Source organism: Thalassophryne amazonica, chromosome 8, assembly GCF_902500255.1.
Source record: "Thalassophryne amazonica chromosome 8, fThaAma1.1, whole genome shotgun sequence".
NCBI classification, from domain to species: Eukaryota; Metazoa; Chordata; class Actinopteri; order Batrachoidiformes; family Batrachoididae; genus Thalassophryne; species Thalassophryne amazonica.
In genome coordinates this window covers 58,635,616-58,707,704 of record NC_047110.1, presented here as the reverse complement: position 1 = coordinate 58,707,704, position 72,089 = coordinate 58,635,616, and the positions used below count along the sequence as shown (strand labels likewise).

Sequence of the window (72,089 nt, the reverse complement as noted above, 5' to 3'; positions counted from 1 at the left end):
ATTTTTTTCCCTCTGCTTGGTCTAAAAAAGTAACCGTTACTGACTGCCACAATTTTTTTTCCTTATTTCTTAGTGTTTCTTAAAGCCACAAAGTTGCCATTTGAAATGACTTTAGTTTTGTGTCATGTCTGTGATGTTTTTTTTTCCTACAAAATTAAACAACTGAATGAACATCCTCCGAGGCCGGTGATTCCATAATTTTTGCCAGGGGTTTTTATATATATATATATATATATATATATATATATATATATATATATATATATATATATATATATATATATATATATATATATATATATATATATATATATATACACACACACACGACCTGTTGCACTGTTTGCTACCCACATCATGGAGTAAGTCATGTGCTGTGTATCAGCTGACACTGACTACAGTATATCATGATCAGGCTGTTAAAGGTGGCCTTGAATGGACTTGAACAAACATTAGTGAAACATTAAAATGTAGAGTTGTTCACGCATGTCGAGGTTAACTTGCACCCGGCAGCGCCCTTGGCGAGAAAGACTGCACACAAACTTTGAGTCTAACAATAACATTCACATCGAAACAGGCGATAAAAGAAATATTGAACACAAACACCACCGAAGCAAAAGTAAGCAGACGTTTGTGTGCTTTCTTTTCTTTTTATCATTATTATTACTGGAGCAACTGGTCAAGGTTCACTCACAAAGCACACTTAAAGCATGTGTCCCATCGCACACACCGTTCCCACTCTGTGTGCTCTGCTAATATTGACTCTCCTGACTAACACAGCTTCTATTGAGTCAAACACACAACTGTTTGACTGGAATTAGAACATGATTGAGATAAGAGCCGCGGGCCTGTCCGGACCCGAGTTGTGCTGCTAATGTAAAGCAGAGCAGCACAACCACAGCTGACGGTTGGCGGCCGCAGATGTCAGCTTTAAAGGTGTAATCTGGCCCTTGAGCAAATGTTTTGTCACACTGTGGCTTTTATCACTACTACACAATAACAGCCACTTGGGAAATGTCTTGTGAAATTGTTCAGTCTTGCATGTGGGCAAAGCTGTGGATTTCAGATGCTGTAGTGTAAAGGATGTAAAAATGGACTTTTTGCTGTGGCAAACAAAAAAAGTGCCGTCAGCCAAAGCTAGAGATCTGTGGTCAAGCTTACAAAACTAATACCCCCTGCTCTGCCTTACTAGTAAACATGCATGTACTATATAACGGTGTTAGTAAATCTCACTCCCTCATCTTCAACCGCTTATTCCAATCTAAGAGTCACGGGTGCTGAAGCCTATCCCAGCAGTCATAGGGCGTGAGGCGGGGTACACCCTTGACAGGACATCAGTCTGTCGCAGGGCCACATATAGACAAACACACATTCACACGCACACCTACGGACAATTTAAAGTTTCCAGTCCACCTAACCTGTATGTGTGGATGTGGGAGGAAGCCGGAGCACCCGGAGAGAACTCACACAAATATAGAGAGAACACGCAAAGTCCACACACATAAGAGCTGAGTGGGAAGTGATCCCATGACCTTCTTGCTATGCTAACCACAAAGTTCATTATTATCATATTATGCATCAATTATTCACAAAATTCCCCTATCTTTCAATGAATACATAAGATCAAAAATATTCTCCTTTCTGCACATGGTATGTTACTAATGTGTGAAGTTTCACTGTAATCTATAAGGTGGCTTTATGAGGAGTTGCGCTTATAATATCAATATCATATGATGCATTATTTAAAAGCAAAAATCCAATTATCTCCCCTTAAAGACATCAGACTGGATTTTTTTTTTCCTTCATGCACATCTTCATATGGAGTGCTATCATTGTGTGAAGTTTTATTAAATTCCAAAACCTAGCACAACCTGTTACGATATGAGCTTAATCACAGTCAAATTGAATCCCAATAGCAGACAGCCAGGACACAGAGGGGTGTGTTACAAAAATCCAAGGTGCTTTAATAATCCAGGTGAGTAACCAAAAATCAAACAAGCAGGTGCAGAGATGTGAGTTCAACAAAAAGTCCAACACTAAAACACAAAGCGCAGAACAACCAGGGGTGTGATAGCAAAGACAAAACTAATGACAGCCGGAAAACAGGGTGCACGATGAAGCAAACCTGGTACTTACAACACAGAGACCACGAGAATAGAACATCACAACACATCAACGAAACATTAATTGACTGGCAACAGATAGACAAACAGTTGTGGCTTAAAAGCAGTAAAACAAAAGAGTAACAGGTGCAAAATCACAGCTGACAGGAAATGACAAAGGCACGTGAAATCCTAAAGGAACACAAAATGTAAAAACAACAGTGGAACTAAAAGACTGCATGATAAATGATAACTTAGACACTGATCAAATGACGACCCAAGAGACAAATGCAAGCACTGAATAAAGAACTGTGTAAGGTAACAATCTGCAGACAGCTAAGTAATGACACAGATGAACAAAAACCACAAAAACCTGGAGAACTGAGGAACACAGAGACATGACAGGAGCACAAACACTGAGATGTGATGGACTCGGAACGGAGGAGTGTAAGGACACACAGACAGCAGACAGATCACAAAGAAGACAGACATGCCAACACAAACACCCAAGAGACTCAAACATTGACCACAGGCGCACACACAAACAGAAAACCAAAATGGGGTGTTGGCCACAGACATAAACAGTATTCAGACAACAGCTGGAACACAAATCCAGAAACAAAAGACACAGACAGGGCAAGAGGAATGCACACACAACACAACCAGTTTAAGAAGAGTTGTCTTATGAGGGAAGTATCATATAATGCATCCTATATAGTAGGGATGTGAATCGTACAACTCAGAATTCAATTCGATTCAGATTCTTGGGGTGATGATTCGATTCAGAATCGATTTTCGATTCAAAGAGCTCTGAGAAATAGTTATATTATTTAAAAAATGTTTATGTTTAAGAAAATGCAGCTTTACAAGGTTAATCAAGTGATTCTAGATGTGAATTTACTTATCTGCTATGCTCGTTCAGAGTTGGCTGGCAGTTTAGCGAAGCGCTGGTCAGTAGTCGGCAGAGACCGCTGCTCCGCTCCTTTTAGCTCCGGGTGATGGCGTAGCATGTGGGCTTGCGGATTTGAAGTGTTTCTGAAGTACTTGACTTTCATTTTGCAGAATTTGCACACTGCATAAGTCATGTCAAGCTCCTTTTTACGCAGCAAATAATAAAATACAAAATGCGCCCAAACATTTGCCTTCAGCAAAGACGGTGCTGGCTGAATTAGCTCTTCATCCGCCATGCTAAGCTACAGCTCACGAATGTTTGAAGCATGCTGGACCCTCCCCTCGCGGGTACGCTGTAGTACGGAAGCCGTTGCCTGACAAACAGTACACGCAGCGAGTAAGCAAGAAAATGTTTTAAAAAATGCTTTTTAAAAATCGATTCTTGGACATTTTGGATCGATTCAGAATTGTAATAAATAAGAATCGCGAATCGGACGTGAATCGATTTTTTCCGGCACCCCTACTATATAGGCCCTGATGCCTGTGGGTGCCGGTTTCTTATCTCCAGATTCCATAGCATGAAGTGGATGAGTCTGAATCTTCCCACCAGTCTGATACAAGTTACTTCCTCACCCAAAGCCGGTACGTATTTTTACATCTGAGTGGACTGAGACAATGCAGATTAAGGACACAGACAGGTAGCATGAGCGGGATTAGGCCCACTACTCATCCACTGAACTACTCACTTTAGACATCATGCAAAAACAAAATTATACATATCTCCCCTTGAAGATTTTGGACCAGAACTGTTTTCCTTCCAGCCGATCTTCATATGCTGTGCTTTGAACATGTGATGTTTTACTGAAATCCAACAAATGATTTCGGAGGAGTTGCATCTAAAAGACTCATTGAGAGGCAGACAGACAGGGTGATACCCTGCCAAACATTTGTTTTTAGCAGGCATAATAAAAGGCTTGTGTACCAAAGCACATTAGAATCTGAACGTAGGTATTAAACTGTTATCTGTGGTTACAAGTTGTTGCTATAATGTTAACAGTTTGACGCCACCATAAAACACACAAAGAACACAGATAAGCAAACTCACTCACTCTGCCACGCTTTATCTCTCACACATTTCAGACTTCTAGTCTGCAGTAAAATCCGGTCATAAATTTTCATTATGTTCCTGTAAATCATTACACACCGTGTTTGACTGCTACACCTTGTTGAGTCCAGACATCTGGGTAAGACCCGGGACACGTTCGTCAGCCACCTGAAAGGAAATGCTGAGTAAAACACTGCTGCAGATGGCGGCGTTGCACTCTTTTCTGCTTACGTGGCTTCATTCTCTCCCTGCAGGCCCTGGAGGTATTTTGAATTGCCCGGGGTTATGTATTCATTCGGTCATGTAAGCTAAATGAACCATCCATAATGCAAATGGGAACGGAAGCGAGATTGAGAGCGAGTGAGGGAGGCGGGGATGCTAATTCAGTGGTGCCCCCGGTGTCGGGAGGGAACAGAGATGTCAGCGTTTCCCCCCAAATTTCAATTTCAAATGAGTCACAGCTGACTGAAGAGTCAAACCGTCGCACTGTGTATGCCAAATAGTGCAATTACCTGCCAAAAGGCATCCGAAAAATGCAAGCATTCTGTTTATTCTTTAATTTATATTAGAGGACATCTCATTCATGACTTGGGTTTTAAATGGTGTGGGATGATTGTGCTGTGCCATTCCATCATTTTCAGCTGATGACTGCCTCACAGTAAATTTTGCTGAGAAAAACAATCTGCAGGGATAACATTTGGTCCCAGTCTAAATAGAGTGAAATACACTTTATTATAGAGTGAAATTAGCTCTACTGTCTTGTCAAATCAAGTGTTTCTACTCCAATAAGAGTTGATTTTACACTGTGATAGAGTATATTTAACTATATTTGGATTGGGACTAAATGTTATCCCAACAGAGTAAATTTACTCTGTAAAATTTACTGTGCTCTCACTTTATGTGGGTTTATGTTTACAGTACTGTAGACCAGCCATTCACCACCTTAAAGGAGACATTTAACATTTTTCAACTTATGTCTATTTTTTAGATGTTTTGGGAATCACCATTTCACTTGCGAAAAAAAAAAAATACTTAACCATATTATTAGTTATTTTAAACACAACCACAAGCAAGCATTACCTAGCTGTCTTATTCATTTCATTGGATGGGGCAATTAGAACTAAGAGTAAACTACTTCTTGGCAAAACTGAACAGATGAAAATGTCATTAGAAGTGTCTGGTTGCACGAACGTTTCCGTGCAGTGGAAAACACTCTGTATGACACGGCCAGGCCCTCCTCCGAGTCATCTTGTGAATGCCTCAGTGGACAGCAACACTACATGACAGCTATGATGCTAAGGTAAGCGGCTAACTATATAATCAGCCGTCTTAAAAAGTTTCTTTGCATTTAGTGAGGTGAGCATGTGCACATTTACCTCTGCAGCAAAACTGTCCTCTCAAAAGGGCATTTCGACTAGCATTTTCACTTGTTCGGTGGCAACGCAGTGGTTTCCTCTGAGTGTTTCTTATTGCCCCATCCAGCAACATTAATTTAGCCTGTGGCAGTGTTTGCATTCTAAACAAATTTTGTCCCAGTTAAATAAATTTGTGTTCCCAGTGAAAAGATGATCCACAAAACATATAAAAATAGACCCTAGGTTTAAAAAAAATGTCAAACTTCTCCTTTAACAGTCAACTATCCACTACATGCTGTTGAAAAATGTGAGGCTATTAAAGGGTTAAACATATGACAGCGTTTTAGGGCCTATGGGGTTTTTTTCCTTCTTTTTTTAGACTTTGAGATTAAAGCCATAATACTACAAGAATAAAGTTGTAATTTTATGAGAAAAAAAATCATAATTTTAATGGGGAAAAACTCGTAATATTACGAGAATAAAGTCATAATATTACAAGAATAAAGTTGTAATTTTATTAGAAAAAAATCGTAATTTTAATGGGAAAAAAACTCATAATATTATGAGAATAAAGTCATATTATAAGAATAAAGTCTTAATTTTGAAAAAAAATTGCAATATTATGAAAATAAAGTCAAAATATTATGAAAATAAAGTTGTAATATTATGAGAATGAAATTGTAATTTTATGAGAAAAAACACGCAATATTATGAGAATAAACTTGTATATAAGCGATACCTGGCAGACTGCCACTTCTAGCCATCTCCTCCTCCATGAAAGAGGCGATTTCGGGAGCTACCAATCGCCGGAACTACAGGCAAAGTCTGTGTGGTTCCTCCTCCATAATAGACACATTTTCTTTTCAAAGTTCTGATACGCATGATAATGTGGTGCAGATGGGCCAAAAGATGAAGTATTTCCTGATTTGTAAAACCTATAATAAAGTACAACTTAAAGTGCTCCACGTATCTCATTTTGAGATGCGGTTTTTCTCTCATAATATTATAAGTTTATTCTCGTAATGCTATGACTTTATTCTTGAAATCTAAAAAAACCCAAACTCAGTGTGGTCCTAAAATGCTGTTGTATAAACAAGCTATTTTTTCCCACAATATATTATTTTATTTGCAATGCATTGAACAGTAGAAGTCAGTCAAAATCTATTTGGAAGAATCCTCTTGTGTTTGTTCCTATTTCCATTGTGTTGTGGAGCTTTATGGAGTGTCGATTTCTGTGCACATTGTTTGAATTTGAAGTAGACACATCACATTAAATTTTTACATGTGCTCTAGGTTATAGCTCTATTCTCTATGTTTACAATTGTTTTTGTTTTTTTTGTTTTGCTTCAATTTGCAAGATGTTCATTGATGCAACTACCTGTTGTTGAATTGATGCAGGTGTTTGGTATTTGTGTTTTCTGCAATTACTATTGTCTTCATTTTGAAATGTAGCTACCATAGAATTTAGATGATTAAACTATGATGTTCCAATATTTCCAGCTGGTGGTTTCCTCTCACTTCATGTGGTTTTGTGTTTACTGTAAATGTAACCCCCCACCTCCAGTTCTTCTGTAAGCACTTAGCACAGGGTCCCAAATGCATCTTTCTCCCATTTAGGAGCCGGGAAGCACTTTTGTAAATAATTAATAGCTTTCCAGGGATGTTGGTTGTGTTTTAAGTGTAAGATAATCAGTATTTTTGTTTATCTGTTACCAGATAACTCCAGCTCCGCTCAGTTATTACCCTGCATAGTTGCACTTGGCAGCGTGAGTCATGACACCAGCTATGTTGCGTCCTGGTTTCCTGGCATTCTGCTGCTTCCACAAACGTTCCAGCCAATTTGATATTAGATAAATATTTGAGCTGGCATGCAATGGAGCGTATGTCGGATGAGCAAAAGCACTGGCACCGCAGAAGCATTTAGCCGCTCAAAGGGACGAAAAAGACGAGGCAGACAGGCCCGTTCCTGGTCTCCGTTAGATTTCGCTCAGTTCTTCTCCAAACAGAGAGGATGCTAGCCAAACACACTTATTTGGGGGGGGTTCTGTGTGGACTGTGTTAGCTCTGCAAATCTAGCTCCACAAACACGCTTCAAAGAACGCCACTATCTCTGCAGAGCCTTTGAAGTAGGTATTGCTCATGCAGCAGCCTGTGAGAAAAGAGGGATGCAGGGGAGGTTTAGTATTCTCTGCCAGCTAAGATAGAATGGATAAGAGCAAAAGCATGCACTACCCATCAGGCCTGAGTGTTCTGCAGTCACCACAGCTGCACAACCATTTTCTGGTGAAAGAAAATGGAAGAATAAATCAGAATATCTGCCCTGAGGGGAGGTGACATGGCATTGTGTTTGCTACAGGATAAGTATAGCATGTTCAAACATGGGCTGACCAAGAGGTGGCAGTGTAAACCACTCACCTCAGAGTGACCCAAGAGTCACTTTAACTGTACGTTGAGCAAGCTTTGTCAATATGTCAGCTCCTTTGTTTGAATTCCGCCAAATGTGGCATGTGGATATGTGAACTCTGGAAATGTGCTCAAAGAATTAATTTTGGGGAATGTCAAAGTGCTTGGGGTTGAAGGTCAAAATTTCAACCCCCCACCCCAACTCTAATTTGCACCAAACCTGGCATGTATATGTAGGTGGGTTCTGAAATTATTCAGGTGAGATCAAGTTTGTTGAAGGTCAGTTGTTGAGGTCAAGGTCATGTCAGTTTGTTGGCCTACTCATCTTGGGTCTTGAACTGATTTTGAAGAAATCATGACTCTATAAGCTCTTGTTAGGCATCGCTTGACCTCAAAGGTGGAGGTCCCAGAGTCATATAAACGTCACTGCAGAGAGAAGTGAATCTCTCTGCACAGTGGCCTCCATCATCCATAAATGGAAGAAGTTCAGATCCACCAGGACTCTTCATAGAGCTGTCTGTCCATCTAAACTGAGCAATCGGGGAGAAGGACCTTAATCAGGGAGGTGACCAAGAACCCAATGCTCACTTTGTCAAAGCTCCAGCATTCCTCTGTGGAGAGAAGAGAGCCTTCCAAAAGGATAACCATCTTTGCAACAATCCACCAATCAGGCCTATATGGAAGAGTGACAGGCAGACAGTTTACTAAGGAGTGTCTGACTTAGTAAAAGGCACATGGCAGCTAACCTGATGGATCTTGAGAGGTGCTGCAAAGCGGAATGGGCAAAAGTACCTAAAGATAGGTGTGCCAAGCTTGTGGCATCATATTCAAGAAGACTTGAGGCTGTAATTGCTGCCAAAGGTGCATCAACAAAGTATTGAACAAATGGTATGAATACTTATCTACACGTGATTTCTCGGGGGTTTTTAAATTATTTTTAATAAATTTACAAAAAAAATAAAATAAATCATGTCATTATGGGGTGTTGTGAGTAGAATTTTGAAAGAGAAAAAAATGAATTTCATCAATTTTGGAATAAGACTAACATAAAATGTGTGAAAAGTGAAGCTCTGTGAATACATTCTGGATGCACTATAAATCTAAGTTGGGTGACTGGTGTGACCGTTTTTTAAGGTACCAAACATTAAATAGCTATTGAGAGCTGAGCTGTTTCACGGCAGTTTAAGTGATATTCTCTCATTATTTCACTAACAACAGAGCAGTTCAAAGGTCTACATACAGTTGATTTCAAATGTGGAAAGAATGAGTCACAGGACGATGAATCAGAACAGGCTGTCATCAAAACCTGTAACTGTGCATGACAGACTAGTGAGGGAAGCCACAAAGCACAAAGACACCCACTAATTTCAAGATTCAGTGAATAATATGATTTGGCACAATATAAATAAATTAGACACACACACACACACATACATACATACAGATATATATATATATATATATATATATATATATATATATATATATATACATACATACATACATATACGAGGTCTATTAGAAAAGTATCCGACCTTATTATTTTTTTCAAAAACCATATGGATTTGAATCACGTGTGAATACGTCAGACATGCTTGAACCCTCGTGGGCATGTGAGAGTTTTTTCACGCCTGTCGGTTACGTCATTTGCCTATGGGCAGTCTTTGAGTGAGGAGTGGCCCACCCTCTCATCGTTTTTTCATTGTTTAGGAATGGCTCAGAGACTGCTGCTTTGTTTGATCAAAATTTTTTTCAGAACTGTAAGGCACAACTGAGTGGACACCATTCAATAAATTCAGCTGGTTTTCTGCAAGATTTTGGTCTGATAGTGTCACTGTAAGGACGGCCCACGGCGCCTGACGGCAATCTGCGCTTCGAGGCGGCAACGTCTCGCCGTTTCAAGTTGAAAATTTCCACATTTCAGGCTCTGTTGACCCAGGAAGTCGTCAGAGAACAGAGAACTTTCAGAAGAAGTCGGCATGAGGAGTTTATTCAGACATTCCATTGTTAACGGACATTTTGTAATGAAAGAACGTGCGGGCAGAGTCGCATGTCGGGCCGGACCCGACCGCGACGGACGGTTTGCGACAGGAAAAACACCAACGTTGGAAAACTTAACGGGCAAGTTGGAACATGCCCAAGCTGTTAAACAATTTATCACTTACTCACTTGTTGAAAGCCATCAAAAGCCGCCTGAATTTTACAAATGGTTTTCAACACGGAGGTGTTTTTCCTGTCGCGGCGCACACAGATTCGCCGAGTCGTCACGGAAACGACTCGGCGAATTTGCGCACACGTCTTTCATTACAAAATGTCCTTAAACAGTGGAATGTCCGCATAAAGTCCTCATGCCGGCCTGTTCTGAATCTTCTCTGTTCTCTTACGACGTCCTGGGTGAATTAAGCCTTAAATTTTGGATGTTTTCAGGTCGAAACAAGCCGACGACGGCGCCTGGAAGCGCTGCGTGACATCCCGCTCCATGGGAAGTCCTTACAGCGACAGAAACACCCCATAATCTCTCATCAGCTGTTAAACTTTTCACCGAAAACCAGCTGAATTTCTCAAATAGTGTCCACTCGGATATTCCTCACAGGTCCAGAAAAATTTTTGATAAAGCAACGCGCACCGTCTCGAGCAGCGTGTGAAACAAAGGAATTCAGCCGAGAGGGCGGGACCACATCTCACTCAAGGCCTGCCCACAGGGAAATGACGTCACCAACACACGTGAAAAAACTCACGCATGCGCACGAGGGTTCAAGCATGATTGGTGTAATCGCACGTCATTCAAATCCATATAGTTAAAAAAATAAAAAATAAAAGTGTCGGTTTCTTATCTAATAGACCTCGTATATATACAACCCCAATTCCATTGAAGTTGGGACGTTGTGTAAAATGTAAATAAAAACAGAATACAATGATTTGCAAATCCTCTTCAACCTATATTCAATTGAATACACCATAAAGACAAGATATTTAATGTTCAAACTGATAGACTGTTGTTTTTGTGCAAATATTTGCTCATTTTGAAATGGATGCCTGCAACATATTTCAAAAAAGTTGGGACAGGGGCAACAACAGACTGGGAAAGTTGAGGAATGCTCAAAGAACACCTAACTGGAAACAGATGAGTGTCATGATTGGATATAAAAGGAGCATCCCCAAAAGGCTCAGCCGTTCACAAGCAAAGATGGGGCGAGGATCACGACTTTGTGAACAACTGCGTTAAAAAAATAGTCCAACAGTTTAAGAACAATGTTTCTCAACGTTCAATTGCAAGGAATTTAGGGATTCCATCATCTACAGTCCCTAATATAATAAGAAGATATAATATAATAAGAAGATTCAGAGAATCTGAAGAACTTTCTACACATAAGCGGCAAGACTGAAAACCAACACTGAATGACTGTGACCTTCGATCCCTCAGGCGGCACTGCATTAAAAACAGACATCACTGTGTAAAGAATCTTACTGTGTGGGCTCAGGAACACTTCAGAAAACCATTGTCAGTTAACACAGTTTGTCGCTACATCTACAAGTGCAAGTTAAAACTTTACCATGCAAAGTGAAAGCCATACATCAACAACATCCAGAAACTCCGCCACCTTCTCTGGGCCTGAGCTCATTTGAAATGGACAGACACAAAGTGGAAAAGTGTGCTGTGGTCTGATGAGTCCACATTTCAAATTCTGTTTGGAAATCATGGATGTTGTGTCCTCTGGACAAAAGAAGAAAAAGACCATCTAGATTGTTACCAGCGCTAAATTCAAAAGCCAGCATCTGTGATGGTATGGGGGTATGTTAGCGCCCATGGCATGGACAACTTACACATCTGTGATGGCACCATCAATGCTGAATGGTACATCCAGGTTTTGGAGCAACACATGCTGCCATCCAAGCAACGTCTTTTTCAGAGACGTCCCTGCTTATTTCAGCAAGACAATGCCAAGCCATATTCTGCACGTGTTACAACAGCGTGGCTTCATAGTAAAAGAGTGCGGGTACTAGACTCGCCTGCCTGCAGGCCAGACCTGTTGCCCAATGAAAATGTGTGGCGCATTATGAAGCGCAAAATATGACAACAGAGACCCTGACTGTTGAACAACTGAAGCTGTACATCAAGCAAGAATGGGAAAGAATTCCACCTACAAAGCTTTAACAATTGGTGTCCTCAGTTCCCAAACGCTTGTGTTGTTAGTGTGTTGAGGTAGAGTGTTGTTAGAAGGAAAGGTGATAACGTACCACTGTCGCAGCTTTTTTGAAACGTGTTACAGGTATCCATTTCAAAATGAGCAAATATTTGCACAAAAACAATAAAATTTATCAATTTGAACATTAAATATCTTGTCTTTGTGGTGTATTCAATTGAATATAGGTTGAAGAGGATTTGCAAATCATTGTATTCTGTTTTTATTTACATTTTACACAACGTCCCAACTTCATTGGAATTGGGACAGATGGTACTGGCTATTCCTTTTAAAACCCTGTTGCTTAAACTGTAATTTCCACTTTTTTTAACAATCATTGTATTCTGTTTTTATTTACATTTTAAACAAACTCCCAACTTCATTGAAATTGTATATATATATATATATAGCTGCAAAAGAAAAGCAAACAAAGTCAAAGGCGATGTTACAGGAATGACAGTTACACTGAATGCTATAAAAAGACAAAGCCTGTTGTTAGTGCAGTCAAACAAGCACCCGCAGTCCTGCTCCTGTCTCGCACTGAAACCATTAGTCACAATGATTTCTCTTCCAGCTGTCCTGGTGTTTGCTTGAACCGGCCTTGCAGGCAGGTTGAGCCTCATTTGAATTCTCCCTCCACTTTATTAAGCCGCTGCTGGATCATTAGTATCTCATACAGCAGATGCAGATGTGTTCCTCAGGTAGAGTTCAAATGCAAATCTGAATGGAAATTAATCACACCATGAAAATAACACGCTTCATGGCTTATATGAAGCCAGTGTTTTGCCTTTTGGAACAACTATCCCATTCACCTTGTCAACAGCAGTGACAGCCAGTGCGCTAATCTTATTTGTGCACATGGAAGCTGTAATCTCATTTTTTTTTTACTCACACCTGGCCTTGTGTGATAATAGTTCGATTAGAATGAATGAACTTTGCAACTTAGCCATATCTAATGAATTAAACAACTCTTTAAAGCGCTGCGTGTGTAATTGCTAAGTGCAATGTGAACGGTGCAGGATAAGAGCGGCGGCGTGGCAGATAAACAGCAGATGTGTGCGTTCAAGGAGGCTTTTGTGTTTGCATTTGCGTTGGAGTTTGTGTGTTAGCGACGTGGCAGAGCCTCACGCGGATATGAAAATCATGCAGCGCTATTTCACCCTCTTCTAAATGCCACCTATGATTGTTCACAGATAAGCCGGTTTCACTGCGACTAATTTGCATGAGGAGATTGGCAGGAAAAACGGTTTGAAATGCCACTCTCCTTCCTTCTGTGGCAAATGACGACTTGCAGATGCCTGTTTGGCGGGCTAATAAGAGGCCTTTAGTGGTAGGACTGAAACTAGAGCAATCACACAATGTGAGAAAGTTGAGTCAATCTACACCACAACCAGCGTTTAGTCATCATCCATCATGCCGCGCTGAAGCATTGACAGCACAGTCGTTTATAGCATCTTCTCTCCTTTCAGTTCATCAGAAAACTGCTCAGAGCATCGTTTTAAATAATCAGCCAACTGCACGCAAAGGCCAGTCCTGATGCAACGCCAGTAAGATGAGATCAACTGCCTGTTTAAAAGGGGGGAGAGAAAAAAAGGTTTTTTTTTTATGAGGGACACATTGTGGTTACAATGAAAGCAAGTCAACGGAAATCAGTCATGGCGGACTGTCACCGCAGTCAGGATGCAGCCAGTGAAAGCACAGCCAAGCCGCATATCGTGGGTCAGGAGAACACACTCTACTGACAGCTGCAAGCACTTAGTCATCTGCCAAGAACAGACAGGGAGGGAAAACCACGATTCAGCCCAATTTAGCTATAATGAGCCTACACAACAATGGTCTTCAATATTTTCAGTTAAAAATAAATAAATAAATCAGCCCCGTCTTATTTTCATTGTCAGACGTCAACGCTGAGGCGTAACCACAACAAGAAGAAACAAATTTTTACAACCAAAGCTCAAAGTGACAACTTGGATTTGAGGGAATCAAACAGACTTCAGTTCTCCGCTTCAGTAAATCACAACAGGTTGATTTCAATAACACCTGTGGAAACAGAAAATACAGAAAATCTCATCCAGATCATCACATTTCTTCACCCTTATCAAGGAGATGTTCCCTTTTCTGAGAAGTTTGGATTCACTAAATCACCATGAACAGGTTCAGTGTCCAAGTTTACATCTGGCCAGATTTCAAGGAACAGACTATTTTGTGAGAGTTTGTGAGCAGTCTGGCTGGAGGACTCGCAGACAAGGACACAACTGGTGATCCAAATGAAAGGACAGAATTTTATGACACCAGACCCTGAAAGTTGCTAGGGACTCTATTGGGATCACCAAGGACAATAGTAGGAGGTGTTTCATATCTGAAAGCACTCGTATTGTCCATAGGATTCACTATGCATATCTTGATGAAAATTCCTGGCTGTACAGGGAGCTGAGAAAGCGGGCTGTGGATGCGCTGCAAATAGACAAGGTCGCGATTGTCAGATGATTCTGTGATGAGATGACTCACCATCTGTGGTCTGGTGACTCTCAGCCTGCTTAGAGATTAATCAAAGCACAAAATTCGTCAGAATCTACATCCCGTACCACCACAGTTTTGGTGGGTGACAGCTCAGTCCTGATAGGTGCCCCCACTGTACTGTCCAATTAGTCCGCTATTGAGTAGTTGTATAAGGCTGATCCTCCTGTTGGAATGTTAGACATCTCCAGTGAAAGGGTTCTTGTGGCTGATTCTGAAAGGGACATGCTCTGATGCTTCTCCATGGATGAGGTTGTTGAGTGGGATTTTTTTTTTTTTTTTGGGAACATTCATTAGAAAGAACGTCAGCATTTTGGTTTTCTTGATGTTGACAGAAAAACAAACATTTCATGTCTGCAGGAAAAAGTCCATGATGGCTTGGAGACCCTCAGGCATGGTGGCAGGGGCAGCATTGTCATCGGCGTATATTGGAGTTCCATGACGGCAGTTGTGAACATTTTGTTCTTTGCTTTGAGACAATGGAGATTGAAGAAGCTGCCATATAACTTTAGTAATACCTTTGTGCTTCTACAATTTTACAGGCTCCAGGGAAGTGCAAAGGATTACCAAAGTGTGTCAAAGTTTTGATGGAGAAAAGGAATTTTCAAATATTTTGGAAATCTCACCACGGTGAAAATAAGACTACAATGATTAGAGAATAACCTGGTGTCGCCGACTGAACGGCCCCCGCAAAAATCGGTCCACCCTGTCACTGCGCATGCGTCATTAGCCACGGTTCACGGATTATCACCTTGTTTCTGCTTAAAACTGCACTCCACTCATCATCTATCTCAGCGACAGATGTCTGAAGCTTTTGTACAACAATCGTTTCCAATAAACTCAGCATTATTTCATCATAAAAGACGGAGGAAGCGATCAGAGCGCTGTGGCTACGCGAGCTGCTAGCTGATGCATTCACTGCGCGTCAGCCATTTCAAAGCGTCACCAAGTTTCGCCTCGTTTCTGCTTAAAACTGACTTTAGAATGTAAGAGGTTTTACCTTGTCATCTGATGGTTAATAATCCCATTAATCCATGTGATCGCTTTGGGTAAAGAAACTCTTAGATGAGAGGCTCAGCTCAGAAACCATGCATGCGCAGTGGAGGCAGGGCAGACCAATTTTTTTTAGGGGCGGACCGTTCAGTCTTCATCATCGACAGCCTTCCAGACCCTCTAAGGTTTTCCAAGGTTTGAAACAATGACTTTCCACAGTGCATATGCATATAAGTAAGAAGTGAGCTTTAGTGTCTTCAACTAATTAGTGTTGGAAAAGAAATGTTTGGACATTTAAAAAAAAAAAAAACTTTTTTCAAAATTGTAGTACCTGAAACATTTGCACAGTGACGATTTCAATGGATGGACACACAGATCTGCACACATATGCTGGGCCAATTTAAAGGCCCTCTCCGTGTCCTCAGGGACAGAGCAGGATTACAATCCAGGTTGGTCAGATGTTGACCCTTTGGATGGCCTGGACGTAAACCAGAGCACACACACAACAGACAGAAGGGACCACGTGCACTTACGAATCGGACAACTTTGTCAGGTCACATACGTGTAAACAGATGAAAACCAAACTCTTTTCATGTACACTCAGGTACCTCTGTGACCTGACACATTTAGTAGCTGGCAGGCAGCGAGTGCCCTGACTTATGAAGATGTAATATTTGCATAACGACCCAGTTTACTCTTTGCAACCAATTAGCTTTAGATGTCTTAATGAATGCAGAAAGCGTTATAATTCATAGCTGTGTCCAATACGTGTTTCAGCAAGCCCTTTAAGTCAGTAAATAGTCACAGCAATTTAAACCACCATCATACTTCACATGGCTCTTAAAGCCACCTCGAGTCCTTCTGGATATTTATATGTTCATATCTGTTTCAACTTGTATCCATTTTTCACAGCTGGATTGTGTCTGAGTCACACAAGCAGGCAGAGGCTGTGAACATTCAGCTCCATCCAAAGTACTTATGAGGAGATGGTCATAAAACAGCTTGTACTGCTAAGGTCCCATGTCCATATAGTCCACAAATGCTTCATTCTAGTGGTTTCAGTGGGGTTAAAAAGGCCTGCATATGGAATTTGTTATGACAACAATAAACTATTAACCAGCTTATAATGCACAGTGATTAAAAAAAAAAGTACTCACTCTCAGAAAGAACCAAGTTTGTCAAATAAGCTATATGATGGGCTTTTTTTTCTGATGGAGTTTAAGTGTAATCAGCAAAATGGAGTAGGTTGCATGCGGCCACATACACCGTGTTATGTGGACCAATTAAAAAAAAAAAGACGCTGGCACGCATGCGGTTCCACTAGATGGACAAGAGGCCTAACAAGTCTGGGAGCATGTAGTGGTATCGCCCTAGGCCCTGGATTGCAACCACCCAGGTATAGACATTTGGTTCACCCCTACCTCTCAAAAGCAAACATCTGTCTGCCACAGCAAGGTGAAACAAAGGTGCCCAGTCCCCTTGGCCTTCCAGCCACTGGGGTCCTCAACATTTAGTTACCTGCATGCTGGATCATGCCTAGAGAAATACACCACATGGCCAAAATGTTATAGCCAAAACTGATGCTAGGGCATTCAAGAGGTACTCTTCACCTAAGTAACCACTCGTTTGACACAAAGTCATTCTAATGATACCTAATGATCCTCTGAAGAGACCTAGCACCAAAGGTACTGTTGTCTTAGGTCACTGGCTAGTGTCAAAGTCTCTCAACCACAGTGAAACAGGAACCACCAGGACCCTAAAGAATTGAACCTTTGGTCTCCTGCAAAGACATTGCCATACATCTGTCCAGCGACCTCATGACTCCATAAGATCTTCCCAGGTGTCTTTTAACAACAAAGGCAGAGGACCAAGAGACATGAATGTCCCTGCAAAGATATGTGAATGTTTCGACAAGTTAAACACTTATATCACACGCACATACAGTGCATCTGGAAAGTATTCACAGTACTTCACTTTTTTTCACATTTTGTTATGTTACAACCTTATTCCAAAATGGATGAAATTCATTTTTCCCCTCAAAATTCAACTTGCAACATCCCACAATGACGACATGAATAAAGTATTTTTTTTTGCAAATTTATTAAAAATGAAGAAAAAAAAAAAAATCCCATGTACATATAAGTATTGACACCCTTTGATCAATACTGTGTTGATGCACCTTTGGCAGAAATTACAGCCTCGAGTTTTCAGATGCTACAATCTTGGCGCAACTACGTATCTTTGGGCAGTGTTGCCCATTCCTCTGTGCAGCACCTCTCAAGTTCCATCGAGTTTTCAGATGTCTCCAGAGATCTTGACTCAGAATCAGGTCTGGGCTCTGGCTGGGCCAATCAAGGACATTCACAGAGTTGTACTGAAGTCACTCGTACTGAAAGAGGAACCGTCTCCCCAGTCTGAGGTCAAGAGCACTCTGGAGCAGGTTTTCATCCAGGATGTCTCTGTACATTGATGCGTTCATCTTTTCCTCAATCGTGATTAGTCTCCCAGTTTCTGCTATTGAAAAACATCCCCACAGCATGATGCTACCACCACGCTTCACTGTAGGGATGGTGCCTGGTTTCCTCCAAACATGATGCCTGGCATTCACACCAAAGAGTTCAATCTTTGTCTCATCAGACCAGAGAATTTTGTTTATTATGGTCTAAGACTCTTTCAGGTGCCTTTTGGCAAACTCCAAGTGGGCTGCCATGAGCTGTGAGTGGCTTCTATCTGGCCACTACCTTACAGGCCTGATTGGTGGATTGTTGCAGAGATGATTGTCCTTTTGGAAGGTTCTCCTCTCTCCACAGAGGAATGCGGGAGCTCTGACAGAGTGACCGAGTTCTTGGTCACCTCCTTCATTAGGGCTCTTCTCCCCCGATCACTGTTTAAATGGGCAGTCAGCTCTAGGAAGCGCCCTAGTGGATCCAAACTTTTTACATCATCCATTTACTGATGATGGAGTCCACTGTGCTTATTGGGACCTTCAAAGCAGCAGAAATGTTTCTGTACCCTTCCCAGATTTGTGCCTCGAGACAATCCTGTCTGAGGTCTATAGACAATTCCTTTGACCTCATGCTTGGTTTATGTTCTAACATACAACTGTGGGACCTTATATGTAGACAGGTGTATGCCTTTCCAATCATTTGAAATAAGCTGTGAAATTATCTCAAGGATGATCAGTGGAAACAGGATGCACCTGAGCTCAATTTTGAGCTTCATGGGAAAGAAGCTCAAGATGTACCTATATGATTTTAGTTTTTTTTATTTTTAATAAATTTTAAAATTTCAATAACTTCTTCAGATTGTCATTATGGGGTGTGTATAAAATTTTGAGGGGAAAAAATTAATTTGATCCATATTGTAATAAGGCTGTAACATACCAAAATGTGCAAAAAGCACAGAATACTTTCCTGATGTACTGTACATTTGGGAAGGTTGAATCAAGTAAGTTATTCACAGCCTGGATCTTAGTTTTGATCCAGGACAATCGCAAACCCACTCCGTTTATTGATTCTGTGACGGTGTCAGCATTATCGATTGCTGGAGCTGCTGTCATGGACCGCCTGAGAATTTGTACTGCTAACATGCACTACAACGTTATGAACATCATTATCTCAAGCTTGTTTTGGAAATTGCACTCACTCACCCACGCCCCCCCCCCCCCCAAAAAAAAGCTGAAGGACTATCAGCTTCATTCAACTGAAGAGTCAAACTATTGTGATTAGGCTTGCTCCTTTAAAAAAAAAAAAAAAAAAAAAAAAAAAAAAGATCTCAGATGGTCTGATTGTGTATTCAAGTAGAACATTACAAGTCCCTCCAGCAACTTTAATAACATTGATGATAATAATGCAATAATTTTAAGCTTGGAGCTCATGCAGAACATATTCTTATACGGTTATTTAGTTGGATGAACGCTATTGTCTTTAAGCTCATTAGGGCCTACGTGCAATTTTAATTTATGGTTGAAATTAGTGGAATAACTTGCCTGTGAAGGAATTGCAGTGAGAACCCACAAATAAAAGGTGCAGCACATGAAACACAGCCTGGTCAAAAAAAGAAGAGAAAAAAAACAAAAAAAAAAAAAACACCAAGCACTCAGTCTCTCATAGCAGTGAATTTAATGGCCACTGCTTTCTCTGGGCTCTTGACCCTTTCCAAGAGGCTCCACGTTCACTCTCCAGTGCTTTCCAATTGAAACTCAGCCATGCTGCTGCTAGATGAGGTTTCAACCATCTACTCAAAGCTTGGATGAATGTTCCACTACAGGTGCTCATTAGACTGATGATTTGGAGTTGATGTGAGATGGTGAACCTGAGTGCTGACATCTCAGTAAGATCTAGTTTTGCCGTCGTGACAGGTTGAGCACTCTCACAATCCCGATGCGGATCAGTTTGTTGTTCCCTCAGTAATTCGCTGCTTCAGCACAGCCAAGAGTAGCAATAACACAAATAGCAGCATTGGTCCTCATGCCTGTTTTGGCAGACCACCGTCAAAGCAATATAATACTTGGGACTGGACCAAGAGAATGAGACTGAGAACAAACCGCTCGACTGAAGGCCAGAACATTGTGGAGCTTTTCAATCCCTGGAAACTCAGCCAGCTTAGCCCAAAATCAGCCAACCACATTAATTTAATATGGATTTATATACTGGCTGTCTTGTATAACATAATGAAAATCTAATCGAGCATGATCCCCAAAACCCAAATTCACAGAATTAACTGAAAGCAGACTGTCTATGATGGAATGTTTCAACACTTTTGCAACAGACTTTAAGTATCACTTCAAAATAATGTCCACTTCTGTTAACTGTGTTAGGTATTGCTGATCTGTTCTTTAAACAGCTGTGGTTCTGTATTTTCTGCCCTTCCAGGAATGCTGCAAAAAGTGCATTTTCACAGGAAAGGCGGAAAAATTGTCCTTAACTAAACGACTATTGGAGCTTATAAAGGCATTTTTGCAACTCAAGCACAGAGGGGGAAAAAAGACCCTTCGGTTGCTTCCTTGTATTCACTTGGGGTAGCCACAGAACCAATGTGACTCTACATACGGATTTGGTGCAGGTTTTGCACCAGATGCCCTTCCTGACAACTCCACATTCCATGGAGAAATGTGGCAGGGGTGGGGTCTGAACCAGGAACCTTCTGCACTGAAGCCAAGTACTCTAACCACTTGGCCACCACCCCTGCCTCCCTGACAAATTATCAGATCCTCCAGCAGACAGGTAAAATGTCACAATATTGGTACCATTATTTTATTTTCAAATCTGACCTTTTCTGAAGCAGCACATCCAGTGGATATGAGGGCCCACAGTAATGTTCATGAAGGTACTCCTCTGCATGCACATGGAGGCTTGGGGTACATGTTGGGTTTGATTAGACTTCCACTTGATACTCCACAATTAAATGTGTCAAGAAATATCCTTTCCTGAACACTTCTTTTAACACCAGTGCGAATATTTTTTGCAACATTTCCCATGAGAGAGAGAACCCCCCCCCCCCCCCAATCTTACAAAGTACCTGTTAATTTCTAGTCAAAATAAGTAATTACATTTAATATAAAACAGTCACTTCAGTAAAATAGGCACTACTCCTTAAAAATTTGAAGTGAAGGAGTCTTGGAAATATTGAGTCTTATCTGAATTTTAAAACATTGCATTGGGAAATATGTGAATTTTCACATTCCACTGGAAGATTTTTTTTTTTTTTTGTAATATGGATAGGTCATTTTAAAGTGAAGTTAATATTACTAAATTAATATTTTTGTGGAATAAGGACTTCTTATGGTGACATAACAAAAACCTTGTTTCAACTTTCAAAGATATGACAAAGCAAGATATTTCCAAAAGTGTTTCACTTAAGATTTTTAGGATGTATTGTCTAAGAACAAGTACTTGTATCTTACTGAAATTTTCCTGAAGCAATTCTTGTTATATTAAACATATTTTGACTTGAAATTAGAAAAATACACATGGTAAGATTTTGTTTTTACAGTGAAAATGTTTGGACAAAGCACAAGGAATTGCATTTTAAATAATACATATAAAAAGCATTTAAATTAAATCAATGTTCTACGCATTCTTAAATGAAAATGAATGTGTTCTGAGCCGTTTCGATCATGGCTCAACTACATGTTTATATTCTAGTTTTGAAGGGTTCACTATGTTTTTTTTTTGTTGTTGTTGCAAATAAATAAAATTCAGGTGCGTCTCAACTTGACAGGCACTCTGAACAATAAATGCTGCCTCAGCCACGCTGCACTGTGTTTAATGTCTATATTGTAGCGCTGTCCTATGCTGCCATCAAGTGTCAAGAAATGATGCTTGACACATCTATACTGACTTGCTTCAAAAAGATTTTATTCCTGCATTTCCAGTGAAAGCAGGCTGAAGAGTGAAAGAAGCAAATGTCACATATAAAGAAAAAGAAATATCAAAAACAACAGATTATTCAAACAACTTGAATCTCAATACCATACAGATGACAAAACCAAATACCATGACGTCTCCACTTATCAAGTTACTCTGTGTGGCAGTTCACGTTGTGTAACTACGTCACAAACATGCAAACACAATAACGTCAGCAGTCAGACCGCTGACTCAGCATCCATTATTTACTGGATCAAGTTAACATGTTTTTATGGGAACAATAATAACTATTTTACAAAGTCTTTGGTGACCCATGTATATACACTTTTGCATATTTAAAACAAAAAGTGAAGAAAAAAAAACTTAAATATCACTTGTGCTGAACATAAAGTACAGACTATTGCACAACCGCGAGGTGCGGAGTGATCAGCGCAGCAGCTGCTTTCAGGGTTTTCTGCGCCTGCAACAAGGAAGAAAGTCACATTGTGTCCTCTCAGTTCATTCCCAAACAATCAACTGTTTCACAAGTAACCCAGAAAGACGACTTACTTGTTAATTCCTTGATGCTCATAACCAGGACCCATATTTGATCCAGCCTTCATCTCCAAAGCCAAAGAGCACTAAGAAGAATATATAAATTAGGGCTCAAATGTACTCTGAAATGGTGGAGGTTATTAACCTGAAGGATACCAAATTGAATAAGACTGGATTTACGATCAGAAACACAATCTAAGCATTTATTTATTCATTCACTCATAAATGCTAAAAACCTGGTGAATCTGCTGTTATCAATAAATTATAAATAAGTCACAAAGTAAGGCATACAAACAGGTGACAATTAGACAATCATCCACAGCATTGCAACAAGCTTGATGCTGCATGTGTGCTTTTGTGTGTGAGAGATTCTAATTGGCAGAATGAAGACTTCATAATTAGTTTGAAACAGAAATAACTTCAAGATGGATTGAGACATTTAATTTTTTAACAGCTGAAATCACTCAACTGTAAGAATGTTGATGTTTCTCTGACAATGACACATGCCATCATCTTATTTATCTTTTTTTAAACAGGGAGAAAAAAGCTCTTGACTACAGTTTAAATTTAGAGAACATGGTGTATCCATTTAACCCCTTCCAGAGCAGTGAGCTCCAAACATGCCGTGAATGTCCCACACAGAAGACGCAGCTTTTCACTGCAAAGAAAGACTCCACCAGATGAATTCACACCATTTTTGAGTACAGAGGGAGTTCATCACTGAACTCAAAGGGGACCCTTTTGAGAAAAGACTTCAGAGAAACTGAATCTAGCTCCGAACTCCTCAGCGTTGATTTACTCCGAGACGGGGAAACTGAGCTTTCAGTTCCAAAACAGCTGATCTGATTTAGTTTAATCAATTCAGAGCAGGCTCACTCCGAGTGAAGCACTATCATAAGAAAAAGGCAGAGTTAACGGAACTACAATACAAAAATGTTTAAAAACTGTTTCAGAATGAGGTACACTCTACATGCAGTGGCGATGTTGAGAACTACCATTGGCAAAAAACAAAGGCAACACAATGATTCTGTTGGGATACGAGCGCATCCATGATGGGCGAAGCTTGTGATGTATGGGCAGATGAGGTTACCTACAGTGCATCCACAAAGTATTCACATAGCTTCACTTTTTCCACATTTATGTTATAGCCTTATTCCAAAATAGACAAAATTATTTTTTCCCTAAAAGATTCTACACACAACACCCCATGACAACATGAAAGTTTTGTTTGTTTTTTTTAAATGTTGGCAAATTTATTTAAAGCAAGACCAAACAGAGATTGCTGACATCCGCCAAGGGTTGATGAGGACTCAAAAGATAAGTGATTCATATCATGACCCAGACTTGACCTGGATCCGGATTCCTCAACACAATGCAATAATTGCATACTGATCCAGAATGGTCTGATTGAACAGTGTCTTCCTGATCTGGGATTTTCATTGTGATGTCACATCTTTCTGCTGTAGAACCTTCATATCGATCCAGATCACTCCCAAAAAATCCTTAGCCAGAATCCATATCGCCTCCAGTCCAAAATTCTGTGGAGTCTTCCATACCCTAATATCTATCTGTGTTGCAAATTTGGTGAGAAGCTGTGAAATAGTTCTGACGTAATCCTTCAAAGCCTGTAAAAAGTGAAATCTTGATCAAGAATCTGGATCACCTCCAAAATGCAGTGGAGTTTTCCATGGTCTATTATCTGTGGTGAAAATTGTCAAAATCTGTGCAGTAGTTTTGATGTAATCATGCAACAGACAGACAAATAAAAAATAAACACCATTGATTTTATTACATCTTGTCAGACGTAATAAAAAAACTAAGAAATCACACGTACATAAGTATTCACAGCCTTTGCCATGAAGCTCAAAATTGAGCTCAGGCGCATCCTGTTTCCACTGATCATCCCTGAGATGTTTCCACAGCTTAATTGGAGTCCACCTGGGATACATTCAGTTGACTGGAGATGATTTGGAAAGGTCCCACATTTGACAGTGCATGTCAGAGCACAAACCAAGCATGAAGTCAAAGGAATTGTCTGTAGACCTCTGAGACAGGATGGTCTTGAAGCACAAATATGGTGAAGGAAATATTAATGTTGTTTTGAAGGTCCCAATGAGTACAGTGGCCTCTATCATTTGTAAATGGAAGATGTGCTGATCCACCAAGACTCTTCTTAGAGCAGGCCGCCCAACTAAACTGAGTGATCGGGGGAGAGCTCCAGCATTCCTCTGTGGAGAGAGGAGAACCTTCCAAAAGGACAACCATCTCTGCAGCAATCCAACAATCAGGTCTGTATGGTAGAGTGGCCAGATGGAAGCCACTCCTATAGTAAAAGGCTCATGGCAGCCCACCTGGAGTTTGCCAAAAGGCATTTTCTGGTCTGATGAGACATTGACTGAACTCTCTGGTGTGAATGCCAGACATCATGTTTGGAGAAATCCAGGCATCATCCCTACAGTGAAGCTTGGTGGTGGAGGCATCATGCTGTGGGGATGTTTTTCCAGCTGCGGGAACTGGGAGACTAGTCTCAGGTTTCTCAGGTGTGACTAACTTCCCTTTCTGAAACAGCAAACTCACTTTCTCTCATTTCAGGCTTAAACTCAAAACAGGCCCCCGGTGCAGTCAGTGATTGATACAAAAAACATGCACCCTTTTGCAACTTTAACCCTATTCAGGACTTTAGTGAGCATAATATGGAGAAAGCAATTGTCATGGGGTCCAATGGACCACAAAACTCCTGAATAGGGTTACGGCTTCTAAGATTTTTTTAAATATTTAATCCAAAAATAATTTTCTTTGGCACCACTATAATTTTACTCCTCAGCATTTAAATAAGGGATTTATAATACGATATTGCTAATATGATCAAAATAGCTCTGTCCGGAAACAATTTAGAAATTCTCCCCTTGAAGAAGAGAATTTCAGAATTTCAAGTGATTAGATGGCATGACCTGCATTTGGTAGCAGCATAAATGATCACATAGGGGATTCCCCTGATTTGCAAGTGGGATACTGAGAAGGACACTGCGACTGCTAAATGATGTCAAGAAAGGTAGCATGACATCAGCTGGCTGAACAAAATAAATCAAGATGGCAGAAAACACTAATAAATCACTTATTTCTGTATAAATCTTGTGTTTCTCATATACTTTGTAAATGTTAGCTAGCAATAAACACTTCTGAATCTAAAAACAAGCTTCTTTTTTTTTTAAACCATATGTTAGCGTGCACACCTTGGGAACACACGTTATGCAAGTGGGTCAGGTCATAAGTAATGTCAAAACCTTGCGCATGCACACACGCAGTTACTCCTGTAGACAGCTTAAGACGGAAAAGAAAATATTCACTATGGAACTCCCCTGAGGTAAATATGTCGCCATTAGGCGCCCGGAATTCCCCGGGCGCCTAATGGCGACTTCTGCTCCTACCGGCAATTAGGATGGGTTAAATGCAGTAGACACATTTCATTGTGCAGGGAACATGTTCTTCTGTGCATATGACAATAAAATTCCTTTGAATCCTTTGAATGTTCTCTTCATTAAAATGAGCTGTAATTTTGCAACATTTTAACAGTAAACTGACATTATAATGCTTCGATTTTGGTAGAAACTACATTTCCTGTTTTGTGAAATTTTACAGCTTTAATGACACTGATTTCTTGCCTTGTTCTCTGTTGCCATCTGCAGGTCAAAAATGTGAACATCCTGATGTTCACTTTTGACATTTCAAAACCAAATGGGTGCCTTTCATTAGCTTTTTTGTTTGGTTTTTTTTCAGTAAAATTGTGGAGTAAGATATTTTGCGAATACATGGCCAATAATATGGCCATAGACTGGTATCACATTGTGACAAAAACTGATTGAATAATATACAAAAAAGGGTCACTTCTACAAATAAATGTTGTGATAATCTTACTACGATTATCACAAATATTAGGCTGTAAATTATGTAGACATGTGGGAGGATCAGAACAACAAAATGTCCTAACTAGCTGTTGCACAGAAAACGAAGACAACGCTCTCTTAGGCTGGTCACCTCCAGCTTCCAGGGACCTATTACATGACCCCAACACTTACAGTATGTTCTATATTAACACACGTGATAGGAGATCAAATCAGAGATTGATTACAATTTTAATCCTACCCTCTCCTCAATGTTGACCCCGGCACCATCTGTTTGGACACCATCGGTGGGGGTTTCCGAGGATTTCCTCTTGCGGCTTCAAAAGCAAAAATGATGTGTAAAACTGTTAGAACATAATGAAAACATGAGAAAAATGTCAGATTGAGTGTGGACTGCTACCTTGGAATGGTGGTAAGCTCTTGTCTCAATGTCTCTATGTCAGTGAACTGGACAGCCTGACCACCTCCTCGAGTTTTAAGTACCTCACCCTGAAGAAACAAAGACATGTATCACTAACCTTGTCACCCAAATTAAATCTTTTACAAAGGTTTCCCCTATTATAGCATAGAATGGGCAAGATGCGGAGTCATAGCTGGGCTGCACAGCCTGAAATCTCCATAAAGTACAATTTCAAATAGGGGGGGAGCCGAGAGCTACTGCAGATCGTTTCGGTCTTTGGTGTTTTGGCAGGCAGCAAGTGAAATGCACAACTCTGCTGGAGATAATTCATTTTCCCCAAGTGTGAATGTGGGAGATTAGTGATACTGAAACTGAGTGATCCTAGTCTTTGGGTATTCTTTAATTGCTGCAATCAGGGTATCCAATGATTCTGCAAAGATCACAGCATAGTCTGACGTTGAAGTCAGTAAACCTTTCCTTGCAAACAGCACCTACGTTGCTGGTTTCCACAATCCTACACAACACCCAGTCCTTGCAAGCATTGAGCAGTGAAGCACCCAGAACACATCTCAATGGAAAAATATCTCAAATTCTACCTCCACCCCATACACAGTATCTGTGTATAGGCTGGCCACGACGTCCAGTAACTTCTTGGGGATCTCAGTTCCCAGTCTTCCCAGTTCTTGGAGATCCCAGTCTCAGGATGTGTCAGAGAACAGCCCAAACAACTGAACAGTGCGAAAATCATCACAGGCTGCAAAGAGGCACTGCCAATATTCACGCTTGTGTTCTGCAAGTACTTGCAGGGCTACAATGCAGTTGATCATTGACTTCTTGGGCATGATAAGTACCTGAAACTGAATCCTATTATGAATAATCCTTGTAAGTACCTTCCCCAGCAGAGAGAGCACATTAATACCCCTCCAGATGACAATCACACTTTCCTTTTCAGATTGGGACAAGCCCTTCCTTCCAGTCCACAGAGATACCACTCTCCTATACTGAAATAAAGATTGTTTGCAATGCTAAGAGAACATCTCCATCAACCTGGAGAAACTCAGTTCAAATGCCACAGATCCCTGGAGCTTTCCCTGCCATAAGCTGTTTCACGGCCTTTGCAATCTCATCTCCCAACATTTGGTGGTTCACAGTTGACTAAAGAAACCACCACAAGAACCCTGGCACTGGAGATGTCTAACACCCCAGCAGGAGGATCAACCTTAAGCAACTGCTCAAGTGCTGGCCCAATTTGAAAGTACAGCAGATGCATCTGTCAGAACTGAATCAGCGCTTTTGGGAAAGTTATATTGTGATTTACTGCTACATAAATTAAATTGAAATGAACCCTCTTCCACCATTACTGCAGTGGAACGAGATGTAGATTTGGAGGAACAAAGTATTTGGATTCCTCTGTAAGCAAGCCAAAGACCACAGATGGCGAGTCACTTGATTAGATTCCTCTAAGAAACGCCTCCTTGTCCACTCTCAGGGCAATCACAGCCCTTTCTCAGCTCCCTGTATAACCTAGAATTTCCATCAAGAGGAGCACTGCAACTGCTCTGGATGACAACACTGGAAATGCATTTTATCTATAGCAGGTTCTAAACTGTTTAGGGCCTAAATGTGCTAAAGGAGAGAAGCTTCAAATGGATAACATTTTCCATTGCTTACCTTAATAATTTTGGTCTCTATTTCACCATCAGAGGCTAGCTCCTGGTGTGTTAACATATATTTGTCACACTTGGACAGGACTTTCTCATTAGGAGCAGACACCTGGATGGAATTTGGGATGACAGGCTGCAAAACTGTACCCAAATCCAAGCTTGAAGAGGGCTTGTGGTCTACCCACTTCTCCCCACCAGCTGAGCGGGAACGGCGATGCAGTGGCCGCACTGGGGTCGTAGTCTAGTCAGGTAAACAAAATGAATGCCAAATTAAATATCTCATAAAAATGCATATAACATACAGACTCAAATGACTGCATTAAATGTTAATATGTCTTTGGAAAGTCATGGTCACATGTAGCCAGCAAACAAGTAGGAGTTAAAACTGTTCTTCCCAAAAGTGGAACAGAGACAGAAATAAAAATCCACATAAAGCCCAAGCTTCAAATATCTAATAGCTATACTGTGCATCTCAGCCATAAAAGGTGCACTACACAGTTTCAACAATCACAGACAAAAATATGTAACTTAATGGGTGTCTTAGCAGCTTCCTTCACTAGTCTCCTTGCTGCATGGTCACTACCTACTGGGTTACACCAGACAGATTCACCATATGGTACCATACTGTATGTATTTCTAAATGATTGACGTAAACTGAATTCAATATATACTCAGTGACTTGGAAATGTTCAAGTCTCCATAACCTGACTTGTCTAAAAGAATACGATCTGTAAAAGTGATGTGTTGTATTAATAATTATATTTAGTTTGTCTAATTATACTCTCTAAAATGGAGGGACTGTGTGAAAAAAGCTCCTCCCGAGTCACTCAGGATGAGCTCGGAGTCGAGCCGCTGCTCCTCGGCTCGGGCATCTTTTCTGGATGCCCCCTGGATGCCTCGCTGGAGAGGTGTTCCGGGCACGTCCCACTGGGAGGAGGCTCCGGGGAAGACCCAGGACACGCTGGAGGGACTACGTCTCTCGGCTGGCTTGGGAAGCCTCAGGGTTACTCTGGATTTGCTGGGGGAGGAGTGTGTGGATCAGGAGGTCTGGGCGGCTTTGCTTGACCTGCTGCCCCCGCAACCAAACTCCGGATAAAGCGGAAGAAAATGGATGGATGGATGTGTGAAAAAAGACTGCAAATCTTTAATCATAAAAGCAACGTTTTTGTTGAACCCTTTGAATTAAAGCCAAAAGTCTACACTTTGATCATATATTGATTCCATCATTTCAACTCCAAGAGGTAAAACTTCGAGAATAAAGTTGTAATATTATGAAAAAAACCCCCGTAATATTACAAGAAAAAAGTTGTAATTTTATGAGAAAAAAAAAAACAAAACTTATAATTATTACGAGAATAAAGTCACAATATTACAACAATAAAGATGTAATTTTATGAGAGAAAAACTGCATCTCAAAATGAGATCTGTGGAGTGCTTTTTGTTGTACTTCAGTATAGGTTTTACAAATAAGGAAGAGCTAGAGGTTCTTTTTTTTTTTACGTGGATAACCAACAAAAACCCGAAGCTTGTTTCCAAAATGGGCCACGGCACGTCTCTCACTCCTCCCTAGCACTCCTGTTGAAAGTGCCAGTTGGGAGCATGACTGCAATCGAGAATTGAGCCCGGATCACTGGCATCTCAGGCCAACGTGCAAACCATTACGCCACCACCTCCCGAAATACTTTATCTTTTGGCCCATCTGCTGCACATTATTAGTATAAGAACTTTGAAAAGAATATGCAAGAAAATGAATCTATTCCACAGGAGGAAAACCAAATGATCTGCACAGCCACAGCGCTCCCAGACAGAAAATTTTTATTTAACAGAAAATGAATGTAAGGTTTCGGGCAAGAGCCCTTCATCAGATTCACTCTTGCCCAAAACGTTACATTCATTTTCTGTTAAATAAAAATTTTCTGTCTGGCAGCGCTGTGGCTGTGCGGATCATTTGGTTTTTCTCTTTGATATTTGTTTTGGTCCTGCACACCTTTTTATGTGCTTTGGATGTGCGTGTCTTCATTGCATATTCCACAGGAGGTACCACCTTCACCTGTAGTTCCAGCGATTAGTAGCTCCCAAAATCGCCTCTTTCGTGAAGGAGATGGATGGAACTGGCAGTCTGCAGTTACTGTTTCTTGTATAAATACAACTTTATTCTCATAATATTACAAATAAATTTTTTCCTCATAAAATTCTGACTTTATTCTCGTAAAATTCTGTCTTTTATTCTCGTAATATTACGACTTTATTCTGGAAGTCTTAAAAAAAAAAAAAAAAAAAACCTCAATGTGGCCCTAAAATGCTGTCGTACAAAACAAACAATCAACATTTTCTGTGTGGTTTCTAGTCACTTTTCTGTCAAGTAGACAGACTGAGATATGAATGTTCTTACCAGTGTAGGCTTTAATATGGCCAATAAAGTCAGACGCTTGAATCAGCATTACCACATATAGAGCTAATTACAGATGATGCTTCACTCTAATATCTCATGCTGCTGCTTGTGGCTAATACACTGACCCTGTAAATTCTTTCATCTATCTCAAAATCAAAAGCAGGGGATGGAGACAGGGTTTCTTCTTTGTCTGTAGCCAAAACCACAGCTTTCCTCCTGTTCCGGATGACTGCGGGCCCTGCCACAGATATGTGGCTGCTGGGGGAGACAAGCCTGAGGTTTACCTCAGCCTGAGCTGCACTGACTGGCTGTGACCCTGGCACTGGTCTGACACGGGGTAACTGAGAGCACTGGAAAGTAAAGTGGAAAGTGCTTATTTATACAAACAGTTTCTATACAGAACGCAGTCATACACAAATGTTCTAGTAGGGAATACATAGCTCCCCTTTGTGAATATTATAACATTTACTGTGTGATAAAATTGTTAATTTACCCCACTGCATGTAATAGGGAGAAAAAATTCAAACTGCTTTAAATGCATCCCATTGTTAACATCTAAAATATTAAATTACTCAAAACTGGATCCTCTTACATAGTCATTAAAAAAAATCATGAGCTTCACAAAAGTTCTATTTGGTGGCAGGTTAGCAGTGAAACAGTTATGGACTTAAGTTTACATACTTGTCTAAAAACTTTCAAACTCAATTTTCCCTAACTGTACATATTCCATTAATAAAAACATGTCTGAAGTCAGTTATAATGTCTACATTACTTCCATATAAAATCATTTTTAAAAACTTACACAATATTTAAATAAATTTTTCTTCGCAATTTGACATTTTGACTGAGTCACTTACATATATTTACACTCAAAAATATAAACGCAACACTTGGTTTTGCTCCCATTTTGTATGAGATGAACTCAAAGATCTAAAACTTTTTCCACATACACAATATCACCATTTCCCTCAAATATTGTTCACAAACCAGTCTAAATCTGTGATAGTGAGCACTTCTCCTTTGCTGAGATAATCCATCCCACCTCACAGGTGTGCCATATCAAGATGCTGATTAGACACCATGATTAGTGCACAGGTGTGCCTTAGACTGTCCACAATAAAAGGCCACTCTGAAAGGTGCAGTTTTATCACACAGCACAATGCCACAGATGTCGCAAGATTTGAGGGAGCGTGCAATTGGCATGCTGACAGCAGGAATGTCAACCAGAGCTGTTGCTTGTGTACTGAATGTTCATTTCTCTACCATAAACCGTCTCCAAAGGCGTTTCAGAGAATTTGGCAGTACATCCAACCAGCCTCACAACCGCAGACCACATGTAACCACACCAGCCCAGGACCTACACATCCAGCATGTTCACTCCAAGATCGTCTGAGACCAGCCACTCGGACAGCTGCTGAAACAATCGGTTTGCATAACCAAAGAATTTCTGCACAAACTGTCAGAAACCGTCTCAGGGAAGCTCATCTGCATGCTCGTCGTCCTCATCGGGGTCTTGACCTGACTCCAGTTCGTCGTCGTAGCCGAATTGAGTGGGCAAATGCTCATATTCTCTGGCGTTTGGCACCTTGGAGAGGTGTCCTCTTCACGGATGAATCCCGGTTCACACTGTTCAGGGCAGATGGCAGACAGCGTGTGTGGCGTCGTGTGGGTGAGCGGTTTTCTGATGTCAATGTTGTGGATCGAGTGGCCCATGGTGGCGGTGGGGTTATGGTATGGGCAGGCGTCTGTTATGGACGAAGAACACAGGTGCATTTTATTGATGGCATTTTGAATGCACAGAGATACCGTGACGAGATCCTGAGGCCCATTGTTGTGCCATACATCCAAGAACATCACCTCATGTTGCAGCAGGATAATGCACGACCCCATGTTGCAAGGATCTGTACACAATTCTTGGAAGCTGAAAATGTCCCAGTTCTTGCATGGCCGGCATACTCACCGGACATGTCACCCATTGAGCATGTTTGGGATGCTCTGGACCTGCGTATACGACAGCATGTACCAGTTCCTGCCAATATCCAGCAACTTCGCACAGCCATTGAAGAGGAGTGGACCAACATTCCACAGACCACAATTGACAACCTGATCAACTCTATGCGAAGGAGATGTGTTGCACTGCATGAGGCAAATGGTGGTCACACCAGATACTGACTGGTATCCCCCCCCCCCCCCAATAAAACAAAACTGCACCTTTCAGAGTGGCCTTTTATTGTGGGCAGTCTAAGGCACACCTGTGCACTAATCATGGTGTCTAATCAGCATCTTGATATGGCACACCTGTGAGGTGGGATGGATTATCTCAGCAAAGGAGAAGTGCTCACTATCACAGATTTAGACTGGTTTGTGAACAATATTTGAGGGAAATGGTGATATTGTGTATGTGGAAAAAGTTTTAGATCTTTGAGTTCATCTCATACAAAATGGGAGCAAAACCAAAAGTGTTGCGTTTATATTTTTGTTGAGTGTAGATGACTACCTCCTTAAACTATGCCCATGGTGATGGTCTACTAAAGGTGAATGGTATCACATTTGTATCTGATGCCTCCAACTCCATCAGTTCCTTATTTGTGATCCTGAGGTTCTGGTGGGTCTTCTAAACAAAAGGTCATTAACGCCTTTGTGTTAATTTTGACTTCCTTCCACAATGCTATAAGGTTTGTATGGTCCGACCCTTAACCCATCACCCATTTCACACCATGACAATTTAGCCAGCATATGCCGAGCGTATTAAAAACGATGGTGTACGTCTAATAAGTTATGGGTAAGTTTTGTGTAAGTTAAGAGCATGATGAAGCACACGGACATACATTGTAATACGGCGAGTAGGTTGAAAAAATTTGGGCATGTACAATACTTTCGACATATGCCAGCGTATGGCTGATACATCTTGCATATGTGAGCCATACGATGTAGCTAAGTTATGCGACTGTCGTTTCTTGTTAAGTTTACTTATAAGTTGAAATACATCGATTGGCTGCACTACACAACTGAAAGCTGCAGGCCTCATGCGAACAGTTCAGACTGTTACAGATATTAAAACCATTCACACACGGAGTAAATATAAAGTCGTAATCTTACATGTTACGTTGTTTCAGTCGGGATTCATCACTGCAGCCTGTCAAAAATGTATCCACATAAAGCATCCTGAGTTTGGAAAACGTCTGAAAATATTTTAGTTCCCCATCGTGGCTGAAGAAATGTAGTGTTTTAAAAGACATCTGAATTATGCCTTAGCTTTTCAAAAGCAAATCCATCCATTTCTGTAATCTTCAATGCTGTTTAAGGAGCCAGTAACCTTGGTGTATGCAAATGTTGAACCATTGAAGATTTTACATACTGAATAAAAACCAAAATAAATCTTCTAACTAATGTTTTTAAATAACTGTATATGGAAATAAAGTAGACATAAGCCCATATGGTAGAGTGTCCAGACAAAAGCCACTCCTTAGTAATATGTGAATTTTAAAGTTTATAGCCAAGGTGTATGTATTTATGTCTGCAATTACAAATATTCATAAAAGTGATGGAACTCTCCAGGATTGGTGTTAAGACATCAAGTGTCAAGATGCATAACAACATACAGGAAGAGGAGAGGGCGAGGCCGATCGCTTTGCAGGAGTGTGTTCCTCTCGGGAGGGCCGCTGAGGCTGTGTTTGGCGTGGTGGAGGTTCGGGACGAACCGATGTTTTACTTTCAGTGACAATGGCCTTGAGCTGCTTCAGCTTCTCATCTTTCATCCACAGTTTGTTTTGCATCTCCAGCTGCATTTCATTAACACGTCTCTCCTGCAAAGCAACAGTAAATGTTTGATTACAGAGTGAATGAGTGTCAACACTTCAATGATTTTTTTTTTTTTTTTTTTTTAGCACCAAACAATTCATATTTACCATATTTTCTGGTGTATAAATCACATTTTTTGTAGTTTTTTTTTTTCAGTTTGGGAGGTCATGCGAGTTATACTCTGGTGTGGCATATGGGGAGATGACATTATTATTATTACTATATTATGATTACTTCTACAGGACTTTCTCAGGAATCAAGCAATAAGCATAATATAACTAATAAAATAAAACATATGACAAGAATGCAAATAAATAAATAAATAATCCCATATTAAAGAGCTGATAACAGAGGAAAGGTGCAACTTCTCCAGTGCAACTTTATGGATTTTTCCTCTTCAAGAGATATTTTCTATACTCTACACATTATCAGGAAAACAAAAAATAAAATAAAAGCACAACAAAACAAAACTGTGAATTAAACGGCAGACGACTCTCTCACCCGCAACAACAGTAGTCCCGGTAGTCATGATTGACATCTTTAAATGGCTTTGACAGAGGTTGATGAAAAAATTATGGACATGCTGCTTCTAAATAAGAACCAGCACGTCCACAATCAATGTAGAGAAAATATGATTTTTTTTCTGTTTGAAAAAGCCACACTGGCAAGTTTTATCACTACTGAACGTTTTCCCTTAACTCCAGTTGTGCGCTGGACTCCAACAGGAGCTGATCCATGTGTGTGTGCATCAGCTGCGCATTTGGAGACTAAAGCGCAGATGGTTTTCACCCTCCAGTCTTCTGCTTCCTCAGCGGGGGTGCAGATTCAACCTGTCATATTTTATATATTTTTTTTCTTTTAAACTTGTTTTATGTCAAACACAGCACTTGATGCAGCAGGGGTAGAAGGCACTGCATCTCTTCCCGGTATACAGCTGTATTCGGCTTACTTTCACCACAGGCATTGCCCAATCAAATTTCTTCTATTTTCAAATTGTAGTAACGAGTAGCCAAGATGTTTAAGAGAAATGTATCAGAGTAAAAGTATACATTTTATTGAGGAAATGTAGTGGAGTAAAAGTGAAAGTCGCCAGAAATGTAAATAATGAAGTAAAATACAGATACGTCAAAATTCTACTTCGTTCCATTACAGCATTGCAAGATATCAAAGACTTCATGTTTTTCAGCAGCAGGAATTGAGAGACTAGTCAGGATTGAGGGAAAGAAGAATACAGCAATGTACAGAGATATCCTGGGAGAAAACCTGCTCCAGAGCGCTCTTGACCTCAGACTAGGGTGATGGTTCATCTTTCAGCAGGACAATGACCCTAAACAGCCAAGATATTAAAGGAGTGGCTTCAGAACAACTCTGTGAATGTCCTCGAGTGGCCCAGCCAGAGCCCAGACCTGAATGCGATTAAACATCTCTGGAGAGATCTGAAAATGGCTGTGCACCGACGCTCCCCATCCAACCTGATGGAGAGGAATGGGCAAAACTGCCCAAAGATAGGTGCACCAAGCCTTGAGGCTGTAATTGGTGGCAAAAGTGCATCAGCAAAGCATTGAGCAAAGGGTGTGAACAATGGGCACATGTGATTTCTTAGTTTTTTTATCTTTAATAAATTAGCAAAAATTTGAAAAGACTTTTCATGTTGTCATTATGGCATGTTGTGAGTAGAATTTTGAATGAAAAAAGGAATTTACTCAATTTTAGAATAAGGCTGAAACATAAATGTAGAAAGTTTAGCAGTGTGAATATTTTCTGGATGCACAGTATGTGGAGGGGGAAAAAATGCACCTGAAGTTCTAAACAAAAGAACAGATCAGTCTTTTATTACTAACTACTTTCGCCAAGGATGCAATGTTTTCAGTGCTGTTTGTCTGTCAGCAGAATTACATAGAAACGGATGAATCGATTTTCTTCAAATTTGGGGGAAGGGTGGGGCATGGCCCAAGACAGAACCCATTAACATTTAGGGCAGATCCAGGAATAAATTTTATTTCCCCACTTTCTTTAACACTGGAAGGGTAGTTTTCAACATTTTCATGAACTGCATGTTTAAATTTTAATGGGTCACATGCATGAAAAACACTAGATTAATTTTACATTGTCCCTGTGCAAACTATGACAGTTTCTTTCCACATTCTCTTCAGTGACCAAAACAAATCTTTAGATTAAAAAAATAAATAAAATAAATATATGACAATGTTTCTCAATGGAAAGGGAAGTTTGGGGTCCCCTGCTGGAGCTGTTGCCCCTGCGACACGAGCCCAGAGAAGCGGTTGAAGAAGAGTGTTTTTCCAAGTGTACAACCCCTGGCAAAAATTATGGAATCACCGGCCTCAGAGGATGTTCATTCAGTTGTTTAATTTTGTAGAAAAAAAGCAGATCACAGACATGACACAAAACTAAAGTCATTTCAAATGTCAACTTTCTGGCTTTAAGAAACACTATAAGAAATCAAGAAAAAAAAAGATTGTGGCAGTCAGTAACGGTTACTTTTTTAGACCAAGCAGAGGAAAAAATATGGAATCACTCAATTCTGAGGAAAAAATTATGGAATCACCCTGTAAATTTTCATCCCCCAAATTAACACCTGCATCAAATCAGATCTGCTCATTGACATTGACCCTATGCCATGACATTGACCCTATGTGTCTTTTTGCAAGGAATGTTTTTGCAGTTTTTGCTCTATGGCAAGATGCATTATCATCTTGAAAAATGATTTCATCATCCCCAAACATCCTTTCAATTGTCCAAAATATCAACATAAACTTGTGCATTTATTGATGATGTAATGACAGCCATCTCCCCAGTGCCTTTACCTGACATGCAGCCCCATATCATCAATGACTGTGGAGATTTACATGTTCTCTTCAGGCAGTCATCTTGATGAATCTCATTGGAAAGGCACCAAACAAAGGTTCCAGCATCATCACCTTGCTCAATGCAGATTTGAGATTCATCACTGAATATGACTTTCATCCAGTCATCCACAGTCCACAATTGCTTTTCCTTAGCCCATTGTAACCTTGTTTTTTTCTGTTTAGGTGTTAATGATGCCTTTCGTTTAGCTTTTCTGTATGTAAATCCCATTTCCTTTAGGCGGTTTCTTACAGTTCGGTCACAGACGTTGACTCCAGTTTCCTCCCATTCGTTCCTCATTTGTTTTGTTGTACATTTTTCGATTTTTGAGACATATTGCTTTAAGTTTTCTGTCTTGACGCTTTGATGTCTTCCTTGGTCTACCAGTATGTTTGCCTTTAACAACCTTCCCATATTGTTTGTATTTGGTCCAAAGTTTAGAAACAGCTGACTGTGAACAACCAACATCTTTCGCAACATTGCGTGATGATTTACTCTCTTAAGAGTTTGATAATCCTCTCCTTTGTTTCAATTGACATCTCTCGTGTTGGAGCCATGATTCATGTCAGTCCACTTGGTGCAACAGCTCTCCAAGGTGTGTTCACTCCTTTTTAGATGCAGACTAATGAGCAGATCTGATATGATGCAGGTGTTAGTTTTGGGGATGAAAATTTACAGGGTGATTCCATAATTTTTTCCTCAGAATTGAGTGATTCCATATTTTTTTCCTCTGCTTGGTCTAAAAAAGTAACCGTTACTGACTGCCACAATCTTTTTTTCTTGATTTCTTGTAGTGTTTCTTAAAGCCAGAAAGTTGCCATTTGAAATAACTTTAGTTTTGTGTCATGTCTGTGACCTGCTTTTTTTCTACAAAATTAAACAACTGAATGAACATCCTCCGAGGCCGGTGATTCCATAATTTTTGCCAGGGTTTGTATTATTAACAATATTTCAGTAGAGACCGTGAAACCAGAAACATTTGCAAGGACACAAAATCCCACCACAACAGTAAATAAGCCACAGCAAATAAAAATGTTCCATATGTAAACATATCTGCATTATATAAATGAAGAGAAACTCACACATTCTCTCTTCCACTTGAGCTGGGTGTCTGTAACCATGCCGTGCATACGCTGCTCCATGCGCCTCTTCTCAGATAACTCCCTCTGCAACCTCTGCTCTCTGCTTTCCAGCTCCTGCTGCAGTGAACGCTTGTCTTCCTCGTAGATATTTGTAGCTTTTTGTAACATCTCAATCTACCATAAAGCCACACAGAACACTTTCAAGTCTACACACCAAGAGAATAATATACAAAGAACAATCATAAAGGTTTGTTCTCACCTTGTGTTCTTGCATCTTCGCTTTTTTCTCTAAGCGCTCAATCTCAGACTTGTTACTTTCGATGATGCTGTCCTTTTCTAACAACCTGGCATTTTGTTCCTGAATAACATTGTCTTTGGACACAAAGTTGCAGTCCAATTCCTGAAGCACAGACTTCATTGTGTTGGCTAAAATAATGTGGAGAGGAAAAGAGAGACAACATCAAACACAACAGTAAATGTAACAACAGTTAAATGCAGCTGAGCCCAGACAGAAGTGGTGAGCTAAAATGAGCAGGCACCTGTTTTGTGGCACTCCTCAATCATTATCTGCCACACCCTCTGTCTCTCCTGCAGACATTCAATCAGTCTGGGCAGGGTGATGTCATCACTGGGGTCAGTCAGCTCACAGGAGGGTAAGGGGGGCAGGCTGTGTACCAGGTGGCTCATAACATAGGCCACATCTACAGAACACAGAGGGAGCATTAACATGACCAAAAAAAATTGACATTTGCATTTGACATTAAACTACTACACAGATGAAACATAAATGTTGTACTGGCTGTTATGTTCATTCTGATCCTTAATTATTTTTAACAGTCCATGCCGCTTTTGATGAATTGGCAAGAGGAGATGGTTTCTATTAAATTAAATTTGGTTCTAAAGCCGGCTGACACTGTGGAGGTTTTGGCTTCATCCTGTAGACAGTCATCATGTCTGTCTGTCACACCAAAGATAAAGCCTCCTTTATACGTAGTGTTTCATCTGCCCTTTGCTGGAGAACAGTTGGTATAGTTATGCTAAAATTATGTATTCTACATCTTTATAAATCCAAGTACAATTTCATAAGACAGTCAACCCACCAATGGCAGAAATTGGACAATCAAAACTGAGTTTTTAATACTGTACATAGAATTTCTGAGTCACTCTTAACACAAATTATGAATCTCTGACTTTAATGTGATCATGTTTATGCACACTTTGTGGCCCATCAAGAATTTATTAAGTACATATATGAAATACAATGTTGGTAGGAAGGAGACAATTATGTGGTGTTGTGCTATCATTAATAAATGGAATGTGAAGCCACATACAAAATGTGAAGCACAGACCACAAAAACATTTACAAACCTCAAGACTAATTAAAAAGTCAATGGAAAACATGAAACAGGCTGAAATTTATACAAAATGCTGCTGAACTGAAAAACAAAGTTTCACCATGTTACTTGAAAAATTCTAATTACCTCTGTCTATTGGCCCACCATGCTCTTGTAACTTGCGGCACAGTTCCTCTTTAAAGGCCTGATTTCTGTGACGACGACCTGGAGTGAAGCCACAGATGGGTCTGTCTATTGGCCGAGCCACCTCCACTTCCTGGGTCATTTCTGCAAAGCGCATCACCAACTGGACAAAGAAAGTGCATTTTGCTCCACATTACTCCATTTTGTAATTTCTGTATCAAACAAACAAAAAAAAGACCATAGCAGTTTAGTCACTTACTAAAGTTTCCTCATAGTCATCAGCCTTGGGATTGACACAGACCACCATTCTGACTTTGCCCTCGCCATCAAAGTAGTTCTTAAACAAATGGGTCACTTTAGAATCTCTGTAAGGGACCATCTGTGAACAAAAGAAACAAAAACATATTGCTGACATAATTCACTGATGAATATGAACGTTCAGGTTAGGGGTCGACCGATTATCGGCGATTATCGGCCTAGACGATATTCAGCATTTTTGCGGATATCGGTACTGGCCATTAATACCAGCTGATATGACAGTTTATTTTCACAGAGCTGCATGTAGCAACTCACTGGGCGCCAAGTTCCGCCTTCGCAAGCAGCGTCTCTCATCGTCTAAAAATCCTTTATTAAATAATCCAGAGCTCCTCCTGTGTCCATAGCTGCTGTTACATTCTGAAAGCAACTATTTTACAGATTTAAGGCTTTATGTTTCCTCAACAGGAGAAAACCCAGAGACGGTGTCTGAATCACGGAGAGGGGACTGAGGAGGGAGGAGTGTGTGAGAGAGGAGAGTTCCCTCATTTTTGCATGACAACAAAAGGTAATAGTTTTCATGGAACACTTTCAAATGGTATAAGCACTGTTTACAGACGATCACATGATCATTTGTGTGATAAGTGGACTTGAGCGCGGAGCAACTTAATGATCATCTTCAGCTCACAGCCTCACTGTTAAACAAGAAAGTGTGAAAAACTGATTCATAAAGTTTTCATCCAAGTTTTACTCTTTAAAGAGCAGGTTAATGAAATTTGTCCAGGTTCAGCTCTTGTTAAAAAAAAGACAATTATTAAAGAGGTGATATTATTTTTTCAGAAAATAATGCAATCCACTCAAAAATTTTCAAACAAAAAAGCAGTCAAGATGACAGAAAAACTCTGCCTGACACAAATGGGTCAAAGCTACTGTGTGTAACTTCACATTTACACTCTGACACAATAGCTTTTATCCAGTGAGACAGAGAGCGCCATCAGACAAGTTAACACAGCGAGACAGTTTTGAAGAAGGGAGCAAATGCTATGTCCAATAAATATTAGTGTCTTTTTAACTATTATTTATGACCTATGCATAACATAAAATGACATGAAATAAGAGAAATATGAAAACCGCATCATTTAAGTCAAATTACCTCAAGTCGTGGCTCTTATATTATATTATAAACCTTACTTCAATTTCTTCTGCTTCACATAGACCAAGTGATGTCTGAGAATTGCCCATCAAACAGAGCTAATTACTTACTTCAGGCACTGAGGAGCCATTAGTCAATATCAGTTTTAAAATAGGAGTCGCTGTTTTCTCATTTGTGGCAAAGTCCTGCCCACAACACTACTTGATTTGTCAGAGAAGTTCAGCCTGTCAGTGCTGAAGGCTGCTGTCACACAAACAGAGAAGATAGCAGTGTGCAGAATGTAGCTGTGCCAGCTGTAATTATTTGTTCAACTTAATGTTATTTATAACTCCTTGCACTTTTTGTGTGAAGGTCATGTTGAAAGCTTATGTCAATTAAATATATTCTGCAAAACATTTAAAGAAAGTTTTGTGTTATGAGTATGTTACACTAAATTTTGACGCTTTTTACTGCAAGCAAATATCGGCATTGGCCTCCAAACCTTGCCGATAATCAGTGAAGGTCCTTAGAAATCTAACTCGGTCGACCCCTACTTCAGGTTTTTATTAAGTTATTACATACCCTGTTTGTTCCACACATCTGGTTCTCTCTCAGAATTTCAATGCAAGTCCGTAGATTCAGTAATGACTGATTGATGTTACCTGCAAAATTTTAAAATAAGTTTATATTCTTTAATGTCAGAAACATGAATTTCACATACAGGGAAAACCAAGCATCTTCATCCAACAAACCTGCTTCACGTATACGGGTTCCCTCAGCCCCTGTCCTGCCAGTGCGCTCACTCCCCGCCAGGTCCACCAAGCAAAGCTGACTAACAGTTACCTGGTTCTTGTCCTGATGTAAAATGAATGAAATAAATAAATAAAAGACTTCACATCCCGATAACCATTTCCATAAAACTACATATTCAACTGCAGCTGACCTGAAGAATGTTGTCTCCATCTGCATCAAGTGGTGCCTGAGCCAGTTTAACAATGAAAACACCGTGAGAACGGCTGGACTCTCGGTTAAGTCGAGTATTGGCAACTTTCCTCTTCTTCTGGCCTGAAATATTGTAGATGCAATTCATTAAAAATAATTTACGAACACAAAGCATATTAAGTGTAATTTCAGCTACTAGAAGTTGTTCCGTGTAAAGTTAAGTTACACATTCCCTAGTCAGAGCTGACCCAAAGTCCCACAACACCAGGTCAGTCATATCTACAATTCCAACTACTAGTCAATGAATTCTACATTTCACTCTGTTTCCTCAGTGGCATCTAAGGTACTTACCTCTCCAGAATATCTGAAAGGCCTCCTCAGCAGACTTAACTTCAATCTCCACACAGCCAGCCACATACATGTTGTGGTTCTGATCCTCTCTGAGAATTTTTGATTGAGGTGGTCTATGTCAACAGGATAAAAATGTTAGTCACTAAAGACATGGCGATACCTTTGTCATTCAACAGATGTGGACTACCAAATAAAGGAAGAGGGTTACTGGATTCCAGCCAAGGAAAGCAGACAGTGATAGTCTTAAAGCCATACAAAGCAAGACAGCAGGGGTGCAGCCATTCAGGAACTCTGCCAAAAATAAAAATTACTAGCAACATGGAATGAATTCTCAACTGAAGAAAGACTCGCCGTTACCGAAGACATCAGCTGGATCTAAGTTGAAACTTTTCCTTGAGGAACCAACAAAAATATGCGAGGTTGCTTTTCCACTACAGGGACAACTAACATACAGTTGAGTAGAAGCAGTTTCAGACAGTGACAGTTTTGTAATTTTGCCTCTTTATACCACCAAAATGCAGCTGAAACAAGATAATAAAGATGTAATTAAAATGTAGGCTTTCACCTCAAACTCAAAGGGTTTAACAAAAATATATTAAACATGACAGACAATTTTATACATAGTTGCTCCATTTTCAGAGGGAAAACACAACTGGACAAAGTAACAGTTTTATTAGGATTACTGTAATATTTGGATGAAACTCCTTTGAAGTCAACGACTGTATGAAGTCTTGATCCCATGGACATCATCAAATGTGATTCCTCCCATGAGATGCTTTTCAGGCCATTATTACAACCTCCTTCAGCTGCTTGTTTCTGGGTGTTTTTGCCCTCAGTTCCGTCTTACGTACTAAATGACAGTCACTACATCATTATTACAGTGTTCCCCAATCCTGGTCATTGGGATCTAAAGTACTGAAAATTTTCCCATTTGTCCATGAACTTATAAGAGCATTTCAGTTCAGTAAGGTGTGTTCAACTAATAAACATCTGATTAAACAATGGAACACACCTGACTGAGCAGGGAAAAGTTGAAAATGTGCACACTGGGAAGCACGGGTAGCCTTATACACTTCAGAATATATTATGCTACTTCCATCGGTAGTCCCACAAGTACTCACAGAAAGCAAGCATGAATATTAGCAATGCGTCTTTGCAGCTTACCGTATTTACTCTAATAAACGCTTCCTCTAATAAAAGAGCCCCCCCCCCCCCGTTTTTTTCATCACACTGCATGTGATGAAATTGTGAATTCCTAAGCAAAATAAAAAATACAGAACACAATGCTAAAGTATCCTCAGCCGTATGAGTATGTAATTAATGAAAGAGTGTGTAGAAAGAATGTGACCTTTTGACTACTTAAACAGCCATCTTTGAAGTTGTCCAAGGTCTTTGTCCCAAGAATGCTCTCTGTAAATTTGAAGACCCTGGTAGTAATAGGAATGGACTTATGCTGAGCACAGACAAATAGACAGACACAAAGTCTTCGCAATACCCAAGCCATCTATATTATAACAGCCGGGCAGCCTCTGTGTGTATGTTTCTGTGTAGGCTCTCAGTTGTCCAGGTGGTTTCCATAGTAGAGAAGCTTGACTCTTCGACTGGACTGGGTTGCTTGAAGCGAGGACGTTTCGCTTCAAATCGCAGAAGCTTCCTCAGCTAAAATTCTTGCTCTGGTAGTGACTTCTGTCTTGCCTCTTGTAGAGAAGAATAAACAGAAGCCACAAAAACTGGAGTTTTAAACCTAACCAGACCCCTCCTACCGAGAGGCAGACTGCTATAGGCTAGTGACTAAACAATAGCTCTAATTAGCACCTATTGTGTTCTAGTTAGCACCCTCCTAATGACAGGGCAGCTGTCCCTCCTAATGATGGGATGGACGCCTCTCCTGATGGCTCCCTTGACGACTCTCCTGATGATGTGAATGACTCATTACCATGAACAAAAGACTGAAACTGCTTTGACCTGAGTACCCCATTGTAAACAGGAGACAAAGCGTGTCTCAGACCCCCTCCCCGGTTAAGGCTGGGTTTCAACTGTTTCACATAGAGTGCCTCCTTGACCCCTCTCTCATACCATTTCTTCTCTCTGGCTAAGATTTTAACTTCCTTGTCCTCAAACGTGTGGTTAGTGTCTTTAAGGTGGAGATGAACTGCAGACTGAGGTCCACTGGCGCCCTCTCTGCGGTGCTGGTATAGCCTTTTGTGTAAAGGTTGCTTAGTCTCACCTATGTAGTGTTCATTACAGTTTTCCTTACATCTGATAGAATACACTACATTGCTCTGTTTGTAAGTAGGGATCCTGTCCTTAGGGTGGATCTGCCTGTACTAATTCCCCAGATCCCCAGGCAGATCCACGGTTGTGCGATGGGGTCTCCGGTATCCCCCATTGTGGCCAATCTGTACATGGAGCGAGTGGAGAAGACAGCCTTGACGTCTTTCACGGGCATCCCTCCCAGTCACTGGTTCAGATATGTCGATGACACACGGGTTAAAATCAAGCAACAGGAGGTTGAGGACTTTACAGAACACATCAACTCGGCGGACTCCAATATCAAGTTCACATGTGAGGATGCCAGAAACAATGACAGCCACCCAGTTGCCTGGGTGGCTGTCACGCAGGACCCAAGGCAGTTCTGTGGTGTAGCGGATGCAGCAAAGCGCAGCACACGATCACAGACTTTACCTTGATTAATCGGCAAATCATTAGTAACACCAGTGACCGAGTTCTATGGGCAGCCATACATGCCTTCATCATGTTTCACAGACAATGTGGTATATTTCAGATTATGAGCTGTTCCTTTCTGTCTCCACTTATCATTCTTGCACAAGTTTACCTTGTTAACATTTCATGTGGCCAAAGAATCTTGTTCCAGAACTTGCTAGCTTTTTTTAGATGTTTTCTTGTGAAATGTCCTAGAGGTTAGTGATGAGGGCTTGTGGCCAGAAGATCCTCGGTGTGATTCCCCATTAGCCAAGGCACTCATATAGACACAGTGGTATGTCTGAATGGGTGAAAGCTACACATCATTAAAGTGCATCAACATCTGTATCAGATGGAGAAGCACTACAAATTTAAATGCAGTCCATTTCGAGTCTAATCTGGCCTTCCTCTTCTCAAGTGTGTTGCCAATGGTTTGAGCACTAAATTCAAGTATATTCATAAAATGTCTCTTGACTGTAGACATGGATAATGGTAGGCTGACGTCCTCAAGAGTATATGACTTGGCTCAATGTTATGAAGGTTTTTCTTCATCCTGAAAAAGGTTTTGTGAACTACTTTAGTTGTCTTTCAGACTTTGTGGTGTTGCTCAGGTTACCAGTGCATTCCTTTTAAAGAATATACAAAATTGTTGATTTGGTCAATCTGAAGTTTCTGATGTACGTCTGATATGATTTGTTTTGTTTTTGTTTTTTCTTCCCTCAGCCTAATTATGACCTCTTTCACTTGAATCATAATCTCTTTGCTTGTATTGCAAGTTCCAGTGAACAGCTGCCAAAAGTAATTTTAACAGAGTCAACTCTAGACCTTTTATCTGGTTACTTTGTCATTGAATAACAAGGAAACAGACCACACCTGGTCATGAAATGGCTTATCAGTTAACTGAATTATGTATAGCAGGGGTGAGCAACTTGTTCCAGAAAGGGACAACAGGGTGCAGGTTTTCTTTGCAGCCACTGATTAATATCATTGTGAGCAGATGGAATCAGTTAATCAGTGAAATCACCTGGTGGAGTCAGTGGCTGCATAGAAAACCTGCACCCAGTTGGTCATTTCTGGAACAAGTTGCCCACCCCTGATGTATAGCCTGTGAAAACAGCAAGACCATATGAAAAAGCCTGTAATTTCCTGATAGTAAATACAATGCTTTTGTTAATCTCTTTCAAAGTTGAACATTTACACTACAAGTAAATCTTGATTGTGAAATTTCAAATCAATTGTGGTGATGTAGAGGCAAAAATGACAAATACTGAATCATTGTCATGATAGTTATGTTGTTAATTTTATAAAGCAGCATTGCTCAGGGAGCCTCAACCACATTGTTTTTGCCTAAACAAGCTTCAATACCACTCCTGTCGCTTGCCATCTTTCCAAATCCAATCACTCAATTTTATGAGTGTGGAGAATTAAACATATTCATTATATACTATATACACACACATACATAGAAGTTGACCTGCACCAATGATAAACCATGCACATAAAAACAGTGGTGCAGAAAACAATTGGAACCAGTTAACACATAACCACTGGACAGACTTGCCACAAATCAGCTATGTCACCACCTGCGATGGAGCAATAACAAGACAACTTGAGTAGTGATCCTAATGCTATAGAACAGTGGTGTCCAAACTATTCCAGAAAGGGCTGAGAGGGTGCAGGCTTCCTTTGCAGCCACTGACTCCAGCAGGTGATCGCACTGATGAACCCATCCCACCTGCTCAAAGTGATGTTAATCAGTGAAATCACCTGCTGAAGTCAGTGGCTGCTCTCAGCCCTTTCTGGCATAGTTTGGACACCACTGCTATAGAACATCTCCGGCAGTGACGAGATTCTCCAGTATTTTCATTCTATTTATTGAAAACATGTGACTACATTAGGCTACTAGCTTGAGGTATGAGTATGCACTTTTCACATACATGAACTCAGTGTTCTGGCGCACAGGTGTGCCTCCACCATTCCACCTAGCAAAAAGAAAAGACAAGAATTTCCCTTTCCTTTCAAAGGGAATCACCTCTAAAACTCACAGCACAATTTTATTGTCTCAGTACACTCAACAATCCCTTTAACCTTCACTGAACTTACTTTGGTTTTATTAGGTCATCCTGGATTTCCTCAAGGAGATCATAGATGTAGTTGTTGTAGATCTCTATGTAGGAAACAAAGACACTGTAGCTGCTGTCCTCATCCACACCTTCTGCTTTACAGGCCTCATTTGACTTAAACATGTCAGCAAATTCAGGATCAAGCTTTTGCCTGACAAAATGAAAGTGGTGAATCAGAAATTAGACCTCAAATATACTCCAGTAAACAGACTGTACTTCACACTAAGAAATTTACCTGGAAGAGGGAGTTTTAGGAACAATCAAGGTGTTTTCTCGCCTTTGGCGCTCCAATAAAGCATCAACTTCACTCTGGACTTCCATCCCATTTTTATCATCTGGCTTGAAAACCTAAACCAGGAATGATGTTATAGCTTTCAAATCTATAGTTTCCACAAATTGTCTGGCTATCACAGCTAATGACATCCTTAAAAAGGGAGTGTAAATTCCTTACATATCTTTTAGCCTGATATGGGCCTATGCTGTTGAAGATCATTTCAAGGGAACGAGGTAAAAGTCCACCCTGGCCTGGAGAACCAGTCATGGTAAACGTCTTTCCACTCCCTGTAACTCCATATGTGAAAAGAAGGCCTACAACAAAAATAAAGCAGATAATGAGCCTTGAATATAATCAACTAAAAGCCAAGGAGAAAGCAATTTTAACAGATGATTGATCTATTTGGAACATGTGACAAAGTTCAAGGTACAAAACAAGCTTGGGGTTCTTAACCCCACTTCAATATATTAGTCACATGATCGACTGTTATACCAAGACATACACAACAAAAGCCAGTAGGCTATGTTCTAACTTCAAGATATCAGTCATTCAAAATGTTTCAAACCAATCATTGTGCTGAAGGATGTCCCAATCGCATTTTGGTTGCCATGCCACTAAGCCACCATGAGTTACTGAAATTTAAAGGCCCTGTCACACCACAATTTAGCCAGCGTATGCCAATCGTATTAAAAAAATGTTAGCATAAGTCCAATAAGGGTAAGTTTTTTACAAGTTTGGAGTATGTTGAAGCACGCTGATATATGGCCTAATAAGCTGAGCTCCTCAAAAAATTTTGGGCATGCTGAAAATTTTCAACGCATGCCAGCATCAGTCCCGCACATGCGGGACATAAGCTGTGGGTAAGTTATGTGATTGTTGACACACATTTCTTGTCTAAATCCGTCCATTAATGCTGGCCATTGATTGGCTGAAGCCTGCAGTCCTCATGCAGATCGGCTGTATCATTCACACATGGAGTAAATCTGACCTGTTCATTTCAGTCCAATTCACCATCACAGACAGGAATCCACATAAAGCTCCTGATTTTTGAAAATGACATCTGGAAATACTGAAATTCATGGCTGGAAACGTAGAGTTTTAAAGCAAGTTCCTCTGTGGTTTTTCTGCTGCACGTGCGTTTCTCATGCCAGTGTCGCGTGCTCTGATCACACAGAAGCGCTGTGATGAAACTTTTAAAAAGCCGTCGCTGTCTATGTGATCAGACAACCTGAACGATCAGAGTGATCACATCTGATTAGTGCGCTGTAACTCTTTAAAGTGCTGTCGGTGATAACCACACCGACAGATCAGCACTTCATTCAGGTCTGATCACACCTGACAGCGGTTGACTGGTGCTTTAAAAGTTTAAATCACAGCGTTTCATTATTCAGGTCTGTGATGACCTGATCAGGGGACCTGAAAGCAGCCGCTTGCCGCTTTAAAAATTTAAAGAGTCCCAGCACTCCATTCATTCATGGCAGTGTTTACCACAGCCAGTCCACTCATCAGCATTCTATACCCAATGAAAATGGTCCACCAAGATTAAAAAATGAAAATACAAAAAGTAATGTTAAACTACTCTGTTTCTAACGAGCACCACACCGTGCAGTATCGACCCAAACCACCGAAACAGGGAAACAGGGCTGTCGGCATACGCTGGTTAATCGTCAAGGTGTGACAGGTGCATTAATTTATTAGACGTACTGCCAGCGTGTGCCAGTGTTTTTAATATGGTCAGCATATGCAGACTAAATCGTCAAGGTGTGACAGGGCCTTAAGCATCTACTCAAACAACACAGCCTCTGAATTTGCAGCAAGACATTCAGCTAGCTGAGTACTTTAGTAGCACACCTATTGCAATGTAATTCTTTTAATATTTTCACACTGTATTCCTTAATTAGGATAAGGATATGAATAAGTCCCAAACAGGGCTGACATCCTTGCCTGGCATAGTAGTTGCATACATAGACATCTGTGGTGTTAAATCTTTTGTCATGAAACACCTGATTAAGTGGTCAACCTCAATAAAATGTAACTGACAAATATGATAGAATTTTTAAAAAAGAAAACATAACTCCAATTATTTTCCTGCATGCACATATTCATGTGGTGTGACGTGTCAGTGAAATCCATAAATTTCAGTTATTGCTCCTTGAAAATGTCGGACTAGAATTATTTCCCTCCTGCACATCATTATTTTTAAAACACCACCTCTAAAGACTGTTGACCAAGTATCAGCATTCATAATGCAGTCACATGATATTCAAAGGTAGTACTGTAATTAAAATCAGTTTTGCAGTTTGTCATTGCACTTACCATTTTTTCCATGGATGAGGTCATCAACAAGAGGAACAGCAATATCATCAAACAGCTCCATCTGAGATGTTGCAACTCCATAGACTTTTTTGAAGGAATACTGTGTCTGAGAACCAAATGAAATAGGTTGAAAACCCATTTAATTAGATTTTTTTTTTTTTTTTAATCAACAACAATGCAAGTGTTCACTGTAGAAATAGAACTGTGAAAAGTGACTATCTTAACTACTGCACAACAGTGGAGGAAAAAACAACATAGCAGGCATGTTACCTCTTTGTATTCTCCATTGCGATTAGTTTTAAATCCTTCAGGTGCGTGCAGCTGAATAGTAGTGTTGCTAATAACATCAATACAGCACTCCTCATCTTTATCCCCCAGAGGACGCACACGACAATACACCTGATTAAAAATAAATCAAACATACTTCAAAAGACTGCACCGGTTACTTAACTGATTTGCAATCATTATAGGAAGGGCTGTAAATAAGTTATCTCCATAACAGCCAAAGCAGGAAAACTCTGCAACTTTTGTTCAGAAGACAAACACAAACTTAGAAGAGGCAGGCTCTCACAAGTGGGTCTGACAATAAACATTAGATAAAACTTTATTAATTCCTTGGGAAGACTCCCTAATGGAAATTGAGGTTCCAGCAGCACTGGACAGTAGCACACATGGTAAGAGCACACAGAGTATCAGAAGTAGAACCAAGAAATAACTTGCAAAAAGTAAATAATACCAGAACTATGGGCTTACTGGCTACAACTGCTCATCTCCTTCCCCTCCTCTGTCTTCCTGTTACTCCTCCTCCCCCGAGTGAGGAGTTATGCAGTCTGATCTCCTGAGGGATAAAGAAGTTTTTCAAATCTGTTGGTCCTGCACTTGGGAAGGAGCAGTTTGTGGCTGAAGAGGCTCTTGTGGTTGCTGATGATGGTGTGCAGAGGGTGTCTGGCATCATACGTGATGTCCAGCAGTTTGTCCAGTGTTCTCTGCCACCAACACGAGAGAGTCCAGCTTCATACCAACCACAGAGGTGGCCTGCCTAATCAGTTTGCCCAGCCTGGAGCCTCCACCTCAACTCCCTTGATCAGAAGTGGTCGCGGTCTTGGTCTGGACTCCATGCTCCACAGCTCAGTCCCATGATTTTCCTCCTCTCAAAGGCAGCCGATCTCATCCAGCAAGCTTGACTGACTTGGGAAATAGCTCTGGCACACCTTACAGCTTCCTCTTGATGGCGCACCTCATCCATTACCAAGAGCCGAGGTTTGGCTGGAGTAGCCATTTGAAAGGTAGGCTGGAGTTTTGCAAGACCAAAATCATCATCTGCCCTGTTAGACATAGCCCACTATGTCCTGGTGCTGAAAAGCAGACTTTGTATCCAACACTGCAGCCACTGTGGTCCACCCTTTCCCAGATGCCAGTGTTGGAGCAACTCCTCTTACCAGAATCGTGCAATTTACTTCAGTGTAACCTTCACTCTTGTTTTGCATCACTTGAACTCCTCCAACAGACTTGAGATGGGCAGCGACAGGGCTCCATTCCCATTGAATCCTATGCTGCTGAGGCATCTTGGCAGACCAAGCCATTTCCTTACCTGTGCAGTCAAAAGCCTCTCCAGATGACTGACATGGAACAAACTGACCTTGATGAAAATTGGCCACATGAGATGAGGCAGTAAGATGAACTGTAAATAGAGGTTCAGCTTCGCTGGGAGGGCAGTGCTGATGATCTACTTTAAGCCACTGATTGCATCCTGCCTGAGCTGCTCTGCCTGCTGGGTGTCTTTAAGCAACTTCCAGTGCTTTTGATGACAGCTGGTATTGCCTCTTATTTGATGCAGAAATTTTCACCAAAAAGCCAGAATTTTACAATGGAGATGCTGCAGGACTTGCTGGATTTGACCTCGAGCCCATGTGATGTTTCCCTGGAATCCAAAAGGAGTTTGTTTTTGTGGATGCTGATGTTGTCAGTAAAACCCATTTCACACAAGTACAGGGTCTATCCATTGGTCCTTGTGCAGTCTAGTGTTACCTCTGTCACCTGTTTTTAATCTAGTCTTAGTCTTTTGTCAAATAATTCTTTTTAGTTTTAGTCATATTTAGTCATTCACATACCATATTTATTTAGTCATGTTTTTAGATAGCTTAAAGTCTGCATTAAAAACAACAACAAAGTACAACATTAAAAGCAATCATATAGTCAATGAGGATGTAATTAAATGTTTAAATGACAATTAAATAATTTAACCATGAGGTTTATATCACATTGAGAAATCCTAACTAACAGACCTACTGCAGTCATTGTTACATTATTTCCTGTTGTGTTTATCAAAAATATTTATATTTAAGGTGTCCGTTTTCCTGGTTGAAATGCAGATATAAACAATGAATCTACCAGTTATTTTCATTACAAGTTTTCTAATGTAAGAAACATTTAACTTTAAAATGTATAGTGATCAGAAATTAATCTTGAGGTATTAAAAAAAAAAAACATTGTAAGGATTTTCATAGTAGAGAAGCTTGAATCTTCGACTGGACTGGGTTGCTTGACGCGAGGACGTTTCACTTCAAATCGCAGAAGCTTATTCAGCTAAAATTCTTGCTCTGGTGGTCTGACTTCTGTCTTGACTCTTGTAGAGAAGAATAAGCTTCTGCGATTTGAAGCGAAACGTCCTCGCGTCAAGCAACCCAGTCCAGTCGAAGATTCAAGCTTCTCTACTATGGAAACCACCTGGACAACTGAGAGCCTACACAGAAACATTGTAAGGATTTTCTTTAGAAAACCGCTGTGTAGAAATTAGCAGTTCTAATGTTCCTCTGGCACATTTCTGCACTGTCATCTTCCATGTTTCAGCCTGATGCCTTGTTTCTATTGGATGTGCAAAGCTACATCATTTAATCCATTTAAATGTTTAAAGGAGCTATATCATGCTTTTTTTCACCCCCCAAGAGTCAACTATGTGCATATTTATCATATCTTGTCTTTGGCACAATGAAGTGCTCATTTGTTGTGTAATATTAGTAGTTTTGGGGCTTTCGTTTTCATACTCGGAAGAAAGACGCTCAGTTTGGCTAAAAACCCTCCCTCTCCCAGTGTGGGTGCCGCCCACTTCATGACATCATGCACGCGCTGCTTAGCGCCGCCCACGACAGTTTGTCAACAATTTACTAAAGATGGATGACCGTATTGCGGAGCCGTACGTTCTATCAGGTATTGAGGATAAGTGGCAATACCATTAGAAAACTTTTTTTTTTTTTTTTTTACTTACAGCCCCAGTCTATCCATCCGGGTTTATTGTGGGTACCGCCGTACCGTTTTAAGTGTTAATCTATTCGTAAATCCAATTAGGTACTGGCCAAGGTTTTCCAGGCAGTCGTCAGTGAAGTGACGATCGCACACCGATAGTTGACTGGTTTGTTTCAGGCTTACAGAGATGAATTTCAACCACTTCTGATGAGTTGAATCTTCTTTGGGGGGGCTAAATAAAGTCCTGTAGCTTTCACAACCAAAGGCACATTTTCGCCTATGAGACATGACGTTAGCTAAACAATAGCTCGAGAAGATTTGTGAAAAGGCAGCTTCTACTACACGTCGGAGCGTAATTTGTTCGCGGAGGTCGCGCTGAGAAAGTGGGCGTGTTGTTGTGCCAGAACGGCAGACCATAACTTCCTGGAGGGGTGTGTCCAAGACCATTGTGACGCAACGATGGCAATCGGCTCCTTTTCTCTACCCCGGGCGGGGCTAAGACTAAGACCACTGGATCCAGCAGGATTGCTCAAACAAGCATAAATGAAACTAAAAACCACTTTGGGGGTACTTTTTATGAGGAATTAGCCATGTAAGAAGGTAAAAAACTCAAAAGTTGATTTTGCATGATATAGCTCCTTTAAATGGATTGGCTCCCCCCTACCTCTCAGAGTTTCTGTAGGTTCATGCTCCAGGTTGAACTATGAGATCGGCCAATCAACTGACTCTGGAAGTGCCAAGATCCCGGCTGAAAACCAAGGGAGACCGTGCATTTTCAGTGGCGGCTCCAAGACTCTGGAATGGGCTTCCTTTGAATGTTCGTATGGCCCCCGTCTTTAAACATCTTCAAATCTTTGTTAAAAAAAACTCTTGTTTGCTTTGGCCTTCGACTCAAGCTAGTCGATTTCCAATTTGGCTGTGATCATCATCTTAGTCATTTTGTTCATGTTGTGTGTTTTATTATTACTATTATTATATTTTGTGTGTGCAGTACTTGAACTCAGCCACATGGGGTGTGCAACCAGTACATTCTGAGTGCCAGTCCCAAGCCCAGATAAACGAGGAGGGTTTCGTCAGGAAGGGCATCCGGCGTAAAACAAGCCAATCCAACTATGCAGAATAACAATGGAATTTCCATACCGGATCGGTCGCGGCCCAGGTTAACAACGTCCCCCACCGGTGCTGTTGCCCAACAGGGTGCCAGTGGAAATTGGGCTACTGCTGGGCGAAGACGACGAAGAGGAGGAGGAGAATGTTTCCACAAACAGTTGGAGAAGAAAAAACTAGAAGGGTGGAAATGAGAGTGGGGACTTTGAATGCTGGTAGTATGACTGGTAAAGGGAGAGAGCTGGCTGATATGATGGACAGGAGAAAGGTAGACATACTGTGTGTGCAAGAGACCAAGTGGAAGGGAAGTAAGAGCAGGAGCATCGGCGGTGGGTACAAGTTGTTGTACCATGGTGAGGACAGGAAGAGAAATGGTGTTGGGGTCATTTTAAAGGAAGAGTGTGTTAAAAGTGTGTTGGAGGTTAAGCAAGTGTCTGACAGGGTGATAAGTGTGAAGTTGGAAATTGAAGGGGTGATTATGAATATCAGTGCATATTCCCCACAGGTAGGTTGTGAGATGAAGGAGAAAGAAGATTTCTGGAGTGTGTTTGATGAGGTGGTGGAGAGTGTGCTCAAGCATGAAAGAGTGGTGATAGGAGCGGACTTCAATGGGCATGTTGGTGAAGGGAACAGAGGTGATGAGGAAGTACTGGGTAGATATGGTATCAAGGATAGGAATGGGGAAGGACAGATGGTAGTTGATTTTGCAAAAAGGATGGAAATGGCTGTGGTGAATACCTACTTTAAGAAAAGGGAGGAGTACAGGGCAACACATAAGAGTGGAGGAAGGTGCACACAGGTGGACTATATTCTTTATAGGAAATGCAAGCTAAAAGAAATCAGAGACTGTAAGGTGGTGGCAGGAGAGCGTGTCATTAGACAGCATAGGATGGTTGTTTGTAGGATGACTTTAGAGGTAAAGAAGAAGAAGAGAGTGAGAGCTCAACAAAGGATCAGATGGTGGAAGCTGAAGGAGAAAGATGTGTGAAATTTAGCGAGCAGGTGAGAGAAGCAGTGGTTGGGGGGGGGAAGCAATTTTGGACAACTGGAAAAGTACTGCAGATGTGGTGAGGGAGACAGCTAGGACAGTACTGGGTATGACATCTGGACAGTGGAAGGAAGACGTCCAGGAAACCATAAGGAGAAAGAGGTTGGCGAAAACGTTTTGGGAGTCAGAGAGATGAAGAAAGTAGACAGGAGTACAAGGAGATGAGGCGTAAGGCGAAAAGAGAAGTGGCAAAAGCAAAGGAAAATGCATACTGCGAGCTGTACAAGAAGTTGAACAGAAAGGAGAAAAGGACTTGTACCGATTGGCCAGGCAAAGGAACAGAGCTGGAAAGGATGTGCAGCAGGTTAGGGTGGTAAAAGTTGCGCATGGTAATGTGCTGACAAGTGAGGAGTGTGTGCTGAGAAGGTGGAGGGAATATTTTGAAGAGCTGATGAATAAAGAAAATGAGCGAGAGAAAAGGCTGGATGATGTGGTGAGAGTAAATCAGGAAGTACAAGAGATTAGCAAGGAAGAAGTGAGGGCTGCTATGAAGAGGATGAGGAGTGGAAAGGCAGGTGGTCCAGATGACATTCCAGTGGAGGCATGGACATGTCTAGGAGAGATGGCAGTAGAGTTTCTAACCAGATTGTTTAATAAAATATTGGAAAGTGAGAGGATGCCTGAGGAGTGGAGATGAAGTGTGCTGGTTCCTTTTTTCAAAAACAAGGGTGACGTGCAGAGCTGCAGTAACTATAAAGGCATAAAGTTGATCAGCCACAGCATGAAGTTATGGGAAAGAGTAGTAGAAGCTAGGCTCAGAAAACAGGTGAAGATCTGTGAGCAGCAATATGGTTTCATGCCGAGAGAGCACTACAGATGCAATGTTTGCTCTGAGAATACTGTTGGAGAAGTAAGTAAGTAAACTTTATTTATATAGCACTTTTCACAGACCAGGGTCACAATAAATAAAATCAATAAATACAAAATAACACATACAAACATTTCAAAGAAGATCAAGCTAAAATGCAATTTTAAAAAGGTGAGTCTTAAGTTGCTTTTTAAAAGCATCGACAGAGTCTATCGAGCGAAGGGAGCAGGGAAGCGCATTCCAAAGGCGCGGTGCCACGGCTTTAAAAGATCTGTCCCCTCGAGTTTTAAAACAGGTACGGGGAACCATCAGCAGGTTCAGGTTGGAGGACCTCAGGCCCCGGGTGGACACATACGGTTGGATCAGATCCTTGATGTATTCCGGAGCCTGCCCGTGCAGAGCTCTAAATGTAAGCACCAGGATTTTATAATTTATCCTAAACGAGACAGGGAGCCAATGCAGGGACTTGAGTATTGGGCTAATATGGGAACTCCTGTGGGTGCGGGTCAGAAGCCGTGCAGTGGAGTTTTGCACAACCTGCAAACGAGCCAGTTCTTTCTTATTAAGACACGTGAACAGGCTGTTACAATAATCCAATCGCGAAGATATAAAAGCATGTACAATCATCTCTAACTCTTCAAAAGACACAATTTTTCTAAGTTTAGAGATATTCCGGATATGGAAAAAAACAATTCCTAACTAACTGTTTCGTATGATGTTCCAGAGACATCCCTTCATCCAAGATAATGCCAAGATTGCGCAGGCTGCCCTTAACTATTCAGTTCACCAAGGTGCAGCCTGATAGCAGGCATGGCACCCTCCGGAGCAACAATCAATATTTCAGTCTTATCACAGTTCAGCTGCAAGCTGTTTTCACTGAGCCATTCCTTAACTTTGGTGAGACAATTGGTTAAAGAATTGAGTTTCTGGGTCTCAGTTGTTTTAAAGGAGCAATACAGCTGCAAGTCATCAGCATAGAGATGATAGGATACGTCACAAAACTGCTGGATCAACTTGCCAAGAGGGATGATGTACAAAAGAAATAAAATAGGTCCCAGAACCGAGCCCTGCGGCACACCCCACAAAAGGTCAGCAGACTCAGACATCACATTATCAACAGACACACTAAAAGTTCTACCAACCAGGTAAGAGCTAAACCACTCTAATACAGGACCCGACATCCCCACCAGATCCTGTCGTCTCCTGATCAGGATGCCATGGTCAACTGTGTCAAATGCAGATGACAGATCTAACAAAACCAGGACAGTGCATTTGCCAGTGTCAGCGGCCATCATAATGTCACTCGACACTTTCAACAGAGCCATTTCAGAGGAGTGAACCTCACGGTACCCAGATTGAAAAGTGTCATAAATGTTGTTAGTCTGCAAAAAGAAAGTTAGTTGGGCATAGACCAATTTTTCCAGGACTTTAGCCAAGAAAGGGGTTTTTGATATTGGCCTAAAGTGCTTCAGATCTGTAGGGTCCAGCCCAGCTTTCTTAAGCTGTGGCTCCACCACAGCATGCTTAAAAGAACTGGGGAACACACCAGTCAACAGGGACATATTAAACATTTTTGCAACACATGGCCCAATAGAGTCAAATACATTCATGAAAAGTCTAAAAGGAAGAACATCTAGTGTACTAGAGGATGGTTTCATTTTGCTGATAATGGATAAAATGTCCTCTTGTGTAACAGGAGCAAATAATGCCCAGCATTGAGGGGGTGATCCCATATGCTGGGGACCTTGACAAGGTGGTACTGACTGTGGCAATCTGTCTTTTATAGCTCTGACCTTATCAATAAAGAAAGTCAGAAATTCATAACTAGTAGTTTTAGAGTGAACAGGAGTGACATAAGTAGCAGGTGCCACAATAGTTTAGTGGCACCTGTTTCTAATAGTTTCAAAGAGCGCCTTGGGATTTCCTCTATTAGAGGAAATCAGCTGACTGAAGTAGTTTGCCCTGGCCTCTTCTAACATCTTATTTAGGGAGGCTATTAGGTATCTCAAATGCAGCCTGTGGACCTCCAGTTTTGTAGATTTCCACAAGCGTTCAATTTGACGACAAGATCTCCTTAGATTCATGATCGCATCGTTAATCCAAGGGCAGAACTTTTCACGAGATGCATTCTTAAATTTAAGTGGTGCAACTTGATCCAAGATAGTTGCACAGTGACCGTTAAAGCTGTCCACAAGGCCATCAATTTCAGTGCATTTACTAAAAGGAAGAGGATCAAACTTATCACAAAAATGTGTAGATGTTGCCTCTGTGATAATCCTCCTCTCTACCATGGAGAGCACAGGCCTTGGCTGAGACAGCACCCTCAAGTCAAAGAGAACACAGGAGTGGTCGCTCAACAGAACATCCTCTACGCACACAGCAACATGCAGAAACAATGTGAAGACCAGATCCAAAGTATGGCCTTTACTATGGGTGGGGCCTGACACATGCCGTTTAAAATTAAATGCCTCAGTCACTGATAAAAGTTCTACAGCATGACTTGATGTGTCATTGTCAATGTGCAAATTAAAATCCCCCATAATTAAAAGCTTTTCCAATCGAATTATGGATGTTAAAAGGTCTGCGAAATCCTTTAAAAAGGTCCCAACAGGGCCTGGGGGGCGATAAATCAAAATACAATAAAAAGTATCTGAGGAACCAACTTCCATCATAATTACCTCAAAAGAGGGGACGTGATCTGTGTTCGTATGTCTGCATGTGAACTTGTCCTGGTACACAGCAGCCAGGTCCCCACCGCGGCGAGAGGGGCGGGGCTTTCCCACAACTAAACAGCCAGCCAGACAGAGCTCATTTAAATGTATGAACTCATTCTCCCTCTGCCATGTTTCAGTGAGGAAAAGGAAATCCAGGTTCTTCCTGACAAAAAGTTCATTAACAGAGAATGCTTTATTTACGATGGAACGTGTATTCAATAATCCGATCCGACTCAGCGATGACGCCTCGGTCGAACCAGCAGGAAGCAGCGGGATTGGCTGCAGGCATCTCCCACGGTCATGTGACGTCCAGCTGTACCGGTACAACCCACGTCGCTCCCAGGATGTACACAAAGACGGCCGAGATGAGCCAGGGATCCAGGCGAGACGACCATCAGGGATACAGTGATGCAAAGGCCAACCACTGCTGCATGGAGGGATCGTGGAGAGCGTTAGCAGAGCAGCACCACCAGCCATGTCCTGCTGAAGAGAAACGGGGCGCAGCCACCTGTAGCTTCGGTATAAGCGAGCCACGGACCTCGCCTCACATTTTACCCGAAACTGGATGCCCGTTCTGCAGCCTCGAGGCTTTGAGGATTTCCTCTTGGACCCCTTTTTGGAATTACCTGGACGGCGCAATAACAGGTATTCCTGGGAGAAGGACGAGCACACAAACGGGGGTGGGAAAGTTTGTTTGTAGCTGTCCCAGTCATTGAAAAGGCATTCCACTGACTCTTTGATTTGAAAAAGAGAGCCTCGATCATAACTCCTTACAGCACCGACACAGTCGCAGTCCGTCAAAACTGATATCACGGCACAGACGATCAGAAACATGACAAAAAGTCAGCACATTAGCAGGCGAGAAGCAGCCCAAACAAACACAGGCGCCATCTTGCAGAGTACATACTATTGGGCTCCAAATGCGCCCTGCAAGTGAGAAGTACAGAGAAGGCCAGAAAGAGTTACGTTGTGTGTTTGTGGACTTAGAAAAAGCTTATGATAGGGTGTCAAGAGAAGAGCTGTGGTATTGTATGAGGAAGTCTGGAGTGGCAGAGAAGTATGTTAGGGTAGTACAGGACATGTACAAGAATAGTGTGACAGCGGTGAGATGCACAGTTGGAATGACAGACTCATTCAAGGTGGAGGTGGGATTACATCAAGGATCAGCTCTGAGTCCTTTCTTGTTTGCAGTGGTGATGGACAGGTTGACGTATGAGATCAGACAGGAGTCCCCATGGACTATGATGTTTAAGATGACATTGTGATCTGTAGTGAGAGTAGAGAGCAAGTTGAATCTCGTCTGGAGAGGTGGAGATATGCTTTGGAGAGAAGGGGAATGAAAGTCAGTAGAAGCAAGACTAAGTACATGTGTGTGAATGGGGGGGAGCCCAGTGGAATAGTGCAGTTACAAGGAGTAGAAGTGGTGAAAGTAGATGAGTTTAAATATTTGGGGTCAACTGTTCAAAGTAATGGAGGGTGTGGTAAAGTGGTGAACAAGAGAGTGCAGGCTGGATGCAGTGGGTGGAGAAATGTGGCAGGAGTGATTTGTGACCAAAGAATATCAGCAAGAGTGAAGGGGAAAGTTTACAAGACAGTAGTGAGACCAGCTATGTTGTACGGTTTAGAGACGGTGGCACTAACAAAAAGACAGGAGGCAGAGCTGGAGGTGGCAAAGCTGAAGATGTTGAGATTCTCTTTGGGAGTGACAAGAATGGACAAGACTAGGAATGAATATATCAGAGGGACAGCTCAGGTGGGACAGTTTAGAGACAAAGTCAGAGAGGCAAGATTGAGATGGTTTAGACATGTGCAGAGGAGAGACCCAGGGTATATAGGGAGAAGGATGCTGAGGATGGAGCCACCAGACAGGAGGAGAAGAGGGAGGCCAAAGAGGAGATTTATGGATGTGCTGAGGGAGGACATACAGGTGCTTTGTGTGGCAGAGGAAGATACAGAGGACAGGGTGAGATGGAAATGACTGATCTGCTGTGGCAACCCCTAATGTGAACAGCCGAAAGACAAAGAAGAAGAAGTGTGTGCAGTACTTTGGGCAGTATTTCTGTTTTAAATGTGCTATATAAATAAATCTGACATTGACATCACAGCGTGCAGCGGTGAAAGTTGGATTGAGCTGAACTTTGACTACAGTAAGTTTGATGTCAAACGGTGGTGCACGCTCCCGACAAAGCATCGCACAAGCTTGGGTTTTGTGCATTGCGCCACTACACTGCGTTTGCACGACGCTTCTCAATGAAAATAATGGGTTTTAGAGGGATGTGTGGCGCATTTGCGTGCTCTGTGTGAAAGGCCCTTTAGATAATGTTTTACAACACCAACATAGTGTCGTCCTCGTCTCATTTTCTTCATGAAAAAAAGTAATTGACGAAGATATTTCATCTCGTCTGACGAAATTAACACTAGTGCAGTCATGAAATTGCGTCGAATGCTGCATGACGCCAGAGAGACACTCAGCTGCCACCAAGACTTTAAAAGGTCCACTTACTATCCTCTTACAGACCGCTATGATCGCAATGGTCACATGAATTATGAAGCTGCACCTGATTTCCGCAGAAGAGTCGCCAAGCCCAGACAACACACAAATAACATACAGGCCAAGTAAAAACACCTCACGGAGCACCCCATGACCACGGCGAAAAGCAAATTGTCCACCAACACATGACTGGAGTGACACGAGTTTGGACATGAACTCAGGAGAGAGAGAGAGAAAAAAAAAAAAACTATCAAAAACAATATCATTTCAATATCACAGCCAATGAGCGTGCAGTGATCAGGGTTCTGTGTCGTGATTTTTATGAATAAAGTTCATTTTATAAAGGTGTTGTAAAGCTCAAAATGAGTTCTTCGTCAGCTGATGTCCGCGGAGATCATCAGAAAGTTTTGTGCATGTTAAAAACTTTGAGCAGAGATCAGGCAGAGAGACCTGTCTTGTACTTTTCTTGCAGCTGCTTGTTCATTCCGACGTCAGTTCAGCACAAAGACATGCAGCTCAGCTGTCACCAAAAGCGCACATCACGTCAGACAAGTAACCTGTGCCCCGATTACTGTTATGACAACCTGTTGCATGCACTAACTAAAACCCTCTCACCATGAAAGACAAAATGAGCTACATATTAAATGAATCATTTTTTTCCACATTTCTGGACGTGCACATTCAGCCTGGATTATGTGCATTCACCCCACTGCAGTGCACCCGAAAGCACCTGCATGAAAACAACTCGCATGGAACATTTTAATATAAACGTACGTACATTAATTTCATTGTGGATGCACCACAGTTTGGGCATTTTTTCCCCTTCAACTGTATGAGTTTGACTCAAAAAGGTCAGTGTGGAGCACCACTTCAGAGGAAGACAAAATGAAAACAGGACAACAGTCATGTGACACTTTCAGTCCCTGCAACATTTTTTTTTTCTTTAAACCTGTTTTTATTTTCCATGGGTCACTTGTTTTCCAGCTATAAAAAGTTCAGTAAAAGGTGTTAATTATCCAATGATGATCAATGTCCCCACCTTGGGGAGGGGTGCTCATGAATTGATGATGTGCCGTTGATGAAAACATTTGTTTTCTTGAGGTACATCAAGTGAATTGTGGTTAATGTTTTCCACAGATCAGACTGATGATTAAAATTGATTTTGAACTTTATCCAAATTATTGTGAAGTACTGCCAACGTCTTTTTCTTGCATCTGCAGGGGTGGGGTGGGGAGAGGGTGCAAACTTATACTACGTATTTGATGAAAAATTATTATTAGCAGGTAATCTAATGATATCTCATATTACATTTTTGGAGAAGTAAAGTGAAGCAGACCATGTTGGAAAATAATTATAGATTACAACATAGTAATGTAAAAAAATAAACCTCAATGGTAATACTTAAAAAGCCAGTGTTGCTACGGTGGGGTCAATTATTGTCATATACCTCATTTGTATAAAATATGAAGACCACTATTTTTTGCAGTATAAGGTTTACAAGACTGATCTACATTTTGCCCATTTGAAATTATCACTTCACCTCTTTGATACAAGTGTTAGGACCCCATGGATAGGACAAGATCCCAGTACCCCACCCTAAGACCCTTCCCAAGGACAACAGGGAATGGATGACACCCCAGATTAAACAAGGTCTTACAATGCACATAAACACAAAATACCAAATGTTCTGCACACTCGATCTTTGCTTTTAGGCAGTTGCTACTGAAAAATAATGAAAATGCAAAGGTGTGAAATTTCTATCTAATCTAATAATCAACACAGGCAAGTTATATTGTTTTATAGGTTCTAATTCTCACCTTTCCATCAATATACAATGATTTGCCATAGCTTTGAACCATTTAGCACATCAAAACGTATTTTTGAACCATATTTTGCTAATTCTTTAAGCACCTTCAGTATTTTGGTGGATATGGATGGTGCATAAAATAATCAATTATACATCATACATAATCAAATTATGAAAGAATTAGAAAGATTTGGAAAAATATATTTTTTGATGTGCCAAATTGGTGTGATTAAGTAAGTAAGTTTCACCGTTATTTTCAATGGGAGTTGCTGTGAGCTGCGATCGCTTCCTGTTCATGTCATTCAGAGGGAAAGTGAAGTTTGCACTTTAACGTCCTGTTTACTGTAATAAATAATTTTCTTATTAACAAACAGACATGTATATTTTACTGGTGCATAATAAAATATATAAAGTTGCTGTTCCAGGATGAAAATCAGCACCTCCAAATCCAAGGCCATGGTTCTCGACCGGAAAAAGGTGCTTTGCCCTCTTCAGGTCGGTGGAGTGTCCTTGCCTCAAGTGGAGGAGTTTAAGTATCTCGGGGTCTTGTTCACGAGTGAGGGACGGATGGAGCGTGAGATCGATAGACGGATCGGTGCAGCATCTGCAGTGATGCGGTCACTGTACTGGACCGTCGTGGTGAAGAGAGAGCTGAGTAGGGGGGCAAAGCTCTCGATTTACTGATCGATCTACGTTCCAATCCTCACCTATGGTCATGAGTTTTGGCTCATGACTGAAAGAATGAGATCGCGAGTACAAGCGGCCGAGATGAGTTTCCTCCACAGGGTGGCTGGGCTCTCCCTTAGAGATAGGGTGAGGAGCTCGGTCACTCGGGAGGAGGTCAGAGTCGAGCCGCTGCTCCTCCACGTCGAAAGGAGCCAGTTGAGGTGGCTCGGGCATCTTTTCCGGATGCCCCCTGGACGCCTCGCTGGAGAGGTGTTCCGGGCACGTCCTATCGGGAAGACCCAGGACACGCTGGAGGGACTACGTCTCTCGGCTGGCTTGGGGTTCCCCCGGAGGAGCTGGGGGAGGTGTGTGTGGATCGGGAGGTCTGGGTGACTTTGCTTGAGCTGCTGCCCCCACGACCCAACTCCGGATAAAGCGGAAGAAAATGGATGGATGGATGGAAGTTACTGTTGTTCATTCTGCTGCTCCCGGTTTTGTTCGGGGTCACCACAGCGGATACAGCCAGATCCGCATTCTTACCTTAGAAACAGACGAATGCGGTTAATGGAGGTGTAGGCGGAGAACAGAGGGAGAGACATTTGCGCACACTGTAAACACAAACTAAACTAAAACTGTAGATCCTTAAAGGGATCATACATAGGGCAGTCACAATTATTACAATATTTGCCAATCGCGATTATTTTTCATATTCGCAATTACCGTGAATTATTTATTATATCCACAAAGCATAAAACGACTCAGAATCTGATGTCATTGTGCTGCAGCCTCGCTCACTCTGTTTTGCTCTCATCTTAAGGCAGGACAATAACATGGAGGCTGAGGAGCGATCCGTCCTGCCGTTTGGATAAGACGGCCAATTAAAACAGTGGGCGTCTTCTTCAAAGCCATCTAAAATGCAGAGTTTACAGAAGGAGCTGTCGGTGTGTGTGTCTCTGTGTGTGCGCGCGGAGTCAACAGGCTGCGAGGGAGGGGTGGGGGAGGGAGATTCCTGAATAGAGCACGACACGTTACAGTCTGAGAACCATCAGTGCACAGCGAGTGCAGAGCAGAGAGAGGATTTTAACCCGAGTGAACATGTTAAACAAAACCAAAATGTGGAACTGCCTTAACTTCTCTCTGAAATTTCTCTCCCGGTGTGATTCTGACGTTACCGTCCTGTTCACACCATGTGCGCATCGTATACTGAATTTATGAGATCATGAGATGAAATAAATGGTCAAATATCTTTAAAAACGTATTTAAAAAATGAGAATATATGAATGAACTGAGAAAAAAAATATGCATACACGCTGACGTGGAGAAGCTGTGGTGATGTTCAGACGCACAGATCACAAAAAGCAGGTGAGAACTCTGAACTTTAACAGCTGTTATTTTCCAAAGGTATTTATTTGTTCAATCTTGAGCTGAATGTAGTGTTTAAGCACAAAACATGTCTGATGAGGAGAAACAATTTCAGAAATGCAACAGAAACAACCAGAAATCAGAAAAAGTTGGGACTGTATGTAAAATGAAGATAAAAATAAAAATGTTGCACTATTTCCAGTTTCTCCACTGACAGAAGCCAAACGTTCTTCCAGAGTTGTGTAATTATACTAACATAGTAGTATATAAAGAAGGGGGGAAAAACAACAACAACAACAAAAAGACAATATATTCGTCAATCGCAATTATTTGTCTGACAATTAATCATCTCCAGAAATTCCTAATCGTAACAGCCCTAATCATACAGACGTAACTTTAAATGTGAACTTGCAGGTCTTTGGACCCGGAAGCGATTTATCACGTGACGCGTTACATCAGAGCTTAATAACCAGATAAAGAATTTTTTTTAAAAATCAACACTTGGCTGTAAAAATTTTATACTTTATGAGTAAATGGAATGGACTGCATTCATATAGCGCTTTTCCATCTGCATCAGACGCTCAAAGCGCTTTACAATAATGCCTCACATTCACCCCGTTGTCAGGGTGCTGCCATACAAGGGGCTCACTACACACCGGGAGCAATAGGACTTTGCCCAAGGGCCCTTAATGATTTTCCAGTCAGGCAGGGATTTGAACCGAGGATCTTCTGGTCTCAAGTCCAACACCTTAACCACTAGACCAACAGAGTTTGAGGAATTTGTTATTGTAATAGATTTCTTTATAACAAGTTCCCACTGTATCACGTGCCATATAATCAATTGTAAAATATTAATTGTGCAGTATTTTATTTTACTGAGTGACAAAGATTGTACAGATACTTTACAATTGACACTTGTATGGTGAAAATTGAGATAAGTTAAAAATTTGATATCACCATGTTTTCTGTCCATTTTTTTCTTATTATCCGGACAACGACCAAAGGCCGCAGTTGTGGACATGATCTCACGCTCTTTACAGTCATAGCTGATCCATTTTCTGGCAAAAATCAATTAATCTTTTCCATGAATCATTGCTGAATTTTAAGAAATTACTTTTTGCCGACATCTACATGCATAATGCAAAATTTGGACAAAGATATGGCAGGCTCCACAGATAAGCAACATTCCGTGGACGCTGTCATCTTGGATCTCACAGGAATAGTACAGTGATTGTGACTGGTCTACTATAGCATCACATCTAGTACAATATTGCTGACTGGTTGGGTGACCAGCTTGGTCACGAATTTTAAAGTGAAAATTACTGGCACAATTATTTGTTTCCACGCTTTTGTGAGCAGCTTTTTGATGTGGGGATATACATTTCCTGAACAACAACAACAATAGTATTAATAATATTTTTCAAATTTCCTTTCAAGAATAAAGCTGCCCCCCCCCAGGTGTTGCACGAAACAGAGCTTTAGATGGGCATGTAATGTGGCCTATCAAGGATAAAATGTGTTTAAAAAAAAATGTCCTTCCATGATCTGTTTAACAACAAAACAGAAATTTTGGTAGCCCTTCCTGTGAAAATTTTAAATTCCCAACACTTATAAAAAGAATAAGACCCGTATCGACAATAAACTTGACTTAGTGGACGTGACTTAGTGGACAGCAGCGTCACAATGTCAACATGCACACCTGTACACAAGCGCATCTATCCTACGGGACACCTGTAATGATATTTTTATCTATTCAGTGGCAACAAGAAGTAGTTTACTTTGAGTTTGAACCATTACATTGTTTTACCATTTAGCCTATGAGGGTATTTGCATTTCAACTCAATACCTGACAAGTTAAAAACCATTTTTGTCTTGAGTGAAATGTTGAACCCTAACAAAATAATGACCAGGTTGAAAAATCCTAGAGGATCCCTTTAAACTCACTTGAGGCGTTAAAACAAAATTTGGTTTTAGTATTATTATTTTAAGATACGCGAGGTCAAAGGTAACTTCCAGTAATTTCAAAACATCATACATGTACACACGCACTTCTTCCTGCAGATGGCGTTAAAAAGAAAAGAAAATATTTGTTATGCAGTTCTCCTTAGGAAAATATGTTCTCTTCATTAAAATGAACTATAATTTTGTAACATTTAAAAAAATAAACCAATATTATAATGCTTGGATGTCAGTAGAAACTACATTTTGTCTGTTTTTATGAAATTTCAAAGGACAAACAGCTTTAAGAAATTGTTTCTATTATATACATTTACATCATTGCCTACATCAGAGCCTAGGAGCTGGCATTCAGGTCATGGTATAAGACTGCAAGCACACACATACACCCACAGACAAATAGATAAATCACTGATAAATTAAACATAAATACACATAACACAATTGTCAAGTCTCAGTGGATCAGCAACTCCATTCATTAAAAAAAAAATGCTGCAACGCTAATGTATAATCTACCAACAACACATGACTATATAACCTAGTCAAATGAGCATTCACTGATTTCAGATGTTTTTCTCCTCATAAAAGTTTTATGCAACAACAAAGCTAGAAGAAAGAACAAATCTACTTTCTTTCACCTGCTACTATGCGAGTCATATCTTTTATATTACACTTATTCGATAAAGATAGTAACCTTCTCTCTTACAATAAATTGCAAAATAGCTACAAGATTCCTGGTTGATCAAAATAATTTAGTAGCTATGTTTCCAGAATGCCATAATAATTTGATCAGTCTATTTTCCAGTGCTGGAAAAACTGCCAGCTCAAAATTGTGATCATGTGACTTTGATTTGACTTCTGCTGGCAATTGCATCACATGGTGGTGTTGGTGCGGTTTTTAAGTCTCTCTTAAGTCTTTATGGTCAGGATAGGGTTACTTCATATTATATAGGTTATATTTTTCTGTCAGATGTGGAAAAAATAACTGATCACAACAGCACTTTTATAGTGCTGTTGTAAAAGTAAATCCCTTCGGCTGCTCCCTTGTTTTGTACTCGGGGTCACCACAGCAAATCCAAGGTGGATCTGCATGTTGAATTGGCACAAATTTTACGCCAGATGCCCTTCCTGACGCAGCTCCACATTACATGGAGAAATGTGGTAGGGGTGGGATTCGAACCGGGAACCTTCCACGCTGAAACCAAGTGCATTAACCACTTGGCTGTTGTGATCTGTTATTTTTTTCTAATTGACAAGTCAGAATAATAAAAAAAATTATTATTATTTTTCTAGCAGCCAAAAAGATAGCCACTACCAAAGCAAAGCAAAGCTATCTTTCTGGTACCATACAGCCAATGAAAAATCTTGTAACTCATTGCACGAAAACTGGCAATGAAAACAAAAGTATTATATTCATATTTTTGTTGAGTAATTCTTCACAAATATGTTTCTTGGCACATTACAACAAAGCCATTTGTAACCATTTGATCCAGAAACACAAATTCCTTAAACCCATTCTAAAATTTATTCTAATTTAATATAATTTGAATCATATAGATCAAGATATATAATCACCTTGGTGTCTCTTCAATTGATGAATAACAAAAAGGTTGTTGTGTGTTATCACTGATGATTTTCTCAGCTGAACTTTTAATGTGTATTTATGGCAGTGGCTATCCGTACATAGAGGTTTTCGTATAGTGAACTTCTATTGGATTAACCACAACCACTAATCCTAAACAATCATAAACAAGGCTGCGCTGCGTACGAAGTTATTATTAATACGGCTACGTATGGATGGTTTTACTTTATTTAATAGGTATTTGTTGTTATTACAAGCAATTGTTGATTGTTTGTTAATCTCCCGCACAAAATCGCTTTGTTGCACAAAGTAAAAAAAAACAACAACAAAAAAAAAAACTAGACACTAGAAACTAGACACTTTTCTTTTACCATTAAATTATACTCACACCAACTGTGTCCTTGTGGTTATTGGGAGACTTTTTAGGAGGCCTGCGGGGGGTTCTACCCTTCCTGAAAAAGTTATCAGATATAATAAGTTCAGTTCAAGCTTCGTTGTCACCAGATTAGCTTCACAGCTTCTAAAATAAAACTACCCTGACCAGCTAACTAGCATCGAGCTAGCTACTTAGTCGTCCATTGTTCGAATCCATCGTTAAAGCCTCAAACGAATACAAAACATTTAGCGAAAGCATAAAAACGTACAGATGCTTTAACTTGATAAAATTTGAAACATATTACAATCGACTTACGCCTGTCTAAACATTGTCGTTCGTCGCTTTTATCCTTGTTACCGTCTGTGCAGTTTGAACGTTGCGTCTCCAGCTGCTCCGCCAATCAGCGGATTTTCAAAAACCACTGACAACAGCCAATAGGATTCAAGAACAGCTATCACGTGTTTCTACATTCGCTTGTTCTCGACGAGGAACAAAACGCTGAACGACACCTTATTTATTTTTTATTTGATTTGGGGCAGCACGATGGTTTACTGGTTTGCACTATTGCCTCACAACAAGAAGGTCTTGTGATCAGTTCCCACCCGTGGTCCGTTCCATAACATAACATTGTATGTTATAAATGTACTATTTTGTACAAATAGTATATAAAACCATACATCCAAAGTTTAAATCCATAATAATAATTAAAACTGTAGTAATACTAATTGCACAATTAGTACATAAAACACACATCCAAAGTTAAAATAATAATAGCTAAGAAAAAAACATAAAACGCAATTCATACAATAAAAGCATACCTCCTAAGATAAAAGCCATAACAATACCTAAAATTCATAATAATACCAATCATACTTATCTTTAAAAACACTGACACTGGGCAAGTTCACATATGGTTGAGTAAACTATTCCACAAGGTGACAATTCTATTGCTAAAAAAATTTGTCGACATTCAATCTAATAACCTTTAACAAAATCGAGTGACCTCTCAGATCAGTGTAATCTCTAAATTGGAAAAATTGATTGCAATCAACATTTTTGTGGCAGTTTAATATTTTCTAAGCCCCACTGGTTCACCTATTTTCATAAAACAGGATTACCATATAAGCCTGGCTTATATGGTAATCCTGTTTTATGAAACGGGCCCCTGGAGCCGTTCTGTGTGGAGTTTGCATGTTCTCCCAGTGTTTGCGTGGGTTATCCTCCCACATCCAAAGTCATGCAGATATGCGACAGACTGGGGTCTTGTTCAGGGGGTACCCCGTCTCTAAATTACAACCCCAATTCCAGTGAAGTTGGGACGTTGTGTAAAATGTAAATAAAAACAGAATACAATGATTTGCAAATCCTCTTCAACCTATATTCAATTGAATACACCACAAAGACAAGATATTTAATGTTCAAACTGATAAACTTTATTGTTTTTGTGCAAATATTTGCTCATTTTGAAATGGATGCCTGCAACACCTTTCAAAAAAGCTGGGACGGTCATATGTTTACCACTATGTTACATCGCCTTTCCTTCTAACAACACTCAATAAGCATTTGGGAACTGAGGACACTAATTGTTGAAGCTTTGTAGGTGGAATTCTTTCCCATTCTTGCTTGATGTACGACTTCAGTTGTTCAACAGTCCGGGGTCTCCGTTGTCTTATTTTATGCTTCATAATGCGCCACAAGTTTTCAGTGGGCGACAGGTCTGGACTGCAGGCAGGCCAGTCTAGTACCCGCACTCTTTTACTACGAAACCACGCTGTTGTACCACGTGCAGAATGTGGCTTGGCATTGTCTTGCTGAAATAAGCAGGGACGACCCTGAAAAAGACGTTGCTTGGATGGCAGCATGTGTTGCTCCAAAACCTGGATGTACCTTTCAGCATTGATGGTGCCATCACAGATGTGTAAGCTGCCCATGTCAGGGGCACTAACACACCCCTATACCATCACTTTTGCTCAGTGGACACGACGTCCATGATTTCCATAAATAATTTCAAATGTGGACTCATCAGACCACAGCACACTTTTCCACTTTGCGTCTGTCTATTTCAAATGAGCTTGGGCCCAGAGAAGGTGGCGGCGTTTCTGGATGTTGTTGATGTAGGGCTTTCGCTTTGCATGGTAGAGTTTAAAGCAGTGGTTAAACAGTATTTTTAGACTGAGTACTTTTTAAAAGTGTGTTAATGAAATGTCAAATTAATTTCCATGGATATATTTTGTATATTTATGTTTATGGGCTTTTGTCTGAAATAAAATTTAGTACTACTATGACAACGATGACGATGATGACTACTGCAACTACTCTTACTATGTCTACAAATTGCAGTGACTTTCTTTTTTCTTAAAGTTTTACACTGAATGTGATGTAGGGATAAATATTTCGTATCTAGTTTTTTTTCCACATAATGTACTCGTATTTGTGAATGAGGCCCATTGATTTGACATAATTTGTCCAAATGGTGCTGATATGATAAATTCTGTTGTTCATCTTTCAAACATGATAACAGCCACCTATGTTGTGCATTGTTACGTACTGATTAACTCCTGCTATCTTGGAATTTTGCAGATTAAGTGTGATCTATTTCTGTAACATCAGATACACGTGGGCCTTGGCAATTCCCTTCATCCCTTTCTGAGATGAGAGGAATTTTGTGTCCCAGCACAAAATTCCATCCGTCTTTTTCTTTCACTCTTCATATCTGTAAAACACCAAGTATGCAGAGCTCACCCCCCCCCCCCACACACACACACACACATACAATCCCCCCAAAAAAAACAAAAAT

General features: G+C 40.7%; 1 protein-coding gene across 2 annotated transcripts; it reads right to left on the bottom strand.

Annotated features, from left to right (window-relative positions):
• Positions 1-21,892: 21,892 nt before the first annotated feature.
• Positions 21,893-69,712, bottom strand: kif23 (kinesin family member 23). Of its 2 annotated transcripts, XM_034176392.1 has the most exons (23): positions 69,608-69,712; positions 69,305-69,368; positions 50,403-50,531; positions 50,133-50,238; positions 47,994-48,130; positions 47,778-47,890; positions 47,523-47,693; positions 47,357-47,401; positions 42,717-42,829; positions 42,367-42,488; positions 42,176-42,278; positions 42,006-42,085; positions 40,296-40,415; positions 40,040-40,199; positions 39,098-39,259; positions 38,818-38,984; positions 38,559-38,732; positions 34,413-34,616; positions 28,426-28,659; positions 26,755-26,843; positions 26,596-26,671; positions 22,468-22,538; positions 21,893-22,378 (listed from the first exon to the last, which is right to left on the bottom strand). In XM_034176392.1, the coding sequence occupies exons 1-23, from the start codon at positions 69,619-69,621 to the stop codon at positions 22,363-22,365; spliced, it is 2,670 nt and encodes an 889-aa protein (XP_034032283.1). In that variant the 5' UTR covers positions 69,622-69,712; the 3' UTR covers positions 21,893-22,362. The 2 variants fall into 2 exon arrangements, with proteins under 2 accessions (XP_034032283.1, XP_034032284.1); XM_034176393.1 differs by lacking the exon at positions 47,357-47,401.
• Between the last annotated feature and the right edge of the window lie 2,377 nt (positions 69,713-72,089).

Excerpts from the sequence above, each read along its gene's own strand:
- kif23 (XM_034176392.1), bottom strand. Across the intron at positions 48,131-50,132 it reads CCTCATCCATGGAAAAAATG|GCCTTCTTTTCACATATGGA; the intron begins GTAAGTGCAATG and ends TTTTTGTTGTAG. Across the intron at positions 47,694-47,777 it reads CCTAAAACTCCCTCTTCCAG|GCAAAAGCTTGATCCTGAAT; the intron begins GTAAATTTCTTA and ends TCATTTTGTCAG.